The 72089-nt window shown below is 39.9% G+C and overlaps 2 protein-coding genes across 51 annotated transcripts; both read left to right on the forward strand.

The window, feature by feature from the left end:
- Positions 1 to 1313: 1313 nt before the first annotated feature.
- PRR13 (proline rich 13) lies at positions 1314 to 27590 on the forward strand. Its single transcript, XM_070740753.1, has 4 exons — positions 1314 to 1399; positions 16340 to 16386; positions 18608 to 19029; positions 26062 to 27590. Exons 2-4 carry the CDS (start codon positions 16368 to 16370, stop codon positions 26098 to 26100), a joined length of 480 nt encoding a protein of 159 aa, XP_070596854.1. The 5' UTR covers positions 1314 to 1399; positions 16340 to 16367; the 3' UTR covers positions 26101 to 27590.
- A 16258-nt stretch (positions 27591 to 43848) lies between these two features.
- Positions 43849 to 68746, forward strand: PCBP2 (poly(rC) binding protein 2). Of its 50 annotated transcripts, none has more exons than XM_070740764.1 (16): positions 43928 to 44276; positions 47067 to 47208; positions 47594 to 47617; positions 47709 to 47741; positions 47940 to 48056; positions 48369 to 48404; positions 51204 to 51335; positions 52366 to 52494; positions 53274 to 53348; positions 54977 to 55063; positions 55871 to 55912; positions 57057 to 57129; positions 57492 to 57530; positions 58678 to 58733; positions 59765 to 59934; positions 68344 to 68746. In XM_070740764.1, the coding sequence occupies exons 2-16, from the start codon at positions 47140 to 47142 to the stop codon at positions 68378 to 68380; spliced, it is 1119 nt and encodes a 372-aa protein (XP_070596865.1). In that variant the 5' UTR covers positions 43928 to 44276; positions 47067 to 47139; the 3' UTR covers positions 68381 to 68746. The 50 variants fall into 50 exon arrangements, with proteins under 50 accessions (XP_070596879.1, XP_070596905.1, XP_070596888.1 ...); XM_070740765.1 differs by having other exon boundaries at positions 43997 to 44276; positions 58681 to 58733; XM_070740754.1 differs by lacking the exon at positions 68344 to 68746 and adding an exon at positions 63332 to 65505 and having other exon boundaries at positions 43997 to 44276.
- The last annotated feature ends 3343 nt before the right edge of the window (positions 68747 to 72089 follow it).

Here is a 72089-nt window from a genome sequence, read left to right on the forward strand (position 1 = left end):
CTGGTTCTCATGCTTGAGCTTGGTCTAGACTAGAACATCTCTAAGGTACCTTCCAGCTCTATTATTTTATTACTTTATTTTATTTATTGATTTTGTCCATTGCGAGTTATATTGGGTATACATATAGTAAATATATAATGAAGATTATAGAGGATATACTCATAGTAAAATATATCTAAGAAAGAATAGAAGAAATAGGAATAAAATGTATCAGTGAAAGAATAGAATGAATATAGGAAAGAAGAATGGTATAGGAGATACAGGAGAGCAATAGGACAGGGGACGGAAGGCACTCTAGTGCACTTATGCACACCCCTTACTGACCTCTTAGGAATCTGGAGAGGTCAACCGTGGATAGTCTAAAGGTAAAGTGTTGGGGGTTTGGGGATGACACTACAGAGTCTGGCAATGAGTTCCACGCTTTGACAACTCGGTTACTGAAGTCGTATTTTTTACAGTCAAGTTTGGAGCGGTTAATATTAAGTTTAAATCTGTTGTGAGCTCTTGTGTTGTTGTGGTTGAAGCTGAAGTAGTTGCCGAAAGGCAGAACGTTGCAGCATATATTTTTGTGGGCAATACTTATATCATATTTAAGGTGTTTTAGTTCTAAGCTTTCTAGACCCAGGGTTGAAAGTCTAGTCTCGTAGGGTATTCTATTTCGAGTGTAGGAGTGAAGGGCTCTTCTGGTGAAGTATCTTTGAACATTTTCAAGGGTGTTAATGTCTGAGATGCGATATGGGTTCCAAACAGATGAGCCGTATTCAAGGATGGGTCTGGCAAAGGTTTTGTAAACTCTGGTGAGTAATGAGAGATTGCCAGAGCAGAAGCTACGTAGGAGGCAGTAACAAGCCACCTTAATGAAGAAAACGACCATGCGTCAGTGATTTTAATATTTAGAACAACAATGGATGCCAAGTAAAGCCACCACAGTGGCTGTTGTTTCCCCTCCTGCCATCCTTTGGTTGGCGTTTGCTGTTTCAAACTTCTACACTTTATACACAAGGCCCTTTTCCCGTTCACTTGCAAGTTCCATCTCAAGATCTGAACGGAAATAAAAGAGGTGCATCGCTTCCATTGAAAAACTTTAAACCGGGCCACAATTGTTTATACGGTAGCGACAGAAGCACAGCCACCAACCCTTCCCCTTATTATACTCCATATACTGTTCTTTTCTGCAACTCCTCCTCTGTAAACTAGGGGAAGAAGGGGAGAGAGAGAGAGAGAGAGAAAGAGAGAAAAGCACGCGATTTTTGATGGACATCATTTTCGACCAATGGAAAGTTTGGAAAGAAGCGCGCTGAGCCAATGGGAGCGAGCAATTTGGTGTCAGGTGCAAAGGGATACAGGAAGTGATAGTTTGGAGCAGTTAAGAGTGCTGCTGCGGGGAGAGGCGTTGAAGGTAGTTAACTCTTCTTTGGGTGGGATTGTTTCCTTTGGGGTCGTCTTCTTTTCTGCGGGGAAAAATGGGTGTTTGTTTCCCCTGTGGGTGTGGACATAAGGGAGGACACATTTAGCCATTTGGACCACCTTTTATTTAAGCTGCTTTCTGAGTTCTCAAAGACGTTTAATCAACGTCTTTATTTTAATCATATACTGTATCTCTTCCATCTTTTCTGCTATTCTCTCTAGTTATATTTTACTCCTATATTTTCTCCTCTATTCTCTCTTTGATACATTCTACTCGTATATATCCTCTATAACTTTCATTGTGTATTATTGTGTATTGGACAAAGCAAATAAATAATAAATGATAAACTAATAGCATGCGTGGATTCACTTTGCACCTCTTGAGAACCCAGAAAGCGGCTGAAATAAAAGGGAGTTGAGACTGAAGTGATTTGGTGGTCCACCACTTGGTGTGTAATTTTTACCATTAGGTAAATACTGTATAGCTTGGAACAGGTCTTGCACATTTAAATGGAAATGCAATTTTCAGGACATCCTTGCTGACATCCTAAATGCACCTCGGTTAATAATCTGATCGAGTTGGATTTACTCTATTTTTACCTCCAAATTACACTACTGGCATTGCCAGCAAATAAAGGGTTGACACCTCAGCACCGTAGAAAATAAAATTGGAGTCTTAGAACTGTATTTTTCAAAGTTGGCAATAATAAGATGTGTGGACTTCAATTTCCAGAATTCCCCAGCAAAAAAATGCTGGTGGTGGAATTCTTAGAATTCAGATCCACTTAATTGCATTGCTTAGTTTTAAAGATGGATCATAATTTTAAATTTTTATTCAACCTTGACATCTTTAAACTGTCAAGGTTGAATAAGAGATTTAAAACTATGATCCATCTTTAAAACTAAGCAATACAATTAAGTTGTTAGTAACCATAAGCACACTAATATTTTAGAGCCCTTAATCCTGGTGATGATCTTTTAGTAATCCACGTAGATGTGTGAGGTTTGGAGTTACTATCTAATACAGTAGTTTCATCCTAAAAGTGAGATTTTTAAACTGATGAATCCTATCAGAAGTTCACTTACTATCCCTTTAGAAGCAGAGATGGGGAATTATAGCCCTTTTATGACTTGTGGACTTCAACTCCCAGAATTCCTGAGCCATTTGTTCTGGCTCAGGAATTCTGGGAATTGAAGTCCATAGGTCATAAAAGAGCTTCACAATCCCTGCACTTCGAGTATCATATCTTCTTAAAGAGGCTTGTACAGTACTAAAATCCCAGATGTTAGAAGCAGACTCATTAAGTGAGAAGGGAGGAATAATTTTGGAGAAACCTAAAAGCGAAAAAGATACAAAAATTATTGGGAAATCCACTCCCACCTTGCTGAGCCTGTTCAGCAAATGCAGGATGCTGGCTCACTGTTGGGGGCTGCTGAAAATTGAGGGGAGGGTTGCATTAGAACAGCCTGGCAGTGGGTGGGCACAGTTGGCTGAGCTTTAGCAGGCATATTATATACACTGTCACGTGTTGTTTTTAGTTCCACTCAGTGTTGTTTAATGTCAACAGTGTAAGTACATTTTGTGTAAAAGAGTATATGGAGTCTGTGTTGGGCAAATAAGAGCAAGATATGAGAAATTGGGAAAAGTAAAGGGAGAGGAGATGTTAAATTGACACAATGATGGAACTGGGACTGCGGAATTATAGATTGGAAGAGGGCATGAAGTGCTAAATAGAATTCTTTATTGGCCAAGTGTGATTGCACACACGAGGAATTTGTCTTTGGTGCATATGCTCCCAACATACATAAAATAAAAAGATACATTTGTCAAGAATCATGAGGTACAACACTTAATGATTGTCATAGGGGTCAAATAAGCAATGAAGAAACAATATTAATAAAAATCTTAAGGATACAAGCAACAAGTTACAGTCATACAGTCCTAAGTGGGAGGAAATGGGTGATAGGAATGATGAGAAAAAACCCTAGTAGTAATAGTAATGCAGACTTAGTAAATACTGTAGTTTGACAGTATTGAGGGAATTATTTGTTTAGCAGAGCGATGGCGTTTGGGGAAAAATGTTCTTGTGTCTTGTCTTGGTGTGCAGTGCTTTGTAGTGACGTTTTGAAGGTAGAAGTTGAAACAGTTTATGTCTAGGATGCAAAGGGTCAGTAAATATTTTCACTACCCTGCAGGTCCTTAATGGAAGGCAGATTGGCAGCAATTGTTTTTTCTGCAGTTCTGATTCTCCTTTGAAGTCTGTGTCGGTCTTGTTGGGTTGCAGAACCAAACCAGACAGTTATAGAGGTGCAGATGGCAGACTCAATGATCCCTCTGTATAAGCAACTCCTTGGGCAGTTTGAGATTCCTGAGTTGGCGCAGAAAGAACATTCTATGTTGTGCTTTTTTTATCATGTTAGGTGACCATTTTAGGTCTTGAGATATGATAGAACGTATAAATTTGAAGGTCTCTACTGTTGAGATTCTGTTAAAATCTCAATTAAAGCACCCCTGCCAAAGCTATATAATCTGTGTTTGAAGCCTTCCAATGAAGAATGTCTCCTCAGCCATCTGGGTAGTTAGACCCACTATCAAACTCTTCTTACTGGTAGATTTTTATTTTTCCCGTGACGGTCAAACAAAATGTACTTTCTATAGCTTAATGCAATTGTTTATGGACCTATATTCTGGGCCAATGGAGAATAAATCTTTCCTCCTTCTGTGAAATCTTTTCAGGTAGTTGGTCCTATTATATTCCTTGATAGGCTTTACTTTCCAATCTTCTAATTATCCTTGTTTCCCTTGTCTGAGATTACCATCTTGTCTGCATCTTTCTTAAAGTGTATCTGTACAGCTACTCCAGATGGGATCTGGCCAATCAGATTAATGATTATTTCTTGTAATTTGGAGCCTATTTTGGGGGGTGCAGCATGAAACTGCATTTGCCCTTTTTTCTAGCCACACAGTAGTAGACTTACATTGAGTTGCCAAGCAATCACTATTCCAAGATTATATAGAGTCTTTTAGTGTTGTACCACATGATTCTTGACAAATGTATATTTTATTTTATGTACGTTGAGAGCATATGCACCAAGACAAATTCCTTGTGTGTCCAATCACACCTGGCCAATAAAGAATTCTATTCTATTCTATTCTATGGACATTATGCCAAAATGTTTCCCCAGATCTCATAAAATGGGGTTTTATTTTTGTACATCAAATAATGTAGTCCAAACACTTGGGCAGATTATTGAAATTGAGACAATGATTCTAATTACAATAATAGTCATTTATGTAAGGTGGGGGAATCTGGTTCAACTTTTTTTAAATCCATATTTCTATCTGATCAACTGAGAGGGAAGGAAGAAGTACAGAACTGTATTCTTGTTTAATTATAGTCGCTACTGGTTGCCAGGTGACTTCCTTTATGGTCTTTGAATTTCAACTGAATTCTTCACCTCTTGTTTGATTTCCTTCTCATTTGCTGGAGCATTCTTACTGTAGGCATGTGTGCTAGTGTCATATAAGCATTTCATAACTTCCATAATTTTGTGGACCTGATTGAACAAAATGTGATTTTGTTTCTGATCTACAAAGGCTCGACCTCATATTGGAAAACTCCATGTTCCCATAGCAGGAGAAGAAAGTAGAATTAATGCAAATACCTCAGCACAAAACTACAGAGTATTATAAAGTCCACAAGAAAGTGTGCGCTGCTTTATTCTAGCACAGGAGTGTCAAACTTGATTTCATTGAGGACCTCATCAGGATTGCGGTTGACCGAGGGGAGGGCCATGGCCAGCTCGACATCACTCGTGTCCGGGGGGGGGCGTGTATTGACCCAAGCGCTTTGCCAGAGAAAACAGGCTCCCAAGTTCCATTTTTGGCTGCGATCGTCTCCTGCAGAGGCACCGTGGGCCAGTCCTTTGCTGTTTCCAGGGTGAATCTAGCCTGTGGGCCTTGAGTTTGACACCTCTGTTCCAACACCTTGGATCCTAGGTGTCCCCAGGTCTTTGGAAATGATTAAAATGTCACAATCAGGTGCCAACTGTCAGTTACAATTTTGTAAAGGGGTGAAAGCTGTGCTGGGTTTATAATTTCTGAAATAGTATTTTTTCCCCCTCTGAATCGTCTTTCCAATACTGCTGGAAGGTATATATTGAGAAAGGGGACTCTTAAGAATGGCTCGGATGAGAATTAACCAATACAACAACTGTCTGTCCTTCCCACAAGAAATACACTTAGTATCACGAGTTCTTTCTGCTACAGGTTTTAGACAGGGCTCTCTGAACTTGGCAATGGAGTGCGGGTGGGGGAATTCTGGGAGTTGAAGTCTACAAGTCTTAAAGTTGCCGAGTTTAGCAACCCTTGTTTTAGACCAGGGGTCCCCAATCCTTGGCAGTGGCATGTCAGAAACCTGGCCATGTAAATAAGCAAAGTCCCACCCATGGGAGGCAGGCAGCATAGAAAACCACACACCCTCCGGTCTGCAGGAAAAATCTCTCTCCATGGAACTGGTCCCTGGTGCCTTAAAGGTTGTGGACCACTATTCTAGATCAGTGGTTCTCAACCTTCCTAATCCCATGACCCTTTAATACAGGTCCTCATATTATGGTGATCCCCAACCATAAAATAACAAAATTATTAGGAAACTCGGGTGCATTCTAACTTACCTCGCTGCTGGTTCGCTTCCTCCTGTGCTGCATAGTTGTGCCTCGTGGCCATGCATGCATTTTGCATGCACATGCATGTGCAGTGCCGATTTTTAAAAAACAATTGCAAAAAAAGGGCAAAAATAAGATGGTGAGGCATGCGCAGTGCTGGAAATTTGGCTTCTGCGCATGCTCAGAAGTTCCCATGGTACAGGGTTTTTTTCCCTATTGGTCTATTTGAATGTGGGTGTACCCGCCTGGAGACGGATAGAAGAATGGTGTCTCGGTTCCAAGACCATTGGAATATATGTGTTTTCTGATAGTCTTAGCAACCCCTGTGAAAGGGTAGTTCGACCCCCAAAGGGGTCACAACTCACAGGTTGAGAACCATTGCTCTGGTATAGACTATTAAATAACCTCGTGTTGAGGCTGGTCTTCCTGTTACAGAGAGGAGGGATCTAACCCTTAGGGACTTTACACAAACATAGTGCTACTTTGTAATTAGGATTATGATTACCCACCTCTGCCGTCAGGCATGGGGGAACTGAAACATCTCCCCCTTGCCCATGTTGTTTTGGTGTTAGATTGATTGTGTGCTTGTTTTTTAATATTCTGGGGTTGTTTTTTTAATGAATTTTTTAGCTTAACATTGTAATTGGATTGGTGGGTATTGGATTTGTTATTATGTATTGTTTTTACTTTGTTGTGAGCCGCCCCGAGTTTGCGGAGAGGGGCGGCATATAAATCCAATAAATCTAATCTAAATCTAATTATATCTAGGCTGCAAAAATCCAGATGATCCCTACACAGCAGCAAAGAGAGTTTTTGTCTTCTAAATTTTTTCAGCCCTCTTTAATTATATACAGGTAGACCTTGATTTACATTTGTTTAGTGGCAATTTGAACCACAGCACTGAAAAAAGTGACCTATGACCAGTTTTCACACTTAAGACTGTTATAGCATCCCTGTGATCACATGCTCAGCATACGGACACTTAACAACTGGCATATATTTATGACTGCCTCAAGGTCATGTGATCACCATTTTATCTGGCTTCCAACAAGCAGAGTCAATGGGGGAAGTTAGATCTGTTTAACAGCCGCATGATTCACTGCAGTGATTTGCTTAACAACTGTGGCAAAAAGGTTGCAATACGAGGTGCCACTCACTTAAGTGCCTCGCAGAGCAAGAGAAATTTTGATCTTTCGTTAAGGACCACCTGTATGGATGTTTATGAGTACCGTATTTTTCAGAGTATAAGACACACCGGAATATCAGGCGCACCTTCGTTTTGGGGGGGGAAAAGAGGGGAGGAAATCTGCCTACCAGGTATTCATCTGGCTAGAGTCCTTAATCTGATCAGCTTCAGCACATTCTTCTATCCCCTGGTTAGGGCTGAAAAAAGAAATAATCTTCAGAGGGAATAGCAATGAAAACAAGCCTGCAAAGACTTAGGGCTGGGGAAAAAACTTATTTGCAGTAGCAATGAAAAAATCCTGCAAGCCGGGAAGATTGTTAGCACTTTGTTAGAGCTGGGGGGAAAAAACTTTTTTTAAAAAAAGGAAAAAAAGCTATATTCAGAGTGCTCTGCCGGGCTCTCTGATTTTCTCCCAAAAATTCAAGGGTACAAATTTCAGACACACACAGGTTTGAAAATTCAAAACAAAGTTCTTTATCACAAAATTCAAAATAAACTAAGCGCTCTTTTTGTATTGCAAAGAGCACTCGTCCCAAAACAATCTGGTAGTCTGTACAAGTCCCTTAATCAGTCCTTAATTACTTAGCTTGCAGCTGTGAAGAAACATCACAGCCCTCCTTCTTCCACAAAGTGAAACACACACACTTTGCTCTGCTTTGGTTTCAAAGTCGTGAAAAATCAACAAGCAAAGTCCCGAGACAGCAAGGCACGGTCCTGAAGCACAATGATCAGATATTCTTCCACAACGGCCCACCCCACACGCTGCTATTTATATCAGCAGCACTAATTACTGGAGCCCCACCCAAACACAGGTGGCCTCTCTTATCTCCTGTAATATGTCCTCAATTGGTCTCTTCTACGCATAACTCTGTGCCTGCGTGGGTCCAAAACTTCCTCATCCGAATCGACCGAAGATAATGGAGATTGGCTTCCTGGGCTGTGTGCCAAGCCCCCCTCTTCCAAGTCACCCCCACCTTCTTCTTCGTCTGAAGACACTGAACTACCTGCCTCTGTCGGCAATAAAACAGGCCTATGACATGTTGATGTTTCCCCTGCATCCACCTCCACATTCCTTGGGGCAGGAGCTGGGCCAGAGCTAACCACAACACAGAGTATAAGATTTACCCAAATTTTCAGCCTCTTTTAGGGGGGGAAGGTGCGTGTTATACTCTGAAAAATATGGTAGTTAAAACTGCAAAGTGAGAATTGGTCTATCTCTTGCTATTTGAAGAACGTTCTTTCCCCTATTGTTTCTGTGTGACAAGTAAGATTTGACTGTGGGCATATTTGTTTATTACTAATCAATTTTTTACAGCTGTCCATCTCATGGAAATGGCCTCAGGGCAGTGTGCAACACCCTCAAAAAATAAATATAAAACAATGATTACCTGAAATCATTATAGTCAGTTATTAAGAAACATTAACAACTAGAAGTAAACAAGTAAAGGAAAATAATAATTGGAAGCATATCACTAATTGGTCACCTTACAAGTTCACTCGTCCCTTGAGGTTCTCGGATCCCATCTTTAAAACTATCTGATAGAATCCCAGCAATCTCTGTTGGGCTTTATCCCCAACCCACTCATCCTTTGAGCCTTGAAGATCTGGGCCTTTCCCCACATGTTGAATTAGGAAATACGTGTAGATGCTGCTGGGGTTTTTTTTAATTAGTTTCCTATCCCCAAGTTTTTGCTTTCTTATGGCTTTTGCTATACAGAATTTGACAAAGTAGAAAGCGTACTTTTTGGTAAGAAGATATAGGCAGCATCACCACCAGATGGATTTGCAGTTGCTGTGATGGTGAATAATAATAATAATAATAATAATAATAATAATAATAATAATAATAATAATATTTATTAGATTTGTATGCCGCCGCTCTCCGAAGACTCGGGGGGGGGGGGGCTCACAACAATAATAAAAAACAAAATTATAGCGAAATAAATCTAATATTAAAAAAGAAGCATATAAAAACCCTATCATATTTAAAACCAAACAACACATTCATACCAAACATAAAATATAAAAAGCCTACGGTACGCATATCAGAGGAGACATGCAGAGCCATCTATGCTGGCACACATGCCATTGCCCCAGGTCAGATCTCCGTGGTGTTTCTTTCGTGAGCTTCTTCTTCCCCGCAAACGACAAAACAGAAGCTTACGACAGAAAAAGATCTTACCTCTTGGACTTCCGGTGGTGAGGTGAGCATGAGCAGGAGTGAAGAAACAGATCTCCATTTTCCAAGCTGGAAGCCTTAAAAAGACACTACGCACCTCGGAGGGACAGACAGAAAAAGAGAAAATTCCAAGGACCTCGGAGAGAAAGGCAATTTCTCCAAAGGTTCAGGAATACTCCCTTGATTCCAGCCGGGAATAAACCAGCCATTTTGGCACGTTCCAAGTGCTGACAGATGAAGAGAAGGAAGCGAAGATTAAGAAATCGTCACAAAAATGTTAGGTATGAGAAGAGATCCCCAAAAAGGAGGTACAAATATTGGATTGAATGGAGGAGCGGAAACATTGTAACTTGAGGATTTGAGGCAGAGTGATTGCCTGGCGGGCAGTGATTCGGGAGGAGGAAAGAGTAGAAAAGTGACCGCTAAATAATTTGAACATTCTACAGACATTTATAGTTATTGACTTACCTCCTTGCATCCAGTTTCAGCAGTCCGATTAGCACCAGAAAATAAAATTCTGTCTCTGCCTCCCAGCAATTTGCCTCCTTGCAGCTTTAGTTTCACTTTCGGTTTTAGCACGCAGCCTGCCTGCAGCCGCAATCAGCTCAGGTCAGGCAGCTGCTAATCAGTTGCTTGGCTTAACAGGCTCTGTTCTCTTTGCTGCAAAGAGGTAAATTGCTGGAAGGTAGAGGTCAAAGGGTGGGTGGCAATGTGGGGCTACATTTAGTGTATAAGACACACCCAGGTTTCCACCCACTGGGATGGAGAAAGAGGCAAGAGAAGGCACAATAGGCTGTACTGCCCCAACCCCGTTCAACCGTACTTCTTCCAGCCCATCCGCCCCATGGTGCCTTGAATGAGAAAATCAGCTGCAGCTCCCTGCCGGATTTTCCTCGCCAGGCGCTACTACACCAGTGGCTCTACCCTGCCCGGTTCTGCCCACTGCCACTTCCCACACACTTCCTGGGAGACTGCCAGAGCAAGGGGCGGGTGGGAACAGGTGGGTCCAGCCGGCACTCAGCTTACCTTCCTGTCAAGGCAGTATCACTTTCTCCCTGCCCTGCCAAGGTCCATAACAGCCCGGAGATCACGCTCCTGGATGGCACATGACAGGGAATGTGCTGCTGCCGGGCTAGAATGCGCTTGCCATTGCTGCCACCTCTCTTGCCTTCGGCTCCAGGACCTTCGTGGGCTGGGAAGCATCGGAGCGTACACCTCTGGAGCTCTGCCAACTTTAGATTAGATTAGATTAGATTTATTGGATTTATATGCCGCCCCTCTCCGCAGACTCGGGGCGGCTCACAACAATAGCAAAAAACAGTACATAGTGACAAATCCAATGCCCACCAATCCAATTACAATTTTAAGTTAAGAAATTCATAAAACAATCCCAATATATATAAAAAACAAGCACACAATCAATCAAACAAACAGCAAAACAACATGGGCAAGGGGGAGATGTTTCAATTCCCCCATGCCTGACGGCAGAGGTGGGCTTTAAGGAGTTTATGAAAGGCAAGGAGGGTGGGAGCAATCCTAATCTCAGGGGGGAGCTGGTTCCAGAGGGTCGGAGCCACTACAGAGAAGGCTCTTCCCCTGGGTCCCGCCAGACGACATTGTTTAGTCGACGGGACACGAAGAAGGAGTTTGCCAGGGGCCTTAGCAAGGCAGGGAGATAGTGGCGCTGCCTGGAGAGCTGGTGGATGGGTGTGTTGGGCAGTCTCCAAGCCTCGCCAGGAAAGTACGCCAAATGTCAGCCAGAGCACTTTCTTCCTTCTCCTGCTATCAAGAACAGAAAGATTGGAAAAGGCATGGATGTTTCTCCTGTGCATTCACACATTCAGTGATGCCCTCACTTTCTCTCATCCAGATATACCTGTACATATTTTATAAGCCATAAATTCTATGTCAGGAATCCTCGGTCTAGTGGTCACCGCCTGGAACTCATTACCTGACTCTGTTGTTGCTTCCCCCAACCCCAAAATCTTCAACCTTATATTATCTACAATCGACCTCTCCCCTTTTCTAAGAGGTCTGTAAAGGGCATGCATAAGTGCACTTATGTGCCTAATGTCCCTGTCCTACTGTCTTATTATCCTTTCTATTACTATGTTCTACTTATGTTATGTTAATATGCACTATAATACTATACTTGTTTGACAAATAAATAAGTAAAATAAATAATAAGGGGGTTGGTGAGTAATTTGGAATTTTAGGAGCATCTCATAGCTGCTGTCACAAGATATTTGCCTTGGGGGAGGTTGCTTTCTACTGCAGAAGAAAGGGAAGGGAAAGAAAGGGAAGGAAGGAAGGAAGGAAAAAAGAAAGGAAAGAAAGAAAGAGAAAGAAAGGAAGGAAGGGAAGACCAACCAATCAATATCAACTTTATTTGATTAGTCAATCGACCATATCAAAGCGAGGAAAAGGACCACATCGGTCGTCATAAAACTGTGACTGGTTAAAATACTGTACAATAAAATTGGCTAAAATAGAGGGAATTTGAATAAATAACAAGTTAAAATGCAGTATAATATGCTAAAATTGAGTAGTAAAACATGAGAATATAACTCGTGCAAAGGATTATATTAAACAAATCTAAGATACTGATATAAAATATTCTTAAGTGAGTTCATCTCCTTTGCATGCCACCCCAATATGTTCTATGAAAGGAAGGGAAGAAAGAAGAAAGAAAGAAAGAAAGAAAGAAAGAAAGAAAGAAAGAAAGAAAGACTTATGACCACAATTGAGCCCAAAATTTTGGTTGCTAAGAGTATTGTTCAGTGAGTTTCACCACGTTTTACAAGTTGGCCATGCCCACCTGACCACCAAGCCACACCCACCTGAAGGAGGTGAGGATGGGGGGCACTGAGGATGAATTTGTAGCACCAAGGGGGCAGTGGACTAAAAAGGTTTGGGAACCACTGATGTAGATAAAGCCTTTTCTTTTTCAGCGCTATAGACTTTCTGCTTCCTTCCTTGCTGCAAATAAATAAACCTGACCTGGAGCATTTGGATGTGGGTGGGGGCTTGTGCACATAATCCTTTAGAGCCCAAGTGCCTACAATAGTAGCATTGCAAATGTTCATAGAGAAAAATGTATACAGTAACAATGACCACTTCAGGGCACATAGTGTATTTCAACGCAGCAATTGCCAGTGAGGGAATCATCCTGCCTATGAGGATGGCATTTGCAGTCAGTTCCTCCCTATAGCAAGGCTCAAGTAAAGAGTTTGCATAAGAAGCAAATTGTAATGGATTTAAATATATTTGGCAGGAAAAATTGTTAACCTTTCTGGACTGAATAAGTGAAAAAGAGTGGGGCTTTTTATCCTGTCTCAGTCTAATGCAGAGTAATTTATGTAGCTTTCTTGGCCAGGTTTCCGTCATGTATTCTTTTAGTCTAATTGCAATAACAAAATTGATTTGCTTTGATGGAGATGTATTGGTCGATGCATGTTCCCATCATTTGGTCTTGGAACATTAAGACCTTAAAACCAGAGGATGCTAATTCTATTTTGTCCTTTTAAATGTTGTTTTGAGTGTACATGGACGCGACTGGAAATGAAAAGCTGTAATATTTATTCTGGAATTGTAAGGACATTGTTGAAAGAAGGTAGCATTTTGAATTTAAATCATTTCAGGGCTTTAAGGCCACAAGGAATTCTAAACATTGAAATGATGTCTTTCTTGCCTTGAATGTTCAGTTTAATATTAAATGTTTTAATCTCATTTGGATAACACGCCAATGCTAGGATTTTTAAAATGGTTTAAAAAAATGAAAAGGGAAGGGAAAGGAAATGTAGATATGCTAATGGGGGACAGAAGAAATAATGTCTCTTAGCCCCTTGAGATGAAAAAGGATGTGGGTGAGAAACCCCCCCACAAAAGGTAATGGTTCCTGCTGTGGGAAAGATATGATATAATGTGTTTAGGAAGAAAAAAAAGGGCAACAAATGTAGTCAAAGAATAAGGAATAGATTATAAAAAGACAGAGGGAAATGTAGAGTTTTTGTGTAGAAATAAAAGAATTGTTTTCAAAGTGGATGAAAATGGTTAAGAAAGGAGCCTTTACTAGAGGCAATGGAACTAAAAACACAAGTGCTGAACTTATTTAAGCGATTATTTCATATCTGGCCTTTCATTCACCAATTCAATGTGTCATCTTCCTCCTCTTTTTCCCCTCACAGTAATAATTATGTGGGGAGAGTTCGGCACAGAGAGAGAGAGAGAGACCAATTTAAATATAATGAGGTGGAGGTACGATTGTGTATTTTAGAAATAAGTTTGGGAATGATAGTGAGATGTCAAAAGCGGAGTTGAAATGTGCATTGTAAACGTTTGGGTTTGAGGAAAAGTTACTTTAAACAAATTTTGGCGCTGTGAATTTGTTGAACAAGAGTGCAGGCGTATATGGTGTAGTTAAAAAAAATATTCAGATGTGAATTTATGTGTATGGAACGGCTTGGGCACATAGTTTAAAATGTCCCTGAAGAATGCCACAATTGTTCTCCTGTATTAAACGGTAGGAAAGAAGAGTGAATTCAGAAAGCAGAGTTTGATCAATGTACATGGCAAGGTGTTTGGCAGAAACGGTTCAAGAGATAACAATGAACAAAATGTGAGAAGCGTTCTGCAGCTTTATGCTAGAAACTTTGCAAACCAACTGATTGTGAGATTATAAAGTTTATTACATGTTTTTGTTTTGATTCAGAATGCAGCTGCGAGAGCAATCATGGGCTTTCCCAAATATGCCCATGTCACACCAACACTCCGCAGTCTGCATCGGTTGCCGATCAGTTTCCGGTCACAATTCAAAGTGTTGGTTATGACCTATAAAGCCCTTCATGGCACCGGACCAGATTATCTCAGGGACCGCCTTCTGCTGCACGAATCCCAGCGACCAGTTCGGTCCCACAGAGTGGGTCTTCTCCGGGTCCCGTCAACCAAACAATGCCGCTTGGCAGGACCCAGGGGAAGAGCCTTCTCTGTGGCGGCCCCGGCCCTCTGGAACCAACTCCCCCCCCAGAGATTAGAATTGCCCCCACCCTCCTTGCCTTTCGTAAGCTACTTAAAACCCACCTCTGCCGCCAGGCATGGGGGAATTGAGATACTCTTTCCCCCTAGGCCCTTACAATTTTATGCATGGTATGACTGTATGTATGTTTGGTTTTTATAATACAGTAATGGGTTTTAAATTGTTTTTAGTTTTGAATTATTATTGTACGCTGTCTTGTTATTGCTGTTAGCCGTCCCGAGTCTTCGGAGAGGGGCGGCATACAAATCCAATAAATAAATAAATAAATAAAGTAGACATCACTTGAATTATGGAACATGCAAAACACTTGAAAATGGAATATGGATTAGAAAATAACTGGGTCTGACTGAAAAAGGAGTGAATATTTGCAAGTTATACATAATTGGCAAATCCTAGGTCTTCAAACTTGGTAACTTTAACCCTTGTGGACTTCAACTCCCAGAATTCTCCAGCCAGCTATGCTAGCTGGAGAATTCTTGGAGTTGAAGTCCATAAATCTAAAAGTTGCCAAGTTTGGGGACCCCTGCCCTAGAGCAAGTGGGTGAATTTGTATATCTTGGTGGAAACTTACCAAAGATGGAAAATGACAAGCAACATCAATGGGGGAGGCTAGATCTGCTTAACAACCATGATTCATTTAATGACTGCAGCGAATTGCTTAACAAACAATAAATTGCTTAAAAAGATAATAAATCAGGCACAACTCAACACCGCTTTACTTAGCAACAGCAATTCCTGTCCCAATTGCGTTTATAAGTTCTAGGACTGCCTGTCTATGAAGGAAGTTGAAAACTGATAAAGTTATGGCTGAAGGAGACCCCAAGAAGAGCAAAAAGCAATGTTGGTTGCATGAGCTTAGTGGAAGCAAAGATGGTTTCAAGGATAGGAAAGTAGAAAAGGCTATAGAATGAATGGCGTTTGTAAAGCCGTGTTTATAGATTGCTCACTTTTTTGTTATTGTCTGTCTTTGAATTCCTTTGTTCACTGCAACATGATATTTTTCTGCATGATTTATCTCAAAAGGGAATAAAACACGGGAAGTTTCTCAAAGTTCAAAACGTTTCCTTTTTTATAATTCTTCAAACCTATTGAGAGTTTGGTATGAAACATGAATATTAGAAAACTTTATAACATTTTTTTTTAAAAAAAAACCCTGCTTTCTTGTGTTTGGGTGCACTTCCTATCCTGCTGTGTAGGATATTGTTAAAATTGGTATGAGTAAGAAATACAAATACTAATATATATATATGAAAAAATATGTCAAGAATCCTGAAATTCACACTGTGCTGTTTTCCCAAATTACTCCTTGCTAAATTCATACATCATGTTTTTGTGCTGGATGGTGGATGGGTGGGTGGGTGGAGGTTCTTAATGAGATGTGTGAAATCAACCAAGATTGTTTAAAACTCATGATTTATGATTTGGTTTCATAAATGAAACAAGCCATTGTAATTTGTTCCAATCCATAATGAAAACAAACAATGTATGTCTATGGGTTTTTTTCTTTTTAGACTTTTTAATGTAAAACTGTTATTTTAGATTTTAATTATTAGATTTGTTACCATGTATTGTTTTTATCACTGTTGTGAGCCGCCCCGAGTCTACGGAGAGGGGCAGCATACAAATCTAATTAATAATAATAATAATAACAATAATAATAATAATAATAACAATAATAATAATAATAATAATAATAACAATAATAATAATAATATACATAGATATACACCTGCCATATGCAACCTGACCCTGGAGAAAAAGTGAATGGAAAAGGGATTCATTGCATTTTTTTAGATGGCTGGTTTGTGTAGTACTGATGGCCTTCTAATTGTACATTGTTGGTCTTACTTGTGTCTTCTCCTCTCAGTTCACAGATTGTTCTCTTGGGAAGGACCATGTGGGATCCCAATGCAGGTAAAAAGGGAAGGCGATTTAATGGGATTTGCTAGGATACTTCTCTAAAAGCACAAATTAAGTGCAGTGTGTCATTGCCTCTTAAATCTCTCTGGGCAAGTAGTTGGCCTCAAGAGTGGAGGCTTTAATGGAGACCAGCATTTGGCAGCATTTGGAATGCAGGATCCTTGCTGAATTAATAGATTTGTTGCCATGGTCTCTCTCTCTCTCTCTCTCTCTCTCCCCCCTCTCTCTCTCCCCCCTCCCTCTCTCTCCCCCTCTCTCTCCCTCCCTCTCTCTCTCTCCCCCTCCCTCTCTCTCTCTCCCCCTCCCTCTCTCTCTCTCTCCCCCTCCCTCTCTCTCTCTCCCCCTCCCTCTCTCTCTCTCCCCCCCTCTCTCTCCCTCCCTCTCTCTTTCTTCCCCCTCCCTCTCTCTCTCTCTCCCCCCTCCCTCCCTCCCTCTCTCTCTCTGTTTCGCACCCCCCATAATACCTTAAATGCCATTATATCGGTGCCTCCTAACACTGTCAATGTAACAGCATTAGCACACTGGTGGCAAAAGTATTGCAAATTTCCTGTGGAAAGGAAATCGTCCAGAAGCAACTCTGAAGGCATTTATGGCCGGTTGCAATTAACTTCAGCCAGCCCACTTCCTGCAGCCGAATTAGTCTGTCTCCAGTAATCTGTGGAAGAACTTCCTGTGCGTTTTCCTTACCGCTGCCTGCCAGATACGCTTCACTGATGGCTCATTTGGGTTTTTCCTTTTTAAGAGACATGCTTAAGGTTGAGACGCACAAACACGGGGGAATGCTTTTGTCATGGACGTCCAGATGTGCACCCCGAATTCTCCCTAAGTGATGGAACTTAAGATAACCTGATTTGCTAATTTGGGGGGGGGGGGCGGATTTGCTTTCAGATTTGGTTATCTTTGGTTAAATTCTATTTAAAAATAAAACAAAACAAAACCCCAAGCCAAAGCATCTTTATGATGTTGCTCAAAGAGCAAAAGCATTTGCTATTGCCATTGGGTGAAAATCTGCGAGAGGTCTTACGGTTATCGCTGAGCACACTACTATAAAATTTTGGGGAAATAGGAGTTGGTGGTACTTGCATCGATCCTGAGTTGAAGATAACTAACTCGCCTTTCCCAGTCCAATCTTAATCCAAATGTATTGGACGGTCTGACGGTGTCATAGAATGCCTCAGTTTAGCAGCAATTTGGGTGTACAGGTTAGGAAGGAATTGGGCTTTGGGTTGAGCATGTGCTTGTCTAAAGCTACAAAATAGAACCAGGAATTCTGTGATCAAATTAGCCCTTCAGTGATAGGCATTCCACAAAGGTTGGTCTTCTTTAGGTCCCGTCAATGTCGGCTGGCGGGTCCATGGGGAGGGCCTTCTCTGTGGCTGCTCCGACTTTCTGGAACCAACTACCTCCTGAGATCCGGACTGTCCCACCCTATTGGCCTTCTGGAAAGCTATAGAGACTTGGTTCTTCCTGCAGGCCTGGGGCCGTGGATCGGATGGTGTACCATCGAGATCCAGCCATGTATGGTCTTTAATTGTGGGATTCAAATGGTTTTTAGATTGTTTTTAGAGCTTTTGTTATTATTTATGTTTTAATCTTTGCTAAGAGCCAGGAAGGGAGGGAGGGAGAGAGGGAAGGAAACAGGAAAGGAAGGGAGGAAAGAGAAGGAAGGAGGGAGAGGTGGAGAGACAGGAAAGGAAGGAAGGAAAGGAGGCAGGGAGACAAGGAAGGAAGGAGGGAAGGAAACAGGAAATGAAGGAAGGAAAGAGAAGGAGAGTGGGAGAGACAGGAAAGGAAGGAAGGAAAGGCAGGGAGACAAGGAGGAAAGGAAAAAAGGAAGGAGGGAAGGAAACAGGAAAGGAAGGAGAGAGAACTGGAGAGACAGAAAAGGAAGGAAGGAAAGGAGGCAGGGAGACAAAGAAGGAAGGAAAAAAGGAAGGAAGGAGGGAGGGAGATAGGAAAGGAAGGATGAAAGGAAGGAAGGGAAGGAAACAGGAAAGGAAGGAAAGAGAAGGAGAGGGAGAGAGAGACAGGAAAGAAAGGAAGGAAAGAAGGCAGGGAGACAAGGAAGAAAGGAAAAAAGGAAGGAAGGAGGCAGGGAGATAGGGAAGGAAGGAAGGAAGGAAAGAGAAAGAAAGAAAGAAAGAAAGAAAGAAAAGGCCAGATTTGTTTCACCAAAAGTAGCAGACCTCTTGTTTCTTCTTTCCTTCCATTTTAGGGCAGCCAGGTGCCTTCCCTGGAGCACCTCCTCCCCCCAACCCTTCTTACCCAGGTGACTTCAACCCCGCATACCCACCTCCTGTGAACCCTGCGTTCCCTTCAGTGAACCCTGCGTTCCCACCTATGCCTGCTGGCCCCTGCCCTGTTCCCCCAGTAGGGATCCCGGGGCAACCTGCCTGTCCCCCGGGCCATCCCTTTCAGCCCCCGTATCCTGCTCATCAGCCTATCCCGCCTGGTGGTCCTTTGGCCCCACCCGTTCCTGGGATGCCAGGAGGAATAGGAGTCAACCCATTGCTGCCTGGGGCTGTTGCTGTGGGCGCCTACCCAATGGACAAGAAAGCTGCTAAAAAGATGAAGAAGAAGATGAAGAAGGCGCACAAGATGCATAAACCACACAAACACCACAAGGAGCACGGAAAGGTCAGTCGGAGAAGGGTGGGATGGCAAACCTGGGATATACTGGTAGTCCTCAATTTATGACCACAACTGAGCCCAAATTTTCTAAATTTGCTAAAAGCGAAATTTCCTCCCGTTTTACGGGTTTCCTTCCCACAGTCTTTAAGTGAGTCACTGCAGTTAGTAACACGGTTGTTAAGCGCACCTGGCTTTCCCCATTGACTTTATTATTATTATTTATTAGATTTGTATGCCACCCCTCTCCGCAGACTCGGGGCGGCTCACAGCAGTGACAAAAACAATATACATTGACAAATCTAATAACTCAAAATCTAAAATAACACTTGTACATTTAAAAATCTAAAAGCAAAGAACCCCAATATAAAAAACATACATACAGTCATATCATGCACTAGAACTACATAGGCAGGGGGAGATGTCTCAGTTCCCCCACGCTTGACGACAGAGGTGGGTTTTAAGGAGTTTACAAAAGGCAAGGAGGGTAGGGGCAGTTCTAATCTCTGGAGGGAGCTGATTCCAGAGGGTCGGGGCCGCCACAGAGAAGGCTCTTCCCCTGGGTCCCGCCAGACATTGTTTAGTCGACGGGACCCGGAGAAGATCAACTCTGTGGGACCTGACCGGTCGCTAGGATTCGTGCGGCAGAAGGCGGTCTCGCAGATATCCTGGTCCGGTGCCATGAAGGGCTTTATAGGTAATAACCAACACTTTGAATTGTGACCGGAAACTGATCGGCAACCAATGCAGACTGCGGAGTGTTGGAGTTACATGGGCATATTTGGAAAAGACCATGATTGCTCTCGCAGCTGCATTCTTTGCTTGTCAGGTCGCAAAAAGGGAATCACATGACCCCAGAATGTTGCAAACGTAAGTACGGGTCAGCTGCCAAGCATCTGGACTTCTGATTACATCACCATGGGGATTGCTGCAAAAGTCGTTAAGTGTGAAAAGCAATCACTTCACTTTCTTTCAGCGCTGTTGTAAACTTCAAACGGTCACTAAAATAACCGTTTTAAGTCGAGGACTATCCATATTAGGAATTATGATTTATTTCTAACTGTTGCCAAAGTATGTTTTTGTCGCAAATCTACCGTATTTTTCAGAGTATAAGACACACCTTTTTCCTCTCTAAAACAGGCTGAAAATTTGTGTCCCCCTTTTTTTTAAACGAGAGAGACGACCTTGCTCTCTCTTTCCTTACATGTTGTCACTTATACATTTCTAAGTTATTTGCAAATATTCATATCGATACCATAAATGCTTATATAATTTAGCTTTATTTCTTATAATAATAGTAATAATAACTAAGGTTCGTAAAAATACTTAATTGTTAATGTCAGATAGAAGTCATTCTAAATCAAGTAAGTGTCTTATCTAGTCATAAAATTTCTAACATTTAACTAATCCTTGCCTATCTAAATTATGGCATATCTGAAAAAGCTCATCCTCTTTGTTCTCATAAGATCACCTTAGTGCAGTGATTTTCAACGTTTTTTGAGTCGCGGCACATTTTTTACATTTACGAAACCCTGGGGCACATTGAGCGGGGGGGGGGGCTAAAAAAAGTTTGGACTAAAATAATCTCTCACTCTCTCTTCCTCCCCTTCGCTCTATTTCTTTCTCCCTCCCTCTTTCTCTCCCTTCCTTCCTCTTTCTTTCTCTCTCTCTCCATCCCTCTTTCTTTCTCTTCCTTCCTTCCTCTCTTTTTTGCTCTTTCTCTCTCCCTCCCTACCTCCCTCTATGTCTTTCTCTCTCTCTCCTTCCCTCCCTCTCTTTCTCTCTCTCTCTTGCTTTTCTTTCTCCCTCCCTCTTTCTCTCCCTTCCTTCCTCTTTCTTTCTCTCTCTCTCCATCCCTCTTTCTTTCTCTTCCTTCCTTCCTCTCTTTTTTGCTCTTTCTCTCTCCCTCCCTCCCTCCCTCTATGTCTTTCTCTCTCTCTCCTTTGCTCCCTCTCTTTCTCTCTCTTTCTTGCTTTCTTTCTCTCTCTTGCTCTCTCTCTTGCTCTGTCTTGTTCTCTTTCTCTCTCTCTTGCTTTCTTTCTCTCTCTCTTGCTTTCTTTCTCTCTGAGCTTCGCGGCACACCTGACCATGTTTCGCGGCACACTAGTGTGCCCCGGCACACTGGTTGAAAAACACTGCCTTAGTGTGATGTATTTAAGTTATTTTTTTTCCTTTCCCCTTCTTCTTCTTTCCCCCCCCCCAACCAATTGTACCATTTATCCCAATGTTTGTAGAAGACGGAGTCTTCTTTTCCTTTTATACGCATAGTTAATCTATTCATTTCTGCCAATTCCATTATTTTGTTTTTAATATGTACATTGGTGGGTGTGAAGTCTTTTTCCAGTTTTGGGCATAACGAATTCTTGCAGCTGTAATCAAATGTATAATTAGATATCAATCATCTTTTTAAATCTTTGTGCCGACCATTCCTAATAGAAAAATCTCTGGTTCCAATTTAATGTCAACTTGTGTAATCTTTTTTGTCTATTTCCAAAACTTTCTAATAGATTCTGTCCTCTAGACCTATCCACCACATGTGGAAATATATTCCTAACTCACTTTTGCATTTCCAGCATTTAGGAGAGAGCCCTGGGTAGATTTTGGCTAATCTTACTGGGGTAAGGTGCCAGCGATAAAATATTTTATAGAGACTTTCTTTATAGACTGAAGAGATTGTTAATTTTAAATTGTAATTCCATAAGTTTTCCCAATCATCTAAGTCAATTGAGTGGCCTATGTTTTTGACCCACTTGATCATTACCGTATTTTTCGCTCTATAAGACGCACCTGCTGATAAGACGCACCTAGATTTTAGAGGAGGAAAATAGAAAAAAAATATTTTGAGCCAAAAAGTGGGCTAAAATATTTATTACAATAACATAATAACTTAACAGCTGGGAAGCGGGTTCGGGGGGGTGCTGGGAAGCCCCCCAGGCCGGCTGCAGTCTTTTAAAACAGCCGCGCCGCTTCTCAGCTGACTCCTGAAGCGCGGAAGTTCGCCTTTGGCTTTTGGCTTCAGGAGTCAGCTGGGAAGCGGCACGGCTGTTTTAAAAGATCGCAGCCGGCCTGGGGGGCTTTCCAGCACCCCCCCCGAGCCCCCAACTCAGAACCGCGTTCAGACGATTCCCCCCCCCTGTCCCCGTCCCTGCGCCCCCTCTGCTCCAGCGCCTACCCCCCCCTCCCTGCCTGCATCTTCGCTCCATAAGACGGGGCTGATTTTTCATCCTACTTTGGGAGGAAAAAAACTGCGTCTTATGGAGCGAAAAATACAGTACTTCCTTTACTCTCTCTCCTCCATTTTATTATTAAGCATACATTTATACAAACGTTAAATTGTTTTTTCCTCCAGGCCTGCTAAAATTTTGTCTATTTCTTGGTCAATCGATTGGAAATCAAATCTTATCAAATCTGTTTTATATTTGTTTTGCAGTTGGAAATATGGCCACCAGTTGATGCTTATTCCTTCTTCCGCTAGTTCTGCCCTTGATTTAAGTTGGTTTTGTTCATTAAGTAGTTTTTTATAAGTAATTCTATTATTTAAGCAAAATAAGTTCAGATGCATTAGTGCTTCCAAGGGCGATAGCCATTTAGGAATCTGAAAATATTTTTTTTTCCTCATTTCCAACCAGTTTTTAATTAAAATTCCTCCGATATAATGATCTCTGAAATATTTGTATATTTTGTCTTCCTCATTCCATAAGTATTTATGCCACCTGTACTGTAGATCATATCTTTCAATGATTAGTACTCTCTTGTTTGATAATGACACCCATTCTTTTGTGTGTCTTATACTCCAAATATTGCTTTTTCAAAACTTTTTTTTCCAGCCCTAACTAGGTGCTAACAATCTTCCCAGCTTCCTCCTCCCTTCCAAGCAGTTTTTCCTATCCTAAGTCTTTGCAGGTTTGTTTTCATTCCTGCTCCTTCTGAAAAGGGTTTTTTCAGCCCTTAACCAGGGGATAAAATAATGTGTTGAAGCTGAACAGACTAAGGACACTAGCCAGATGAATACATGATAGGTCCATTTTCCTCCCCCTCCCCCTTCAAGGTAAGGTGCATCTTATACTCCGAAAAATACGGCATATCTTCTGTTTTCTGAAGAATCTCAAAGGCTGTTTGATTTGGACCCATATTTGGAATCTACGATTTACTCCTTGGTGATGGTGGAGGAGGAGGAAGAGGAGGAGAAGGAAGAGGAGGAGGAACAGAGGAACTTGTTGTTTTGGGGAGGAGAAGGAGAAGGGAAGCCTTGCTCAGTGAGGTTTGATTCCTAATTTGTGGCTATGCATGAAGGAATGTTTCAGAAGCAGTCAATGTACCAATTAGCACAGCAGTGACAATCTGAAACAGAGGCTGCTTTTGTTGTTCTGGCTGCGTTCCAAATAACTGATCAACACCATTGGTGTTGACTGAGGAGAGAGCTCCATGTGCAGCTATTTGGTTTGGGGGGAGCAGCTACTCACGTCTTGCTGATCAGGGTCTCTTGTTACATGTCTAATAATTAATAACAAGAGACCCGCATAGGGCAATCTTGAAAAACCCACATTTATTTTACTCGATATTGACTGCCCACCTCCTCCTCCCCCCCCCCCCAGTACATTTCCACAATCAAAGGACTACAGTCTTACTTTTGGAAAAAAATTATAATAAAATCAACTTAATATGATTATGCTTACTCATTAGATCCACACAGCCACATGGAATGTAGATATGTCTTCTAAAGTTCTCTTTCCGGGTTGGTGTGCACTGCAGAACTAGAAAAGGAATAACACTTCATTCTAGAAGAAAAACCCTGATAAACAATTATATTATTTATTAATAATTAACAGAGAAGACTCTTAGAAAGGTCCTGACTAAAAACTGATCTGATCAGACCGAGGTAGGAACTCATTGTTGTGAGCTGCTCCGAGTCCTCGAAGAGGGGCGGCATACAAATCTAATAAAATAATAATAATAATAATAATAATAATAATAATAATAATAATTATTATTATTATTATTATTATTATTATAGTGGTGGGATTCAAAATATTTTTACTACCAGTTCTATGGGTGTGGCTTGGTGGGCATAGCATAGGAAGGATACTGCAAAATCCCCATTTCCTCCCCACTCAAGGGGAAGGATACTGCAAAATCCCCATTTCCTCCCCACTCAAGGGGAAGGATACTGTAAAATCCCCATTTCCTCCCCACTCAAGGGGAAGGATACTGTAAAATCCCCATTTCCTCCCCACTCAAGGGGAAGGATACTGTAAAATCCCCATTTCCTCCCAATCTGGTAGGACTTGGGAGGCAGAGAATAGATGGGGGCGGGGCGAGTCAGAGGTGGTATTTACCGGTTCTCCAAACTACTCAAAATTTCTACTGCTGGTTCTCCAGAAGTTGTCAGAACCTGCTGAATCCCATCTCTGGGTCTCAGCTTTGAGCCTACACTTTGGAGATAAGAACAGTCATCAGTATTTTTCCTATTCATATGGTATACATAAATTATTATCTGACAGCCACTTAAAGTCACTAAGATTTTTTTTAAGAGAGTGATGGGCTTGGACATTATTTGTTAGACCTCTGTCATAAATGTTCAAAATATCCAGAGGATCCAACTGCTTAAGAGTTGCTTGGAGTTTGCCACCACTAGCTGGACATACAATCAGATTATTGAAACCTTGTCTAATTAAAGTTCCCTGGGAGGAGCTTGAGCTTGTTAATATTAAGGAAGTTGATGGAGTTGTTTGTGATGTTAGTCCTGCCACCAGTAATTTGGACCATTCCTTTGAATATCATCAGAGAGGTACCAAAAGGCTGGGTCAGGGCAATAGTCAATGCTCCCTTGAAAGAAGGAAGTGCTTCTGTCTACTTTGAAAGAGTCAGTCTCCAACTTTTTTTGTTGGGGGGGGTGGCACTGTTCCATAAAGGAACAGGGGTCCTACCTGTAAAACTGTGCTTTATTCTTTTGCCATTCTGTCAAGCTGTCCAGAAAAAATATTTTTGGAGGGCCATATAAATGAATTCAGCTTTACAAGTACGACTGAGACCTTGCAAAATAGCTTTCTACTCTATTTAGCATTAATGTGACTTGCAGGAGTGACAAGGAATTAATAGGATTTTGAAATTTGTTTTTGGATTTTTAAAATTTCTTATTTGTATAAAATAACTCAAAAGCACCTGCGTTCTCTTTTCCCCACAAGAACCACCTGTGAGTTGGGCTGAAGAAAATTGACTAGCCCAGGGGTAGGCAAAGTTGGCTCTTCTATTACACGTGGACTTCAACTCCCAGAATTCTTGAGTTAGCATGATTGGCTCAGGAATTCTGGGAGTTGAAGTCCCAAGTCATAGAAGAGTCAACCTTACCTACCCCTGGACTAGCCCAAAGTCACCAGCTTTAATGTTTATGGCAGGATTAGAATTCAAGTCGCCTGGTTTCTAGCCTGATGAAACTTTTTAGATTGGTTTTCTCTTGCAATTTTTGCTTGTAAAAAACCTGCCCTTCTTCTTTTTTAAAAAAATATATTTTTATTGGTTTTGCACATAAAGTTACATAAAACAAACGTAAAACGGTGCACAATGCAAGTGCCCATCACCTGACTGACAATCCCACCACCACCAATTTCGGGGGGTTCAAATATTTACTAGTTTATATATATATATTATTTCCTTAGCTCTACCTTGCATTTGTTATTATTAAAAGAGTGATTGGAATTTATTTTTTCACATTTTCGTCACAGATTCTACTCAGCATATAATGTACAAAGAGTGAAATGTTGATGTTCAAGTACTCAGCCTCAACCCCCCCGATACCTAGAATAATAATAATAATAATAATAACTAATAATAATAATAATAATAATTATTATTATTATTATTTATTAGATTTGTATGCCGCCCCTCTCCGAAGACTCGGAGTTAGTAGTGGTGGTAATCAGAAATATGAATATTCTATAAAACAGCAAACCTGCATACATGGACATAATTATAGCTGTTACTGTATATGTCATAATTATCGACACTTGACAATTGTAAACTTTCCTCTCTTTTTTCCCCCAGCACTCCTCCTCTTCCTCCTCTTCCAGCAGCAGTGACTAACTGACATGTCTCCCTACTTTCCAACGGCATCGTTTCCCACCATGGCTGATCCTTGCACTGCTCTTCCTGCATCCATAGAATATTCACTAGATTGGTTACTAGATAAAAATGACATCTGCTTGCTTCTTGACTGCCCTCCAAGGTGGCCAGGCGTCAAGCTTATCCATAGGACTGGACTGCCTGCTGGGAGGCTAGAGTCCACTACTGGGCTCCAAAGCAGTATACCTGCAACTGTTGGCAATTGTGATTATACATTTCTGCAATCAAACCTTCTCCTGGCGCTCCAAATATTTTATTGGGAACCAATCAAATGATTATTTTCAGGTTGATTGGGAGGGCAAAATCCACCCAAGTGCTTTTTAAAAATTATCATTCACCAAAGTTTGTGTAATGTTTGTGTAATCGTGCCTGGAGAAAAGGACAAAAAAGTGGAGATTGCTCAATATTATAGCTGCATTTGGGAAGTATTGCTTATTTAATAGAAACTGGAATAATCCGCTTTCAAAACAATCACAAAATATAATGGGGATAATGGATAATGCATAACAGTATGCATGCAGAAATTTATTGAGATATTCCTTTATCTTTGTCATTACATACATTCATGTATTTGTAGCATATTTTTAGAAAACTTAATTTCTCCAGCACACAAACATTTTGGTGGCTCCTGGTTTGCTTCACTGAAGCACTTTGTTCATGGCTGCAATCTTTGCTCGACATTTGTATTTAATTTGTGACAGCAGTATCTTAGTAAATTGCTCCAGGGTATTGAAAGATCATGCTACATACATATTACATAATATGTTCCAAACTTCCGCGTTTGGAAGAAGCATTTTCTCATTCCTCAGTTCAGCATTATTGATGCTCCATTTAAACTGGCTGCTTATGTAATACCTAGACACGTTTCTAAAATGAAAGGAGAAGTTTGCAGTTAGCCAGTTTTTAAAGAGAAACAACCACAATCACATCATTATCCAGCTTGGCACAAATTGAGATCTGCATTGGATTTCTAATAACCTTGGTTGGGATCCAAAAGCCCGTCCAGAGTAGCTCTCCACCAAAGTATAGCATTTAATAGGACAAAAAATGCATAAAATCTATTGGAAGTAACTTTAGTAATTGTGTTTAATTATCAGGTTTAAGTAAAGGGATTAGTGTGTAAATCAAAAGACTTTGTATTGTGTACATTCCATCTCAGTTTACATCTTGTATGTCAGAAAGACTATACAAAAATTTCACAACTATCATTCCTGAAAATTGTGTGCCCCTAAGTTGCACAATGCCTACAAGGTTGAACTTAAAAGTATCATGTTTTGTTAGAAATGTTGGGTTCTATTTTACAGATTGTTTTTCTGGCCAGTGACAATAATTACAAGTCTGATTTTTGCTTGTCCTAAACTTGCTTCTCCCTTGATAAAAGATTTAATGCTCAGCCTGAATTGTAGCGTGATATTTTATGCCTACAAAATAAAACTCCAGAAAAGAATCAATCAAATTAGTGTTTGTAAAATGTAGCTTAACAAATGGTCTTCTGTTCTTGGCTTGAAGTTCATATCAATGCCTTTTTGGCATTACCTTCCAGAATGCAATTAAACCATGGAATATGGGTTGTCTGAAGTCCGAATAGAGCTGGAAGGGACCTTGGAGGTCTTTGAGTCCAACCCCTTGCTTAAGTAGGAGGTCCTACATCATTTCAGACAGGTGGCTGTCCACTATCCAGTGTTTTCTTTAAAACCTCCAGTGATGAATAACCTACAACTTCTTAAAGGTGACTTGTTCTCACTGGTTAATTGTCCTCACTGTTAGGAAGTTTTTCCTTAATTCCAGGTTGCTTCCCTCCTTGATTAGTTTCCATCCATTATTTCTTGTCCTGCCTTCTGGTGAATTCTGCCAGCTCAGAAATCAATTAAAGCTGCGGCAACCAGTATTTTTATGGCTGGGATTGAACAAGTTCACATATAGGCTTGTGACCACAATAATGTGTTTGTAAGTGAGCTTTTTTGCCACGGTGCTAAATGAATCCAGCTTTGCTTTTTGACTTTGCAAATGGCAAACTTCACAAGTATGTGATTCCTGGATATTGCAACCTCTGTGTGTGTGTGTGTGTGTGTGTGTGTGTGTGCTGTTCCGCAAGTGTGTGTATTTTGATCATGTTACCATGGAGACATTGTGAAAGTGTTATTTTTTTAGAGCTATCATGGCTTTGAAAAAAATGGTCAAATGTTGTGGACTACATATACCGGTATTTATTTTTCAGCTGTTAGTGGCTGAACTTTCAGTCCTTTTTGGAATACTTGGGGCTTTAAAAAAAACAAAATATATTGAACCTACTGAAGAGCCACTCATTGTAGTTTGGAGTTTTTGCTTCTGAAATTTTACTTCAATTTTGAAAAGGCTCTTGGTCTGAAAAACTGATTGGGCCCTGTATGGCTCAAGGACTGAAAGCTGCCCACTCTTTAACCAAAGAAACTTAATACACTGAAAAAAAGAATTAGAGAAAAGTTACACTTTAAAAAAAAAAAATCCAGAATCTTCTTTTTGGTAAAAGGTGATGATTTATTTATTGGTCAACATGTTGTATCTTGTTTTGCAAAAAGTATAAAGGACTCCTTTGATGGAGGCCTGGAAATAAAATTACTGATTATTTCTAATTAAATAATTTTATTTTATTGGAATGGTTCCTTTTTCCCCAAAGTCATCTGGCTTTCATAAACAAACCACACAACTATTTCATATTAAGCAAAGTAAAATTGTTCTTAAACTGAAATTGTTCCTGAGCAAGTACATACTGGATTTTTAATCCTCCCAAAATGTCTATAAAGGAAAAAAGGGAGCAAAAATGACAAAATAATATTGGTATATCAGTACAAGCCAAATTCCTGGTACTATTTTAGAGAGGGGAAATGTCTTATTGTGAATGCAGTCTCCTTGTTTAGCCCAAAGAGATTTTAAATCAATACACCATCGGCAGGAAAAAAATTACTTTGAAAATACAATTATTGTAGTCCCTGTTTTTATCCTACAAACAATTTTTCTTTTTAAAGAGGAAGTGTGGAGGTGGCAGGAAGAGAAGAGCCTAGATAGAAGCTGGCACATGTGCACCAAGCAAATATGCACAAAATATTCAAGGCAACCATAAAAGCTATCTAAAATACTAATATTATGCTAATAGTATTGGAAATACAATTTAACTCTGGCAGGGCTAAAAAAAAGCCCCCCCAAAGATTGTTACATTTCTAGCAAAACATTTATGGGATAATTTTGGGTACAGCTTTTTTCTAGTGCCTTGTTACTTGTTGGAAATGTGCATTTCCATTTGTGGCAAGGATGCTTGGATTATGTTTAAGCAGATTCTCAAACATTCAGTACTTTTGCTGAGGCAAGTAGCCCTAGCTGCTATCTTCAGTTGTAGGGTTGGAATGTTCCCATGTGCTACCACCACTCTTGTGATCACAACTTCTCTATTTTGCTGGTAGTGGTCTGTCGTCAGGTCATTCCCAGTAAGATAAGAGCCTCAGTGGTGCAGTGGTTAGTACTGCAAGCTACTTCTGCTGATCACCGGCTGCCTGCAGTTTGGCAGATTGAATCTCAGTAGGCTCCAGGTTGACTCAGCCTTCCATCCTTCCAAGGTCGGTAAAATGAGGACCCAGATTGTTGGGGGAAATATGATGACTCTCTGTAAATCGTTTTGAGAGGGCTGTAAAGCACTGTGAAACAGTATATAAGTCTAAGTGCTATTCAGAAAAAAGCAGTTGTCCTTTTGATCATCAAAATCAATCACAGCTTGCCTATTGTAAAGGAGTGAGCTGGTTGACCCATCAGTCAATTCTATCATGCCCTCCACTTGTGCTAGCAAGGGTCCTCAAACTTGGCAACTTTAAGACTTTAAGCTATGCTGGCTGGAGAATTCTGGGAGTTGAAGTCCACAAGTCTTAAAGTTGCCAGGTTTGAAGACCTCTGTGCTAGAGGAAGAAGCATGCCTCTCTCATTCACCCCACCCCATCCCAGCTTATCTCATGAGCCAAGATGGTGGCACATCAGGCCTCCAGTGGCCATTGCCCTGTCCCCTTTTTGACCAGAAGGCAGTGATGGGCTCCTACGGGTGCAGTCAGGTACGCAGAACCGGTAGAAAATTTTTTATTCCCCCCCCCCTTTTTTTTCCCCTTCTGGGCTCTGGGATAGCTTTTTCCCATCGCAGTAAATGAGGTTGAATGTGTATAATTTTAGAAGAGCTGTGTGTGCATGTGTGTGTGTGTGTACATACACTTTATATAGTAGATAATGTATATTTTTGTGTGCCTGTATGTAATATGTATGTACATATATGGCATATATACATAGAATTAAATAGTATATTTTGGATGTTCAGTAATAGTAAATAGAGGCCAAGCACCCTAACCCTAACCGAAAACCTTGAATTGGGTGACGTCAAGTTGGCCACCTTTAAACCAGTAACATGACCTTTAAGCCCCTCGTCACATTTATTTATTCATTCATTCATTCATTCAATTTTTATGCCGCCCTTCTCCTTAGATTCAGGGCGGCTTACAACATGCTAGCAATAGCACTTTTTAAACAGAGCCAGCATATTGACTCCACAATCTGGGTCCTCATTTTACCCACCTCGGAAGGATGGAAGGCTGAGTCAACCTTGAGCCGGTGGTGAGATTTGAACTGCTGACCTTCAGATCTACAGTCAGCTTCAGTGGCCTGTAGTACAGCACTCTACCTGCTGCGCCACCCCAGCTCATCACATGATCGTCCAGTCACTCCCACCTAGTCACATGGCCAGCAAGCCACACCCACAAAATAAAGCCACACCCACATTGTGGTAGTAAATTTTTTTTGCAGCCCTTCACTGCCAGAAGGCCTTTCTGTGCTCTTCCCTCTGATTATCATTTTAGCTTCTGTTCTAATTTTTCTAATCATGGCTTTGAGAAGTAATTTTTTTAAAGTCAGGTAGACGATATCCTGAGAGATAATGCAAGGAGAAAGAGTGGATGGGAAGAAACTATAAAGACAAAACTATACTTTAAAAAAAATTGGCTGTATTTAATACGTCTCCCAGCAAAAATATTACAGCAGTGTTTTCGCTAGCAGGAATACAAATACAACATTGCTTAATTGGAACAATTAATTTTTAGAAGTAATAAGCAAGGGGGGAAATTGTCCATTTTAAAGTGCAACGGGAGAGCTAAATTAACAGCAGAAGGCCTCGCTATCCATAGATAGCACTCACTAATTCTTATTGTGCATCTTTTTTCTCAAAAGGAAAATTGAGCTGGTTGCTTTTATGCAGCTGGGGGATGAGGAAATTGCAGATTGGAACTGGCAAGGAGAGGCTAACAGTGAATTTAACTAATTTAAATGATTTCTCTGATTGCAAGAACATCGTAATTTTTGAGAACTGCTGTACAACTGGGGAACAAATGTCCTCTATTTGCCATAAAATTCACATGCTTAGCTTACAGGACAGAGAGATATGAGAGAATAGAGAGCTAAAGATAGATGTGACAGTAGTCTTCAAAAATATCCGGTGGGATATTGCACCACTTACCGTCTTGTCCTAGAGGTGGGCCCAGACAAATGGATTAAAAGGAAGTTTTAATGGGAGTAATTAAATTCAGGCTAAACACCTGGAAGAAAGCCTGACTATGCAAGCTGTCAATCAGCGGGCGGCACAAAGTGGCAAGTTCTTTCTTCGCTAGAGATTTTCAAACAAGCTGGTTGGTCAACTCCTGTCAGGGAAATGCCAGTGGATTTTGCAATGAGCCCTCTGTGTTTCTGTGACAACCTTCCGTAATCCTCAGAGGGAAGGGAGAAGGAAAGACTTCAGCTTCACGCCTGTCCAATCTTGGAGCTAGCAAAAATTGGCTCAAAAAGCTGCACTGACATCTTCTGAAGCGGGATTTAAAAGTGGAGTTGAAATGATTCTGAAGAATCTGAAAAACTTCGTGAAGGAGTGTCAAACTGGCACCCCACGGGCCAGATGCATCACGCACAAGCCACGCCCACCCCAGTTCTGCAAAAGGCATATTATGTGACATCATATGATGCAATCGAGTGAATTTAAGCATCCCTAATTTGAGCTCATAACTAAAGTAACCAATGCAGGTTCTAATAAGAGACCATCTCAGGATCATTCAAGGGCATGGGGTGAGGTATCATCAGTATGCCAATGATACCCAGTTGTACATCTCCACCTCATGTCCAGTCAACGAAGCAGTGGAAGTGATGTGCCGGTGCCTGGAGGCTGTTGGGGTCTGAATGGGTGTCAACAGACTCAAACTCAACCCTGATAAGACGGAGTGGCTGTGGGTTTTGCCTCCCAAGGACAATTCTATCTGTCTGTCCATCACCCTGGGGGAGGGAGTTATTGACCCCCTCAGAGAGGGTCCGCAACTAGGGCGTCCTCCTCGATCCACAGCTCACATTAGAGAAACATCTTTCAGCTGTGGCGAGGGGGGCGTTTGCCCAGGTTCGCCTGGTGCACCAGTTGCGGCCCTACCTGGACCAGGAGTCACTGCTCACAGTCACTCACGCTCTCATCATCTCGAGGTTCGACTACTGTAATGCTCTCTACATGGGGCTACCTTTTAAAAGTGTTCGGAAACTTCAGATCATGCAGAATGCAGCTGCGAGAGCAATCATGGGCTTCCCTAAATATGCCCATGTTACACCAACACTCTGCAGTCTGTATTGGTTGCTGATCAATTTCCGGTCATAATTCAAAGTGTTGGTTATGACCTATAAAGCCCTTCATGGCATCGGACCAGAATATCTCCAAGACCGCCTTCTGCCACACGAATCCCAGCAGCCGGTTAGGTCCCACAGAGTTGGCCTTCTCTGGGTCCCGTCAACTAAACAATGTTGTTTGGCGGGACCCAGGGGAAAGGCATTCTCTGTGGCGGCCCCGGCCCTCTGGAAGCAGCTCCCCCCAGAGATTAGGACTGCCTCCACCCTCCTTGCCTTTCATAAACTTCTTAAAACCCACCTCTGCCGTCAGGCATGGGGGAACTAAGACATCTCCCCTTGCCTATGTAGTTTTATGTATGGTATGTTTGTATGTATGCTTTTTATATAATGGGGTTTTTAGGTTTTTTAATGTAAAATTGTTAGTTTACACTTTGATATTAGATTTGTCATTGTATATTGTTTTTATCACTGTTGTGAGCCGCCCCGAGTCTGCGGAGAGGGGAGGCATACAAATCTAATTAATTAAATAATAATAATAATAATAATAATAATAATAATAATAATAATAATAATAATAATAAAAAATCAGCAGGACAAATTCAGCAAGGAACTTAAAAATAAGGCCCTTAAACAACACTAGATGATTTTCATTGCATTTAACTTTATGTAACACTACAGCTGGGAGACATATAGCATCCAGGAGATTATTTTATGGTTGAAAGGTCCTAATGATGGCTAGCCTACAACGTCCTCTTCATGAATAATAGAAACCTAGTGTAGCCTTTGCACTCTTGCCAGCTTTTTCAGTGACTGACCTATTTTCCCCCCCTTCATGATCCAAAGGAACAGAAAGTCGTTCCAAGATATTTAAAGGATCCGACTTGCTCTATTAAGTTTCCATGTTTTTGCCAAGAGTTTTTGAAGCTCTAGACCCCTCTGAAGAAACCGTGACCTTGGTTTTGGATTAGTTTTGCCTCATCACAGTAGGTTGCTATGGCCCTCTAAGGCCAAATGAATGGCCATAGCTGCACTATTGGCATAAAGAAACATGGCTCTGTGTCTACTACCCAGCCTGGCAGGTGAAACATACTTTGTTCAAACTTTTAACATTCAAATAATTGCTAAAGGGAGGGAAACCAAATGCAATCTGACTCCTGGAGCTTTGGAAGAAAGATGGCAGTGCCTATAAAATATAATCAGGTAAGGAGACATTTTCATGCAGCTTCGTATTACTAGTAAAGGAGCATCCTCCACTCTATGGCATTTGAAATCTGTATTTGTCACTTTCCCAGTTTGAGGCAGCATCTTTGCATCTTTTACATGGACCTTTTTGCTGAGGTTACTATACAGTACTGGCAAAACAATGTTTCTAAAAGGCTTGCTGAAATGTGTACAGTGTTCCCTCGATTTTCGCGGGTTCGAACTTCGCGAATAGCCTATACCACGTTTTTTCAAAAAATATTAATTAAGAAATACTTTGCGGGCTTTTTTCTAGACCACGGTTTTTCCTCCCTAATGATATCATACGTCATCGCCAAACTAATAATTTTTGCAAAAAAATAACAAAAAAATAATAATAATTGTTAATAAAGAATTATGTTTATAAATATCAGGATCACTCAGGGTCTTATTCAACGATGAGTACCAGTAATAATGGTGAGTAAATGGTTGTTAAGGGAATGGGAAATGGTAATTTAGGGGTTTAAAGTGTTAAGAGATGGCTTGTGATACTGTCCATAGCCAAAAATGGTGTATTTATTTCCGCATCTCTACTTAGCGGAAATTCAACTTTCGCGGGCGGTCTCGGAACGCATCCCTCGTGAAAATCGAGGGAACACTGTATTGGTTTTCATAGGCCAGTGGTGGCAAACCTTTTTTCCTTCAGGTGCCAAAAGAGCGTGGGCATGCACTATTGTGCATGTGTGAGTGCCCACACCTATAATTCAATGCCTGGGGAGGGTGAAAACAGCTTCTCTCCCCCCCCAGAGGCCCTCTAGAGGGCGGAAACGGACTGTTTTCCAACTTTTGGTGGGCCCATTAGGCTCATGTTTTGCTCTCCCCAGGCTCCAAAAGCTTCCCTGGAGCCGGGGGAGGGTAAAAATGCCCTCCTTCATCCCCCCAGAGGCTCTCTGGAAGCCAAAACCACCATCCAGAGCCTCTGTGTGAGCCAAAAATGAGCTGGCTGGCACACACATGCGTGTTGGAACTGAGCTAAGGCAACAGCTCATCTGCCAGCAAATATGGCTTCGCATGCCACCTGTGGCACCCGTGCCATAGATTTGCCATCACTGTCATAGGCTATGCTAAACTCAAAAAGTAAGGCTCGCTATTTAAAAACAAGGTACAGAAAGCAACAAGGAAGGAAGATAGAGAAAATAAGTGTATTAAGCTTGAAACAATATATATCTCCAGGACCGCCTTCTGCTGCACGAATCCCAGCGACCAGTTAGGTCCCACAGAATGGGCCTTCTCCAAGTCCCGTCAAGTAAACAATGTCATTTGGCGGGACTCAGGGGAAGAGCCTTCTCTGTGGTGGCCCCGGCCCTCTGGAACCAACTCCCCCCAGAGATTAGAATTGCCCCCACCCTCCTTACCTTTCGTAAACTCCTTAAAACTCACCTCTGCCGTCAAGCATGTGGGAACTGAGATATTCTTTCCCCCTAGGCCTTTACAATTTATGCATGGTATGTTTGTATGTATGTTTGGTTTTATAATAAGGGTTTTTTATAGTTGTTTTAGTATTGGGTTGTTACATGCTGTTTTTATCATTGTTGTTAGCCGCCCCGAGTCCGCGGAGAGGGGCAGCATACAAATCCAATAAACAAACAAACAAACAAACAAACAAACAAATAAATAAATAAATTTTCACTGAGGTTCATCTCTCCGAGGTCTCATTTAATTCTTCTGAAGATTTTTTTAAAAATACATAACATCGGTATATGATATTCTATCTCCTTCCTTCCAAACTGGAGCTTCTTGTGCCTGTCTACAAAAGAGATAATGCAGCCAAAATGAGACACTTTTCACTCCTTGTCATCAGAAGCGTATCTGTATTATAAATTGTACAGCCTGTCTTCCTGAAGCCTACAATTACGTACACTGGTTTCTAAATGGGTTTATTGTTCAACTTGCTACACATTCCAAGCCAATTCTACAAGCCATAGCTAACTAGGATTGGTTTTATGAATCTACTGTTAATAATAGTTTGCCCTGGGGTTGTACTGTTGCAATTTAGAGGAAAATTGTTAGAATGACAATCATAGCCAACGTTGTTTGGTTTTGTAGTTTAATAAATTTAAAAATGGAACCTTGACAATGGCCACTAATCCTGAGTGATATCCATATACGGACATGAGTCCTGGGAGAGGAGTGGCATATAAATCCAATCAATCAGTCAATCAATTAATTAATTAATCAATCAATCAATCAATTACATGAAATAGGAATGGTTGCTTCCGTAGTCAACGTTAGGTCCTTCTGGTAACCAAGAAACAGAAAGCTTAGAACTACGATGCCTAAAACACGATTTAAGTATTGCCCACAAGATCATATGCTGCAACGTCCTACCGGTCAATGACTACTTCAGCTTCAACCGCAACAACACAAGAGCACGCAACAGATACAAACTTAATATTAACCCCTACAAACGTGACTGTAAAAAATATGACTTTAACAATTGAGTTGTCGAAGCGTGGAACTCATTACCAGACTCAATAGTGTCAACCCCTAACCCCCAACATTTCTCCCTTAGACTATCCACGATTGACCTCTCCAGGTTCCTAAGAGGTCAGTAAGGGGCGTACATAAGTGCACTAGTGTGCCTTTCGTCCCCTGTCCAATTGTCTTTCCTTTATCTCATATATCATATATATTTTGTTCCTTTCATATATCTTCTCCTCTATTTTATATTTTTCTTTATATATATTACCTCATGTCTATTCTCTTCTATATGTATTGTGTATTGGACAAAATAAACAAATAACAATAAATAGATAAATATTCACTAGATCATATGACTCCAGGGTAGTATAAATAAAAACCACTTATATTTTCACTTTGAAAGTAACTAGTCCAATGAGTGCCAAGCTGTATGTGTGGCTTTCATCTCAAAGTTCAAATGCCACAGGGCTTCAAACATATTCCATGGTCTCAAACTGCTTGGTGTCCCCTCTGTATCTTGCCAACCTGTGAAGCCTTTTTGCACATTAGATTCATGATAGAAACATAGAAACATAGAAGACTGATGGCAGAAAAAGACCTCATGGTCCATCTAGTCTGCCCTTATACTATTTCCTGTATTTTATCTTACAATGGATATATGTTTATCCAGGCATGTTTAAATTCAGTTACTGTGGATTTACCAACCACGTCTGCTGGAAGTTTGTTTCAAGGATCTACTACTCTTTCAGTGAAATAATATTTTCTCACGTTGCTTTTGATCTTTCCCCCAACTAACTTCAGATTGTGTCCCCTTGTTCTTGCGTTCATTTTCCTATTAAAAACACTTCCCTCCTGAACCTTATTTAACCCTTTAACATATTTAAATGTTTCGATCATGTCCCCCCTTTTCCTTCTGTCCTCCAGACTATACAGATTGAGTTCATTAAGTCTTTCCTGATACGTTTTATGCTTAAGACTTTCCACCATTCTTGTAGCCCGTCTTTGGACCCGTTCAATTTTGAGTAATGGATCAGATGATAGTTTTACATAGCTGTCCCCTCCAATTCCAGCTTTTCTTTATCTCTTTGTATATGTTCGACAAGTGGCTGAAAGGATTGGCAGAATGTTAAGAGAACAATCAGATATAATATAGAGCTGTGAAGCAAAGGCTAGGAAAGCAGAGAGCTGTGTAGCCTTAGCCCACTGCCAGTTCAGAATTGTCAACATGTTAATTACAATGTACTGGGATGAATCATAGGCTGCTGTTTGCTTCAAACTGACATTTTGCTTTTATAATCCAATAGTTGGATAACTATAATTACAGAAATGACTCCACTGATCCTCAATCTGATCCATTACTCATTTATACAAGGGGTGTGTGTGTGTGTGTGTGTGTGTATCCATCCATCCATCCCTTCCATGCTTGTTTTATTTACAGATAAAATGGGTTTCCCTCCCCCTCAGTGCCTTGTTTAGTTTTTCTCACCAAAGTAGCTGAATAAATGCAAACATCACTGATAGCTCATTTATATAGACAGATAATGAATTATGGAAGTATTTGTATTTCAAATACATTTTGAATCCAAAGATTCAGTAGTGAGCAACACTGAAGAAGAGAGATGATGAAATAGTTTGGCAATAAATTCCCTGCTTAATTAAGTTTGTAAAAAGCTGCTTGCCTGTTTTATTAAGTTAAAATTATTTGGAAGACCAAGTGAGTAGAATTAGCTTTTCTTAATGTAAAAAAATATACAACTAAACAGTATAAGTCTCCCTGAGGAAATAATCTATGGCAGGCTGGACTGACAGCCTCGTAGTGTTAAAAGTCACCTTATGGCTTATTTACATGACAGGTGCTATACTTATTTATCCTACGTTTGGCCACCTGGAGGCTGTGGCAAGGATATCACAACATAGGTTGAAGATGGAATTTTTATCCTTTTGTATTTTTGTTTTCTGGGAAGGTGGGCGGGATTGGTGTTATAAATAGACTTTAAACCTGTTAAAAACAACCTATTTTTAGTGGATGTTTTGTCTTTTAAAGCAGAAAATTGTTCTACCCTAATTTGGAGCTTGCTCCTAAATTGTAATGATGGGTAAGTGTTGATGGACTACATTTGGCTTGTAAATTGCTCGTCCTACCTCACTTTGTTACCAGCCAGTCTTTGTGTGTGTGTGTATAACAAATTGCATGTTTTCACAGATATGTGTAACTAGCTGGATTATTAAAACACTTTTTTTTGTATAGGATAATAGCCTTTGTGGATTTACTTGCAGAATCTAATTTAAAGTTTTATCTGAATGATAAGATCTGCATTGTTTCTGAATTATGTCACCTAAATGGTTAACTGCATGGCTCCGTAGCTTTGTAGCATAACCTCAGCAGGTGTTGGAGAATCCTGATGCATTTGCAGTCCTAGATAATTAGTAAACAAGGGGAAAAAAGGCACCGCCAATTAAAAAAAAAGATATAGGGCTCACTGAAAGACTGAGAAGACTTGTTTCAAATCTAGATGTCAAAGCTTTTGGCCTAAAAACTTACCTTTGCCGGCAGGCCTGGGGCTGTTGAGCACTAGCATCTTGCCCAAGCCAATGATATGAATGTGGGATTGTGGTTAGAATGAACATGAATGTCTGGTTTTAAATAACTTTGGGGTTTTAGTACTAGTTTTCTGTTTGGGTTTCCTTTTGCTGCATTTTGTATTTTATTCCTATTTTTGTAAGCCGCCATGAGACTACGGAGAAGGCAGCATAGAAATCCAAATGAATGAATGAATGACGTAGTTTGCGGCAAGATTATTGAATATGCAAAGATGGGAAAATAACAAAATAACCCAGTTAGAAGTCTGGATTATAAAAGTAATAATAATAATAATAATAATAATAATAATAATAATAATAATAATAATAATAATAATTTATTGGATTTGTATGCCGCCCCTCTCCGCAGACCTGTAACAAAGCTCATATATAAATGGCAATGCCAACCACTTTGGCCAAGGGAGGAAAATACTGTAATACATATGTATTTTAAAGACAGACCTTATATGGATTTTGGTTGAAAGAAGTCTGAATTGATAATGTATGGATTAGAGGATGAAAAGGGTTTAAAGAGAAATGGAAAGGATTAAGATGGCAATTGCTCAATGCAAAGAAGGGTGGAAGTCATAATTCTATGATTTTTGCTTTTTTCATGTTTTCTGACTTTTTAAATTTTTTCATCTTTTTCCACTAAAAATCCCAGTAATTTACAGTAGTAGGGCTTGTATAAGCCTGTTTGTTTCTTTATTTATTTATGTATTTATTTATTTAGTCCAATACAAATTGAAAGCTAAAGAGAATAAAAACATGTAGTAGTAAATATCAGGGAAAAGATAGAAGAAAAGATATGAGAATAGAATACGTCAATGAAGAATAGAGGAAAAGATATATGAATGGAAGAAAAGATACATAAAATATAGGAGGGGCAATTGGACAGGGGACGGAAGGCACACTAGTGCACTTATACCTCTTTTCACAGTGCTGACAAGCCTTTCCCCACCATTTATTCATGTTATGTTGAAACCTGGGAATTGTGGCTGAATTTTTCCCTGTTCCACAGCGTATTCAAGCTTTGACAGATCTGGGGGTGTTATGCGTGCTGGGGGGCGGGAGATTGGGGAAGAGGCTTCCACTATTAGTAAGGCTTTTTCTGCCCTTGATTTTACAAGCAGAGAAGCAAAATGATGGGATACTCCAGTTGCTACAACCAACTTTGATTCAAGCAGGTGCAGAACCACAAAGTGGTTTGTTTAGTCTTGATTTTGCTGGCTGCAAGAACCGATCACCTTGTGAGAAGCCAGATATTGCTATAGATTGCAGCAAGTTTAATGTGTGTTTCCACCCCATTAAGAACTCTATGTCTGATAGAGCTAAGAATCTTTGACAAATTTAACATTCTTGTCAAATTATCCCAAGCCAAGATAGCTACACTGTAATACACAGTCTCTAATTGCTAGGATTTCCTTTTTCTGACATGTCCTACTTTCTCCCACAAGAACGAGGCTGCAGGAAACCACCAAGTATGGATACTAAACAAATCCCTAATATACAAAATGCATGTATTCATAGCTGCATATGTTGTCCTATGGCTTACCTACCACCTCTGTCCTAAGAACATCATCCCTCTACTATAACCTTGCAACAGTTCTTAGAGGCATGACAAGCATCCACATGTCTTAGCAAGTTGCGCTTTGATTAAATCATTGGTTGATTAAAAAGTGATAATGGCAGAGTTTGCAGTTTATGCTAAATCAAGGTTTTTACTTTTATTTTACTTTTGCAGCACAATATGGAAATTTGTATGTGCAAGATTTATATTTAATTTCTAATACCATATGTGAGCTGGGTGGTTAAATAAGTAGAATGAATGAGTGAATGAACTAAATTCCAATGTTTTCCAGACCAGGCAAAATATGAAATCAACTAAATGTTCAGAAATCATGGGTTTTTTATTGGAGACAAAAATTTGACCAACAATGTAAATTCTTACACTGTTTATGGATCTGAATTAAAGTGTGATTTCACTTGAATAGTACACAAATCCATTGAGTGTACTCATACATACTGTGAGCACAAATGAAAATATTGATAAAATAGTGTAAGAGACTCCTAGTATTGTTTCTTTCCATATCAATTGTTATATATTTTCAGTTGTTCCAAAGAGCCTTTCCTCAAAATGCACCAATGATTTTATGAGTTGAATGAGAAACAATAACTCTTTGGTAATCACTTGTTGTAAAATAAAATTACAACAAAAATCAATATTATGTGTTTTAGTTTTCGGGAAATATGTGGCTATCTAGATAAGCATTTGGAATCTAATATAACACTATGAATTAATTTTAGTAAACCTGAATCTTAGTTGAGTGTGCTTTTTCACTGTGTTTGATACAATTTTATTATGTTATTAATATTTTATTAACAATCCTCTTGTAGAGTGTTCATGTAAAAAAAGGTCCAGATTTGTTCATGTTATGTGAACCCAGCCAGCTTAGTTTGCAAAATGTCAGCTTGTTTCATGTGAAGTTCCAGCCTGAAATATTAATAAAAATGATTAAATTCTATGTAAAACATTCCCTCATTACTGCATCTGCCTGTCTATCTAAATTATTGTATAAGTCATCCCAGGTGCCTTACAAGCAAAACTCCTTCCAAAAATATACATTACAGTATTATAAAAATACACAAAATTAAAAAGACGGAGCATCCTTAAGCTACCACCCTAGATTTGCCATAAATCTGTTGGAGGAATTAAAAAATCAAGTCCAAAGAATGTGATTTGTTGGCAATTGTTAATTCCAGAGTCCATTCTGAAAGTTTGCCAAAATCTGGATTCATTTTATGCAAAACCATAATGTGGATTTTTTCCCCCCTTAACAAACCAATTGCAGCTTATTTTACAGACTATGGTTAACCAAACACTGATTTAGCTCATGATGATCCCAATGCATACATTATGATTATGGGTAGAGACTTACTTACAAATACCTTGAAAGAGGACTTCCTTTTTCTGTGTTTTATAGGTGATTGCTTTTAGAACCCTTTCCATTTACAGGTTTGACCTCTTTTAAAAGAGAAATTCTGAAAAAAAGGATCAATGCAATGTCCTTGAATAGCTCAATGTTCCTGTGAGAATAAATTAGCAAGCTTGAACATCACAGACACTGCAGCAACAATATGTGAAAGTTAACACCTGTTAAAATAAGGGAAGCTATTCACACCCAACCTCCTCATCATTTTATGCCATTTCCACTTCTCTCCATAGTTTTTAGACACCCCATGCTTGCTTCACAGGTTCCACGCGTGAATGCAGCATTTATTTTGAATACTAAACAAATATACCAGCATAGGTAAATATGCCTGGAACATCACCTTGTTAACTTTGCCCATTTTATAATATTCAGTATAATAAAAGCTCATTCTGTTATTACCAAATAACCTAAAATTAAGTACACCCTGCCACCCACCCCCCCCAAAAAAAAAGTATGTTAAAGATTTACAGGTTAGAAATGCTGTAGCCTTGCAGACATTTACATAATCATAATTCTTAGCAGTCGTGGTGTTAAGTTTAGCAGCATAAAATGGCAGATGACCACTCTTGGACTAACAGTCTCTAGCACGCACGTTGGGAACAGAGTACTGTACTACAGAAAAGTGTATGTAACCATTATGTAGCTGGCTCATTTACTTGGAACCAAATGAATGCTTGGTCCATCCTCTCTGTAGTGTCACAAATGTATATGTATAAACCGCTTCACAGGTTTTATTTAAATGACTTCTCACTTTCCAAAAAAAAAAATATATCTGGAATTTTGAAGCAGTTTCTGACTTTAATTTGAAGACTATCAAATTGATGGAAACTTAATTATTTTGCCATGATATATTTCAAACACTATTTTAATTATTAATCATGCCCCTTCCCCAGCACTTTAGCAGGCCACGTTAAAAAAAGTTACCAAAGTAAACTAAGGGAAGGAGGACATACACGTTTTGAATAGATTGGCAAAGGGGGTCTCCCAGTTTTTGCGTTTTCTGCTCCTACAAAGCTATCCTAAACATCTTCATCGAATCTAGTGTTTATAAAATAGAGCTGCTTTCTTGCTAAAGTATGCCATGTCTTTCTCAGTTTCCGAGCAAAACAATTTTATTTATTAAAATTTTTGCATATTGACATTACAAAAGACAAAACAAATATAGAACATAAAAGAGGGGCTCTATAAATTCCCCTCTCTTTGTCAGAAGTTGTTTTCGGAGCTTTAAATCCTATTATCAAATATTCTTGTAAATGGTCCCAGGCGAGTACAGATGTTGTCATAAAATACGACTTAGCAGGACCTCGGCTTTAATTCTCCATCCCTACAACGCCTCTGAGACTTTTAAGTTATTCTTCCCTGTCGAGAATTATTGGTAAAAACAGGAGCGAGAGTAAAAAGACCCACTACTAAGGAACTTTTCTGGGGTGTGGCGCGCTCTGCCTCAGATTCCAGCGCCTGTTAAGAGGGGCATATTTCGATGTTTGTCCTGGGCTGCTGCTGATTGTTCCGTCAAAGTTAAGAACAACCGAAAGCGTCCTGAATGCTTCCGCTGCCCTTTGTAAGACTAACAGGGCGGCAGTTTTGGAAACCGCAGTACGTATTACTATAGATACACTGTTGATAAATAGATGGCTGCTGCCCGCTTTTTCTTCCTATCCCTTTCCTCCTGCAGCGATTCTCCATAGTTCGTCAGTCGCACCACGCTGCTTTTGGAAGACTACGCAAACGGTTCGCCTGAAGGGGGTATCACGCACCGCCCGCCATTGAAGACGCTCTCTCCGGCGTTCCTAGGCCCGCCTATCATTGCCTCCGCTCTATGGTCCAAATTACAACGGCAATTGGTAGAGCCGCGCTGGCCCACCCCTCTCTCTCGTTCTAGCGCGCAAGAGGCCCGCGCGGGGGAGGGATCTTATAATTTCCGGGTCAAGGCGGGGTTGAAATCGCCCCGCTCTCCAGCTCCCCCTCCCAGACCCGCCGAGGCCGCCGCCGCAAGAGCAGCTGCCGCAGCCCCTTCCCGCTGCCCTTGCCCTCCTCCCGCCGCCGCCATCCCACCCGCCCACCCCGGCTCTCTCCTCCTCCTCCCCTCCCCCTGTCCCGCTCCCTCCGCCCGCCCCGGAGACCCACGCACCACCCGCCCTCCCTCCTCCCGCTCCCCCGTCCCATCCCCTCCCCCCGCCCGAGCGACTTAGTGAGCGAGAGAGCGAGCGGACGTGCGAGGCCTGGCCTGGCCAGCTATCCCGCCAGGTAAGCTTTCTTACTAACCCTTGGGTCAGTGTTGACCCCCACCCCCACCCCCCGCTTCCCAATCCTCGGCCTCGAGTAGTTTCAGTTTTCCGCCAGTCCTCTTTCCCCAACCCGGCCAGGTCACTAAGGAAGCTGGGGGATGCGCGCGCGGCCTACTGGGGCCTAATCCGACCCGAGTGCGTGTGTGAGCGGGGGGAGGGGCGGCCGCGCTCGTCTTGCCACCTGCGTATCGGGAGCGGGGCCCGCGCCATCAGCGCTCTGCGTGTTTGCGGAGGGGGGGGCGCGTTAACTGGGGAGGCCGCACAGGGCCGGGGGGGGGGGGGGGACGCGCGCGCGCTGTTGCTGCGTCACATTGGGCGGGATCCAGGCCCGGGCCGCGCGAGGGACGGTCGGAGGGAGGGGGGAGTGAGGAGAGAGGGGGGGGAAGGGGGCGGAGTTTATGCGTTGGAAGAGGGGGGGAGGGCGAGGCTGACGCTATAACGCGCTTTGGCTCTGTGGAGTCGGGAGAATGGAGGTGGCCCGCTGGCGGGCGCGCGGGCGGATCTCTTGGAGCGGGCGGAGGAGGGAGCGGGGAAAAGGAGCCGCCGCTGCCGCCGAGTTGCGTCTTGTGTAATTTCAAAGCACCTCCCGCCAGCGATTACAGCGCCCTCTTCAATGTTTAACTGCCATTCTCTCTTCTTTTTTTTTAAAGCCTTCTCAGGTCGTTTGGGGAGGAAAAGTCGACCCGCTAATACGAACTTTGCCTCAAGGATTTTTAAAATTTTGTTTTGTTTTAAAACCCGAGTAGGGTTTAAGATAAAAACAAGTGGGGTTGTTTCTCCCCCCTCCCCCCCCCGCACTGGACACATTTTTAAAAATAGAGATTCGTAAATACCTTATGTGGAATAGGCTGAAATTTATGTGGAATTGGGCTGTATAATGCAAATTTTGGCCACTTTTTATCTGCCCCTACCCCGAAACATTGAGAGGGAAGCCAGATCTTTTAAGAAAAAGGAAATCCTGGATAGAAATGATTGGGAAATAATAAAAATAGTTGGGAGATTAAATTCTTACAGATGTGGTGTATTTTTTAATACAGTTGTAAAGAAGCAAAACAGACTTCCCTTTTAGGGCATCTGATTTACTCTGATGCCCATAAAATCCAACGTTTTAAACTGCTGATGTAGACAAAAATACTTGTGAGTTTACATGAATGACATAAATAAGGATTTGGGAGAGTGTTGCATAACACACTTAAAAAAATATAGAGACTTAACTGACCTTAAATAAAGTGAAATCTTGGGTCTTTTATTCTATTTATGGTTTATTTTATCTAAACTAAGCAGAAAATCTATACATAAATCCAATTTTTAATTCTTGACAATAAAAAGCAGTTTCTGACATCTGTCCTATATTCTTAATACTGATTTTTTTATTTTGGGGTGCCTTCAAGTCAATGTGGACTCCTGGCAACTGCCTGAAATAATCTCTGCAATTTTGTTGGCAAGGTTTTTCAGAAGTGATCTGCCTTTGCCTGCTTTTCTAGGACTGAGAGTGAGTGACTGGTCCAAAGTCAGTCACCCAGATGTATTTTGTGCTAAGATGTGTGACTAGAACTCTTGTCTCCCTGTTTCTCGCCTGATGCCTTAATAGTACACCAATACTGATACATATCTTAATGAACAAATAATTTTTGTCATTCAGTAATTAAAAAACAATGTATGTGTTGAGTGAGTAGCATAAGAAAAGTACATGCTTGGAAGTTATTAGATTCAAGATTGAGGTTCTTTGTGCTTAAAATTGGATATGATAAAAAAGTGATTCAAGTGTTACATACTGATACAGTTGGCCAATTAGGCTGTACACTGTCAGGTTTAAATAGTTTTATTTCAGTACAGTATTCTTAATGCAGAAATTGCCAGAAGAACTAGGAATTATTAATGGAGAAACTGTCTTGTTGGTGATCTGAAAATGACAATTGATCTCTATCCTGCCAAAATTGGGAAAAGATCTGGGGTCGAATGGAAAATCAAATTGTTTAAGGGGGATCTGTTTAGTTCATGACTTGAGTATTTCAAGCACCAAACTATATAATCCATATTTCTGGTAAACATGCAACATTTTAATTTTCCAAGTATTTTATGAATAAACATATAGGACATGGGAATTTATCTTGAGTTTCAACTCTTAAGAGAAAGCACCTGGAAATCTAGGTGTAGGAATTTGGCCCATTCTCTCCTGTCAAACAGATGTTACTCTGAGTACACAATGCTAAGACATACAGCAGGGGTATCAAACTCGGCGGTGTCACATGACGTATCTGGACTTTCCCCCTCTTTCACTGAATCAGGCGGGGGCAGGGCCAGCACATCATGCATCAGGCCTGTGGGCCGTGAGTTTGACAGCCCTGATATGCAGGGTATCCACAGCCAAGCTAATGTGAACAGGAAATGCAATGCAATCCAGGCATTAATCTCTAAGGATTCCAGTGAACCTCAGATATTGCATATTCAACCAAGCTAATGTCCATATGGGATTAAAATGAACACAAATAAATTTGCATCTTTTTCTTCTGAAATTTTAATATGTCTCTTCCATTGCAAGCAGTAAAGGGCCAAAATGTATTTTTTATGTTTTATTTGCTCAGTTATGGCAAAGTTATAGTTAAAAAGGGGAGAAAACCCTACATCCCTTGGTGTATTTTTTGTTAAACTATTTTAAAAATGGATGTTTTCAAATAATACATTAAAGCCACAGTGGAAATGGTTCCAATGAACTGGTGGGTAATGAGATCGTATTTTTCTATTACAGTGCGGTTTTTTTTCTCCCAGCGACCAAAGATTTGACCACTGACTAAGCCTGACCTAACTGAACACAACTCAAGATGGACACCGGAGTAATTGAAGGAGGTTTAAATGTCACACTTACTATTCGCCTACTTATGCATGGGAAGGTAATTGCAGCTTTCCATGTTCTTTGTCTTGGCATAAAACTAGGTCACAGTAAATGTCTTGGAAAATCCAGTTGTCTGATCAGATTAAAACATCTATTTGCTCTTGGCATGCCATATAGTGTTCTCTTAACCTCTTAACCCGTAAGAAGGGAAACTAGAATTTAACTTGATCAAGTATATCTTCAAATTACTGATTTAAATCCTCTTTTGGTACAATTACTTCAATCAGAGCTTTTAGGTTATCAAATTAAACTTAAGTTCTTGTTAATTGTAAAAATATTTTTTTTTGTTTGAAAAATGTAGGACAAGCGTAATATTTGGGAACTTACGGTTATGAACATTTGTTAAATTATTGAAAAATTTAAAAAAATGTTTTCTGTTTCAGGAGGTTGGAAGCATCATTGGGAAGGTATGTGACACAATTTAATTAGTATTTTCTTACATGCATTTGAATTAATAATAGTTTTGATAAGCTTTTTTCTTTTTCCCCATCTGAATAGAAAGGAGAATCTGTAAAGAAGATGCGTGAAGAGGTAAGTTTCAAAGGATAAAAGGAAAACAAAATGGACTTGATAAATAGGGCAATATAGGCCTTCTTAGCTAAACATCAGTAATTATGTTCTTGTACTGTAGCTGTTTTAACTGGATGTTGTTTCCAGATAAATTTGGAGGGGGTGGGTGGGTGAAGCAATTCACTATTCTCTAGCAATTAATTTTTTTTTCTTTTTAAGAGTGGTGCACGGATTAACATCTCAGAAGGGAACTGCCCAGAACGGATTATCACTCTTGCTGGACCCACTAATGCCATCTTCAAAGCTTTTGCTATGATTATTGATAAACTGGAAGAGGTGTGTGAATTTAATTAGATGATCCTTCATGGGTTGAGGATATGATCATGAAAGGCATTTGGGGTAATGAGCATGAAGTGAAACTGCTTTGAGAAGGTTTAAAATTTGAGATAATTTTTTTTCTAAAAAACCATATTTTTATGAAGTAATTTTTTTTAATGATAGTAGATTTTGTTTTTTTATTCAAAAATAATGAATTAGGTTACTAAGCCGAGCAGATTCCCATTATAAGATGATGGTATTATTTAAAAGTGGGGGGAGGGAAAGATTGAGTCTGATTGCACCTTTCTGACTAACAAATTTTATTAACAGATACACACTTTTGTGAGCTGCAGCTCGCTTCATCAGGTAAGTAAGCTCTATAGCTTACTTACTTTGACAAAACTTGTTAGCTGGAAAAAATGCTTTTGGACTTTCCTGATCCTATCGTAGACTAATGGCTCTCATCCTACAATATACTCAAAGGGGGAAAGAAGTTAATTCGTTTCCCTACACAATCCCATGAGTTCTTAAAAAATATCTGGACAGCTCTGATACAATAAAGATACATTTCAAAGAATGGCTTCAGTTCTTCAAAGAGTTGCTTCTACTTGTAGAAATCAGATATGCAACAAATCTATAGATTTTCAACGTTTTACATTTTTATCCTGCCAGGGACAGGTGGCAGGATAAAAATGCATAGGTATATATAAATGACAGGAAGCAGCAATCATAGCTAATATTCTGGTGGCATATTTTTCCTCACAACAACCACCCTGTAAAGTGAATTGTGCTAAGAGAGCAACAGACCAAATTCACCTATCTACCTTTTATGCTTATGGGAAGCCTAGAAATCAGTATCTTAAGTCAGCAACTTAAGTACCACTTGTCTGAAATGGTATCGGGCAGTGATGGCAAACCTTTTTTGGCTTACGTGCCAAAAGTGTGTGTGTGCCCACACCCATGCCCTCCCCTTGTGCATATGCACAAGCCCCCCCCCTACTGCCCCTGTGCAAGCGCACAACTCCCCCTCTGCCCTCATGCGTGTGTGCCTTACTGAAACCTTCGAGCTCCTGAAGCCTGGCCCAATGGGCAAACTGGAAGTTTGGAAAAATGGACATCCGGTTTGCCCGTTGGGCCATTTTTTGCAACTCTGAAGGCTTCAGGGAAGCTTCCAGAGAGCGAAAACGTCCTTCCCCAAAGATTGAAAATCAGTTGGCCAGTGTGCAATGCCTCGCAAGCCCTCCATGTGCCACAAATTCACCAATACAGATATAGAGTTTCCTGCTTGAGTGGGAGATTGGACTAGAAGACTTCTAAGGTCCTTCCAATTCTGTTATTTTGCCAGCTCTACTCTACACCACCATACTGGCTCTTTGAAATTAGAGAATTCACTTGAGAGAATTTTCTCAATTCTGTCGTATAAAAAGCTTTGATCTCAAAAAAATAGACAGAAATAGCAATAGCTTTTTGGAAATTTCAGTTGATGCTTCTGCCTAAGCTGTCTCAGAGGATAGAGCAGGCTTACACAACATTTGGCCAGTAGCCCTGTGTGTCTGCTGGGTTTTTTTTTTTAAAGTCAACACATTTAAATTCACCTCCAGGCCTCTCCATTACTACTGCTGTTTTGCTGTAGCCGATTAGTGTGCCTCATACTTCTTTGCAGCCTATAATAATTTTTACGTAGTTAGTGTGTCCCTTTTCAGTCTACAAATTGTACATGCCTAGTACAGAGTGGATTTGGCCCAGTTAGAATAGCTAATAATAAAGTGTCTCCATTTCTTCTGATGTTAGGAGAAAGGGAGAAAGTATTTGCCTCTGTTTCCTCTTAAATCTGTACAATATCAGCTTTTTACCGGGTAGAAATTAAAGACCCGTTTGCTATAGTTCTGCAGTGCCTTTTTCCACTGCTTTTTCTGAAATAGCAAATGTGAACATTTATTAAATAGTTTTTTAAAAAAAATCTTCACATTGGATATAATTTCAAAAGCAAGCCTGGAAGAAACTCAGCTCTAAAACACATTTTTTTAGTATCAGAATAAATACTCGAGCAAAACAGTTTTGACTTGCTCCTAAAATTAGTAGCTTTGTGAAGTCATTTTCTTAACTGACCTTGCTGCTTCAATGTCATGCCCTTGGTCTACCAAATAATAAAGCATAGGAACATAATTTAAAATTTCAAGCTAAAAAAGAGTGACTTTCAGTGGAAAACAAATATTAAATGGATGTTCATTTGAATGTTTGAAATTTGGTATACTAAAACAGGCTTCTTAACTTGAAAGTCAGTGTCTAAATATACACACAATTTCAGAAACCTTTTATAACCTGAAACAACCTCTTCTGCTTGCTTTATTACCTCTTCAAAGCTTTAGCCCTTGTCTTTGAGTAGTGAAATATATATATTTTACTGTTCTTGGCATGGAAATTTTAGCTTCCTTAAGAGAAAACTGCAGCTATTGAGTTTAAGTTTTTAAGATAATGCAGGTATATACACTGCTCAAAAAATTAAAGGGAACATTTAAACAACAGGATATAACTCCAAGTAAATCAAACTTCTGTGAAATCAAACTGTCTACTTAGGAAGCAACACTGATTGACAATCAATTTCATATTCTGTTGTGCACATTCAACTTTGTACAGAACAAAGTATTCAATGATAATATTTCATTCATTCAGATCTAGGATGTGTTATTTGAGTCTTCCCTTTATTTTTTTGAGCAGTATATATCAGGACTGAAGTTTCACTGATAAAAATACTGGCACTAAGCAGAGTTTTGTGTCTGATAGCTGAGATGGATAGGAAGACTTTAGTATGTTTTAGAATTGACATTAAGCCTATATTTTCATATTATGAGTGTTTTCCCTGTTACAATTTGTGAAATAAAAATAATTTGTATGCTGAATAGAATAAGAACTTAATTCTATACATGTTGGAAGACATTTTGTATTCTTGCATACTGTAAGGGAAAAATATGGGAGGAATTTCTTAAGATGGCCCAAGAATTAAAGAGCATGTGATTTATACCCCATTAGACCTTCCCTTGTTAGGAACACTGCTAGTAATCTACTGAGCAGATTTTAGTGTTTTTTGAAACAGTTGCAGAGTGCTTCAACACATTCTCCAGTTCAAACCTTGCTTATTTGAAGTTTGTTAACCTATGTTTTCAGGACATCAGCAGCTCAATGACTAATAGTACAGCTTCTAGCAGGCCCCCTGTTACTTTGAGACTCGTAGTACCTGCCAGCCAATGTGGTTCTCTTATTGGGAAAGGAGGCTGCAAAATCAAAGAGATAAGAGAGGTGAGTACTCAGTTCTACTAGGATTGTGGGATACCATCTTTTGCCAAATGCAGTAAACATGAGTGTTTTCCATTGACTGCATCATTCTGCTTAATACTGTATAGTACAGCTGTTCATATTTAGCGCTTATAAAATTGACAATAGAGGACGGTTGAAACCATGCTCAATAAGATATTTTTAGAAAGCTACTCTTCTCATTCTCCACTTTTTTATCTCTAGTAATAAGTTGGTGTAAAATAAAATAATACCTTAACAGAAGAGTTGTTATGCTGACATTCCCTGCACCCCACTACTTTGCTCATGACATCTTGGATGACCAACATAATTTGGATATCCCCTTTCATTAAATAAATTAAGTACATTACTGTGTGCATTGAACTACAGAATCATTTGATGTTAATTACAATGGCAATTACATTTTATCAGGGTGTTTCCCTGGTTAAAAATGTAAATGATTTTATCCTAAGTCCTTTCAAAAGCAAGAAAGTTCTTTTGCTTTAGAATTTAGTAATTTACCTCTAATTCTAGTAAATTAGGTTTTTTCCTTCCTTTCTAGAAAAATTATGAATATGCATGGTTTTCTATTTTTGAACATCTTTTTGAAGTTGAGTTATTCCTAGAAATAACCTTGTCCACAACAGTTGATGTTGATCTTTGTCCAATTATTTTGACTTCAATATTCGTGTAGTATACCATCCTTGCTTAACATCAGGTGCCAAATGTCAGTTCATCACTATTGCTGTATAGATTATGTCAAAAATATTAGTGCAAAAAAGGGAATGAATAACTCTTATTTTAATTACTCTTTTAGAGTTGTCATGGAATAATAGTTACAAGGTTATTCTCTAACCAAAGGTGAAAACCTTTTTTTTTTTTAAAAAGGACTTTGGAACTATTCTGCAATTATCTTTTTCTGTAACAATAACTTCCAATAAATTTGTATCTTTCCTAATAGTGCCAATTATCTGGGGGGAAAGTATAAACCATATCATGAAGCAAAATACCAATTTTTTTAATTTTCAATTTTAAGAGCACAGGGGCGCAGGTCCAAGTGGCAGGAGACATGTTACCCAACTCTACTGAAAGAGCGATCACCATTGCTGGGATTCCACAATCCATCATTGAGTGTGTCAAACAGATCTGTGTGGTCATGCTGGAGGTAATCTTTATAAAAGCTTAATACTTACACATAGAAAGTAGATGACAGAAGAAGATCAAAGAGTGTTTTTGCTTACTGGCCAGTTGATTTTTATTTTGAGTAGCTGATAAAAGATTCCCATGCTGTCAGTTGCATTGCTATTTTATTTTTGCTCCATAAAATGCAGCAAGAAAGTTTTATGAAGGAGAAAGCATATACCCCTTCTCTAGTAGCAGGGTGATTCGTGTAAATGGTCCTTGAAATGTCATTTAGGCAAAGGATTTTTCAAAGGGTCACACTTGTTAAAAGACCATTTTGATTGGTTCATTGTCTTGATTAACCAGGAAGCTGAACTGTCTTCAATTATTTGCACATACCTCCAGGGAAATATGAAAAAAAAAAATCAGTGCTGTGTTTCTCAGTAAAAGATTTTCTTATTACTACTGTTCTATGTCATTTGTTTTCATTTTGTAGAAATACTTTTAGTTCTAGATTTCCTAGCTGTCCTGTTTTAAACTATAGTATTTCTGTTTTTATACTTGTATCTATTGAAGGAGGCGATTATTGCCTGAGAACTCATGTCACAAAGAAACTGCCTTGGGGCAGCAAGGGTGTTTTTTTCTCTTTTGCCGAAGACTGATGTGACTATTGTTCAGAGACAAATCAAGGAATTGTAGGAGACATAGATTAGTTAATTAGGTAGTTCAGTCTTTTAGTTAAATATTCTGGCAGATACTCGGGTGTCTCTTAAGAGGTCCCTGTTGATTAACCATGTTTTCCCTTTGACTCTTGTAATCTAGTCTCCCCCAAAGGGTGTCACCATCCCCTATCGACCCAAGCCATCCAGTTCTCCTGTCATCTTTGCAGGCGGTCAGGTAAGGCCATTCCTCTTGTTGGGCATGGGTGAGGGCAAAACAGCAGTAGGCCTACCAAGCTTCAACACTGCCAGCACACATCAAACTACTCTGCATGCTTATCACCTGTGCTGCCCATCTGGCCAGCACAGTGCTATCTCTGCTGCTTTGGTTTTGTTCTTTGGAGGCTGCTCTCAAATGTTCACAAAACTCTGGTCTCTTTTGGGATATTAATGTAGTCAGCACTGTGGTTTGCAGGATTTTGTTGGCATTTATAATCCACTCCAAGCATAAGACTGTTTGCAATCTCTTTATCTGGCCCCTCAATTTTGAGTCAGCATTCAAATTAGTGATTATTAAATAGACTGTTAATTCTGCAGAACCATAGTTCAAAAAGCAGCAGGGGCTGAATTGAGATGGGTGGACATCGTGAGAGTTGTGTCCTAGAGGGCTGAGAAAGCAAAGAGTGGCTGGTTGATGCCACCGTATCCTTGAGTACAAATTTGGGAATATCTGGGAATTACTTCTTTTTTAACCTTTTTTCATGCTTTTATAAGGAAATAAGTGCCACTTTATTTTTAATTACATAAGAAGTATCTGTGGCTAGTTTAAAAACAAATCATTTGGGGTACAATTATTCTGCTTCAAGCACACAGGAATACGAGGCACTAATATGTTAATTTTCTGATTAATTTTTTATGGCCAGTGCATGACTTCAGTCTCTCAGCTGGCTGGAATCCTATAACTAGTTAAGCCTTTTCAATGACATTCACTTGGTGGACTGTGAGTGCTCAGATATTTTAGCTGGACTTGGAAGATCCTTGTGATCATTTTAGATAGATTTGGTTTGAGGTTGAAGCATGCACTTCGGAAAAGCGGGTCTCTCAGAACTATGTGTCTAGGGCAGGATACTGAGTATGTGGAGTTGTAACATATAGTCATTCAACTACTTTTGAGCACAGTGCCTCAAGGCCCACCTTTAAGCTTATTTTCTTTTTAAAGGGGCTGCATTAATTTTCTGATGCTTCAGAGATGGATTGGGTAAAGTGGACTAAGCCAGCCAGAGATTGTCAAGATAAGCAGTGATGGCACTGGGAAATAGATTTCAGTCAGCAGCAGAAATGTAGAGGCAGCAGCTGGACAGGCCTGGCTGCAATGTACCCAGTGCTTTATACATTCATACGCTACTTACATTGGGATATTTTGCTGGGGGAAAGGTGCTGTTGTGATCTTGTTCTTGCCTCAATCCCTTCCTCTTCCTTGCCCCATTCATATTATCTACCTTCCAGAAGCTCTTGATAGCTTGCTAAGCAATTAATTGACAGTGCAAAGGCACTTGGGAGGTTACCGAAGATATTGGAAGTAGGTCACTTGCATCCTAGAAATTGATCTTGTGGCAGAGTAGCCCCATTAATGCCATTAGAATAAGACTTTTGTATTCATGCAGTCCCCCCGCCCCATGAAGTTGAAGGTAGTTGGGGTTTGCACTCAGGGAAATCTCACATTGTCTTTGCTACTGAGTAAGAGTAAGCCAACATTTGGCTAGTACAGATTAACCCTTGATCAGAGTAAGTTTTATGTGACTTTGGTGTTAGTGAAAGGTTTCGGATTGACAGCCCTGGAGACTGAAGTCCTCTATTTATCCACAGGACAGGTACAGCAGCGGCAGTGCAAGCTACCCCCACACCGCCCCATCAATGTGCCTCAACTCTGACCTGGAGGGACCACCTCAAGAGGTGAGAGGGGAGTTCAGTCTCCATGGCCCATTCAATCCTTGGCCTCTTTGAGACTGCCAACAAGGGTGGCAAGATTGGTGGTGGCGGCTTGTGCTGTGAACTCCTGTTCATTGGGAACTGGATTAAGGCCACCAAACAGTCCATGGCAGGCCAGTAGGCAGACCTGCAGGTGGCAACTGCTTGGCCAATTCCAACCAGGGCCTTATTTCTCCCCATGCCCTACCAGTGAGATATATTCTTTCAAAGCTTCACTTAGTGTTAAGTCCCCCATACAGTGGCTCCCGTGCTGGGTTTCTTCAGTAGGATTATTCCTAGAATCATCGTGTTTGGCTGGCTGCTGCTTTCTCCTTATTCTTCCAGATGTATTTCTGCCATCCAGTGCCTGACTGTAGTAGTCCACTATAAAATTTTAAAGAGGATGGGATGGGACGAACACCCAGCTGGTTCTTCTTAGCTGTTAAAACAGTTGGAGCATAGGAAGTAATTAATCTTCCCTTTGAGTCAAGAATGCAGAATGTGTAGGGCAGGAGGGCTTGTAGCACAATCCAGTCCTCTGCTAAACAACAAATCTTCACCAACAACCAGCTGTTAATACTGATCATTTTTGTGGTGGGGAACACTTTCCCTTCAAACTATATACACCTAGCTAATACAAGGAGCCCCTTTAAGAGACCTCCTTTAAGAGACCAGGCTCCCCACCAACAATTCTCCCCTCAGCTTTCTGGCTTCCTGGCTAGTTGAACTCTTATCTGTCACTGGGTGGCTGTCCAATGGTTTTTAATAGGACTGTTTTCCTCCTTTTTGTAGGCCTATACCATTCAAGGACAGTATGCCATTCCACAGCCAGATGTAAGTTTTGTTTACACTTCTTGTCTTGAAATCACCCACTTCTCCCTTCAAAATTTCTCCATGCTTTCTCAACAAGCCACTTTAGAAGTCTGTTTTAATTTGAAACTACAAGCCAATCTAAAATGAGCCTCAAATTTTGTCCAGCAGTTCTTTATGTAAACCCTAAATCTCCTCCTTTTTCTGTGTCCTGTGACACACACTTGCCCAGCAAAACGTGGCATTCTATCCAAGTTCCAGTCCCTGTCCCCCAATTTGATATCAGATCTCACAAACAAACAAAACAAAACTCCATGGTATACTGTCATTGTGGTTCTTAGTAAATGGCATAGGGCATTGGGTGTAGTGCACTTCCCGGTGGTAGAGGGGAAGCTAGCCTCAGACTTGAGCTTTCATCTCTAAAGCATGATGGCCAGCACATCATGTAGTCACTACAGGTGTGGTTATAAGGTGACGGGCTTTTGCTTGGGATGCCTTTTCTTGGCACACTTTCTTCTAATAATGAAACCATTAGCTGTCTTCACTTGATGTGAAAGGACCCCCCCCCCCCTTCACTGTCCTTCTTTACTAATACCTTCTGGTGTGTGAGATAATTGAAGTACTTCTCATGGAAGGGCATATAGGAATTGATCTCTGCTCATATAGCATGCTTAGAGCAAGAAAGGGTGGGGCTGGGATGAGTGAGTCTTAAGACCAAGAGCTATAGAAATTTGCACTGTTTAATATTGGGGAGAGCATCTGACTCCATTTTGGTCACTCATGATATACCTCTCCCCTCCAAATGCTTGACAGAGTCCTGCATGGTGTGGTCCCAAGCACCACTGCAAATCAGTCTCTGTGTTATTTTGCCTGTTTGTGCTTTGTCTCCTGGTGTTTGTCACTATTCACTGCAGATGCCTTCTGTTGAGCCAGGGTTTTTTGAGATGGGTGTTGGCTTCACACCCCATTGGTGCTTTTCTACTGTCTGTACCCATCTCTGCTCAGGGAAGCGCTTGCTCCTCAATCCAGTTTTCCTCCTGAACTCCCTTATCCCAAGGGGGCAGCACCTCATGCTCAGCTTGCAGGGTCTGTTTTTCTTTAAACTGTGCTGAACAAGTAAGTTTGCAAAATTCCTAACATTGGATTTTCTCTCTCTCTCTCTTTCTAGCTGACCAAGCTGCATCAGTTGGCAATGCAACAGTCACACTTTCCAATGTCTCATGGCAACACTGGATTCAGTGGTATGAAAATGTTGTTCTTTATTATATAAGCTAGCAGTTCAAGAATCTCCACTTGGCTTTTTAAGACGATTACCTTAAGCTCATTTTTTCACTTAAAAAACAAAGGATCCATGGGTACCAATCTTGAAAAACAGGTGATTTTTACTATCCTCAAGAAGAAAAACATTGTGTTGATTTTAAAGAGAATGTTGATGCTGCTTCCTCCTTTGGTCCTTTCAATAACATTGCCAGTTGCATCTTGCCTTCCAATTACTATGGTAGAAATAGTTGTACCAAGTTGTATAAAAATTTGCCTTGTTGCTGAAAGTCTGATGGGACTTCGGCTAGGACCACCACACTTACTGTCCCTTGTATTTTGACAGGCGTTGAATCCAGCTCTCCAGATGTGAAAGGCTATTGGGGTAATGACTGAAAAAAAACCTAGTTACTCTGTTGTGTATGTTCATAATGGTAGGGGAGTCTTTCCCAGTTACCAAATTCTGCTAACTGCATTATAGTGCAGGAGGGAAAGCCTAGAGCACATGATATAGGTGCAAAATCATATTTGATATTATTTTTTCCTTCTGTAAAATATGGTGTGCTGGAACCTATATTGGAGAGCAGATAATAATAGAATGAATAAGTCTATTCTCTTTTCATGAGCTATTTGCTAGTGAAGATAGCAGAGCAGCTACAAATGTCCACACAATAGCTATATTGGGTTGATAAACATAAAAATGGCGTTACACACAAGCCTCTTGAACAGTACAGATGGTAGTGCTATTTATTTATTTGCTCATGCTTCTGTGCAGTTTCAGTCAAAAGCAACTGAGATACGGCTTCTGTCCATTATATAAAGTAAAAACCACAATAACAAAAATAAAATGAATAACAACAGACAAAACAAAATACAGCACCAAGATAATCAACAGCAACTATTCAGAAGGTGCCACCGTGGATCATTCGCCAGTCCCTTTGAAAAAGGCAGAACTTAATGGCCTTCCAGAATCTTAGCAGCGTTCTGAGTATGGTGTTCCAGAGAAGGGATGGAGAAGGCCTATACCCATGGGCCCTGGGGACAATAGTCCCAGGTCAGCGGTCAGGTCCCAAAGAAGCCCTCTCTTCCTGTTCTTATCAGCTGTGTAGATATCAGAAGGAAGTAAGAAATCTCTTGAGAGTGTTGTGCCATGAGGCATCAGTAACTATGTACAACTAAAGTGCATACTGATAAACATGAGTGTTTGCTTTGGGTCTGTGTTTATTACAACTTTTGGAAAGAATTATATAAAGGATAATTGGTTTTTTCATTGTTTGTTCATAAGAAGAGACTGTATTACCACTTCGGTTTGCTCTAGCCAAGCACCAAAATTCATGGTCTCTTTTGTCTCTCTTGTAATCTGAGAGTTTACCAAAAAGAGAGAGACTTAAGCTTAACATTTTGTTCATCTTCTGCTTGAACACTTCAAGATTGTAATTTTTTCAGCAGCAAATAATAGCCTGATTGCTCTGGCATTTCAGTTTTGTATTGTGCTGATTGTCTCAACTTGTTTTGATCTCTTTCTATTTTAGCAGGTTTGGATGCATCAGCTCAGACTACTTCTCATGAACTCACCATTCCAAATGATGTAAGTATTTTTCAAACATGCCCACTTGGGATAACGCACTCTAGTCTTGAAATACTGTTTCAGGAATTCAATTTCAAGGAAATTATGTTTGTGCTCTAATCTAGATGGCTGTTCTATTTTAAGTTTAGGAAATTGTTAGAGATGGGAAGAAGTCATTTAAATTACATATCCTTGACTTAGAGCCACAAATGGGCAAGAATATCTATTGCTGAGTCATGCCCAATTTTACAACTATATTTGTCTTATTAAATGATTCATTACAATGGTTAAGGAAATCTGGCTTCCCCCATTGATTTTGGCTTGTTGGAAGCTGGCTGGGAAAGTTGCAAATGGCAATTATGACTCCAGGATACTGCACCCATCATAAATATCTGCTGGTTGCCAAACAACTTGATTTTGATTATGTAATTGTGGTGATGCTATGATAGTCATAAGTATGATCACTGGTCATAATTCAATTTTTCAGTACCATTCTGATTTCAAACAGTCTCTAAAGAATTGAATCGAATTCTTTATTAGCCAAGTGTGATTGGACACATAAGGAATTTGTCTTTGGTGCATATGCTCTCAGTGTACATAAAAGGGGGGGGGGGGAAGGCAAACCAGAAGTTCAGGAAAACCAGACTTCCAGTTTGCTCATTGGGTTGTTTTTTTTTTGCACTCCGGTGGGCGAAACTGCTTTTCCCAAGGCTGAAAATCAGCTGCCTAGCGTGTGTATGCATGCTAGAGCTCACATAGGGCAATGCCTGGCGTGCCCTCTGATATAGTCCGCATGCCACCTGTTCGCCATCACTGAACTAGCTTAACACTGCAGGACAGTTTTGTTTGTTTGAATTCGCCTACGCTTAATATACCAATTGGAAAACATTTTAAGAAAAGGTCTTAGCAATAGTGAAGCTTACTGATAGAAAACAGCATTTATATAGTTTTTAGACATTAGCCTCATCCAAGTCTGAAAAGAAACAGTACAAAAACATATTTTTGACATTTCTGATTGCAATTTGATTAAGACTTTGCTTTCTTTTTCTTAGCTGATTGGCTGTATCATTGGGCGTCAAGGCGCCAAGATCAATGAGATTCGCCAGATGTCTGGGGCGCAGATCAAAATTGCTAATCCAGTGGAAGGATCTACTGACAGGCAGGTTACTATAACTGGATCTGCAGCCAGCATCAGCCTGGCTCAATATCTAATTAATGTCAGGTAAGTTTTTAGTATACTGCTTATTAATGCATGCCTCAGATGTATTAGATGTATGTTTTTTTAAAAAAAAACCTTTAAAAAAGTAAACGTTCCCAATTACCTCCCCCTTCCCCAACTCTTGTGCAGAAATAGTGCAAAATTGCTGTTTGGTGCACAGGAGCTACCTTATTTTTGCAGATGTATGACTTGAGATTGGGAAAGTATTGGAGCTTTTGAAGGTAGAAGAGAGAAATAAGACAATGCAGTACATCCTTCACTGCACTGTAGAAATTGGGCTTCCTTTTTTTTAAAAAACCACTAGCTGGTGGTCTTCTCAAAACCCTGTGTTTTTATAAAGGCAAGCTAGGCTTGGAATTGCTAAGTACTATTCTTTTTTTAAAAAGGTGCTTAGTTTGATTCCTAAATGATAACAGTATGCAGTTTATCAAGAAAAATGTAGGGGTAGGTCTGCCCCAGGAATGTGACTTTGGCCACTGCCATTGCTCCTGCAGTTCTTTTCTCCATACAGTGGTACCTCTATTTAAGAACTTAATTCGTTCCGTGACTAGTTTCTTAAGTAGAAACGTTCTTAAGTAGAAGCAATTTTTCCCATAGGAAAATCAATGTAAAAGCAAATAATACGTGCAAACCCATTAGGAAAGAAATAAAAGCTCAGAATTTGGGTGGGAGGAGGAGGAGGACAGTCACTGCCGAAGGAAGAAGGTGAGGTGAGTGCCCCTTTTTGCCTTTCCGCACCCAGACGCTCCGGGAGGCAACCTCACACCGGGTGTATGGGAGGCGCAGCACAAGGAAGTGACCACAGTGAAGTGGTTTATTCCCTCTCCAAGCGCTCAGAGAAAGGAAAATGCTCCGTTCGCTCTGGGCTGCCAAAGCCTCCTTAAGCGCTACTGAAAGGCTCTGGCAGCCCAGAAAAGCCCAAGATAGCCAGGATTAAAGAGGGAATGGCAGGAAACTGGCTGGGCCTTTGTGCCACTCTCAAATTTCCTAGGAAATTTTTCCGGGCTTGGGTTCTTACGTAGAAAATGGTTCTTAAGTAGAGGCAAAAAAATCTTGAGCACCTGGTTCTTATCTAGAAAAGTTCTTAAGTAGAGCAGTTCTTAAGTAGAGATACCACTATATGCTTTTGCTTGCAGTGAGTTTCAGTAATGGGCTGTAGTGGGGCTCTGCAGCAAGTAGAGGCAGTTTCAGGGACTCTGTCCTTACAAGCTGGCAAGTAGCCTTTACCACATGATCTCGTAACACAAAATCCAAATTATTGGCTTAACAGAAAGTAATGTCTTCAATAATTAAAAGTCCAGACCCCAAACAACTGGTATTCTATATCCTGACATTCCTACTTTCCATCTATGCTATGACTAAAGTATCCCTTGTAAGAAAATAAGCTCTAATGTTCAGAATCTACCGTTTAGTCTCAGGGCTGTTAGAGAATAAGAATCAAGTATATTCCAGATGTGAAGTTGCTGACATTTTTAAAACTACCCAAAAGTCTCAAATGTCTTTGAACAGAAGTGGCCATTTTGGGATGCCCAGGAAATTCTTGTTTCAATTCGGTAGCTAAATGTTAACATGGGCTCCACCATTGGGGTGAATATTTTTTTCACTCATTGCTATGAAAACTATGTACAATTCTTCTCATTAAAGAACTCTCGTGCTCTCCCCAATTAAATTTATGCCAGAACTGTAATGTAAGGTGATGGTGATGGTGGTGATGGTAGTAACCGCAAAAATATCAAACCGAACTCAAAGATTTCAAATGTTTTGACATAGTGCCTTAAAAGAAGTATTATATGGCAAATAATTAGAAACAAAGCACTATATACATAATTATGACCCACATTGTACTATCCTTACAATTGCCCTATAATTTGTGTGTCTTCTTTTGAATTGCTCAGTTTTTAATTAAAATTGTATTAGTTTTGGCTGATCTGGTATTAAGCAATAGGGATGAACCATTCGATGCATTAAGCAGCAGAAAAAAAGCCAATTCCCCTCTCCTAACCTACATTCTGAGATACATAAGAAAGTATAAGTCTAGCTATATCACGCAGAATAACTCCACCATTTTCTTATAGAAAGCAAAATTTAAAAATATTGTTCCAATTTCAAATGGCCGTTAACCAAGAACTATCTATAAAACTGCTAATTAGATAGGTAGCAGTTGTGCAGTTTGTTTCTTCAACCAGTTGTCGCCAGTCACAAGGATGGCAATTTTGCCTGCTGCTTTATTAGCTAAATCCCATTTAAAATCTTCTAAATTCAAGTCCTATTGCGGGACATTGGAATATTCAAAACTAACATGGAATGAAGTGCTCCAATTTGCCCTAAGTTTGGGATAAAACTAAAAAATGCTGGACGTTTTGTTTGAACACAAAAACGCTCAGTTGCTGTTCTGAGCTCTGAATAATATTATAAGCTTGGAATACTATTTGCACATTTTGGTAGATAATGAGGGTTTTTGTGTATGTGCATGAACTCCAGTTTCAATAGGATAATCAATAGCCAATGCTGAAGCATCTCAATGAAAACAGAATAATCACTGCCAGTGCCTATTTACTATCTGGGTACTCTCAAAACATTGCTTCTCTTAACCGATGAAATGTCTCAGTTTATCAACGGAGAATGAATTCTGTGGTACAGTAAATGAAAGAAAACACATCCAGACCATAAGCTGCAATTCTGGATGAAATTAGACTTGTGAATCCTGTTTTCTAGGTTTTAAGACCTAAATGAGTAACATGGTTAAAAACGTCAGATCAGCCTACAATTCATTGAACTATTTCTGACAAAAATAAAATAAGCCCTGTTTCTAAAGTTTGATTTTATGAAATCTGTTATTTTAAATGGTCTCTCCAAAACAAGTTTAATTTTTTTTCATTAATGTGGTTAATTAATAACGCTGAATTCCTGGAGTTCAGTTAAGATTTCCTGGTTGGTTTTGCTACTTCCAAGAGACATTTAAATACTGCAGTCTGTATTAAATCTGAAAATGACAGTTGGGAAGGCATAGAAAAGAATGCTGGAAGAATTTTTGTGAATAAACACTGACCACGTTGTTTTAATAGTTTTCTGTAATTTCAAAGGGGTGGTACGTAGTTCTGTATTAAATAACAAAATGGCCACTTCTGAAGTCAATATAAATTGGAATTACTAGTAAAGGGATTAGGGTGTTGACCCAGTGGGCAATGTTTTGGGGGGCTATAAATGGACCTTGGTACATCTAGAGAATGTTGAGATTCCCTGGCAGCCAGCTCCCCATCCCATCTTTCTTTTGGCTATGCTATTTCCAAACCTTTCCAGGCTAGGTTCATGCTATTTAAGCTGTTTTGTGTCCTGTGCTTTTTGTGTGGTGTTCCCATCCACCCACCCGTATTTTTGTTCCTTTTTTCCTCTGTTACAGTTTAGAAAGCGCTAAACCCTCCTCCCAGGCAGCCTCCGTCACGATCCCCGACCACCTCAGCATCAACCTCTCTCAACCCTCCACCCCTTCTTCTTCTTCCTCCTCCACCACCACCCCCTCGCTTGCGACAGCAGGGGTCTCCGACGCACCCTCCAGCCTCCCCAACCCTCTTCCGACCGCCCCCTGTGTCTCCAGTCTGCTTGGCATGAAACCCGTCCCTCTCCTGGCTCTAAATGTTGTGTCTGCTGCTAAGGGTGCCTCCACCACCTCAGCTGTGCCATGTGTTACTAACAAACTGAAAACGGAAAAACAGAGATTCTCTCCCTACTGAGAGTCTGCCTGTGGCCTTAGAGGAACAGCAGATTGTTTTTCAGCCATGGGGAATCCTGTAGAGGAGACTTGGAAGAGATTTTTTTTTTAAACTTCAAAAAACAGAAATGAGCTTGTGATTCTTTAGAATGGAGTTTCTTTTTGCTGCCGATCTCCACTAGGTCAAAGACAATTGAGCAAAGTGTATTAATCAGTTTTGGAGTCCAGTAGTAACCTTGATTATATAGCTTGTAGCCGTTGCTTTAGTAGATTTTGTTTGCATTGTTATATGAAAATAAGGTGGGTGGGCGGGGTGTGGGCTTCTAGCATTTGTTAATAAAACTATTCATTTTGTGATACCTTGGTTTAAGCTGTTGCAAAGAGGCTACTTTGGTCAAACCTGTCTCAATGTCTGTCTTGTAATAAAGCTATCACAATGAGAATGTGCACAGATTTGCCTGAATTGGATCCAGACTACATAACTGCAAACAAACTGGTGGATATCGAATTGCATACCCAGGCTAAAAGTCTTTAAATAGATGTCAATTATTGTCCTAGAATAGTTTTCCTCAGCCTGATAGCCCTGCCACACCCAGTGTTTGGGACCAAAATTTCAGTCATCCCTGCCTGCTGCTTTATTGCCTTGGGGTTGATGGAAAAGTTAACATAAAATATATCTCATATTAGAGAAGGCTTTCCTGGAGTGTAATGAAATGTTTAAGCTCTATGCTTGGGAAGCTGTAACCATTCAGTATATAATTGTGAAGTTGCCAACTGAAGGCATGGAGTAGGCCTTGTACACTGTGTTTCCATTCAGGCTACGGCTTGCCCATGGGAATTCCTAGCTACCATGTTTATACATTCACCTGTTTGATACAAATGTGATGCACTTCTTTGCGCATGCAGTATGTCCCATATTTTTGTAGAGGTTGCTGTGGGTCTCTGAAAAACGCAAGTGTCTCAGATACCTGGCTTTCTCTACATCCAGGACTTATGTTATCACTAAGGAGATAAGAGAATTGGATCAGCAAGCACCATGTATGAACAGCTTTAATAGTGCTTCAAGTCCAGCCTTCTTTTGCCATATGTTCTAAAAATGAAATAAAAGATCTAATTCTCAAGTTGATAGATGAGTAGCCCAGAGCTATAGTTTAAAAATCTCATTATTATTGATGAAAATATTAGCTTGTGTATAGTGTCTTTTAAAAGATGCTTCTTAGGTCATGTAGTTTGTCTTGAAAGAAAGTCTTCTGCCAAAGCTAGCCAGTTGGCTTCTCTTGTCCCAGCAAACTTCTAGTTTTAAAGACCAAGTCGCCTGTTTCCACCAATAAGTGCTTTTTGGAAACAGAAGTCAGACAAATAGGATAATGTAATAAAAAGCAGAGCTCCAGTGTTTATCATGGTGCTCATTATTTTCCCATCTGAATCAGAATCACTCGATTTTTAGCCTGGGATTGCCGCATGAACATTGCAGTTAAAAAAAAAAAGGAATGTGTATTCGTTTTCAAACTGTTGAGGTAACTCTTAATAAGAAAAAGTAATAGTTAAACATTGATAAAAATTGTGTGCTTATCTTTTGTATTAAAATTGGAACAAGTTTGAAATGGCAATTAGATTATGAGGCTACATAATTTTGGACTTTGCCTTCAGGGATGTAGAGGGTCTAATCTGATCCTATTGTGAGGGATGGGATGGCCATTAACTGGCTGACTTACGCAGTTATGTAAAATCTTTTTTTCTTTTAATAGTAGTCTTTTTTAGTAATTGTTTCTGCAGTTTGATTTTCACAATTGTAACTTTTTTAAAAAAAATCTGTTCTGCTGTAGTGTAATCACATCAAGTAAAAATTGTCCACTCTTAACCAAGCTTATGGATTGGCCGTCTGTTTCATAGTGTCTTGTAGAGACTGATTTTGTGACCAGTAAGGTGATACGTTGTCCAGAAGCTATTCATTATATTGCACAAACACTAGTTCTCATGTAATAACTATATCAAACTCACAGTATTGGGAAGTGGGTATCAGTACTTTTTTAAAAAAAATTCTGCATTTGCCTTCATTTTTGAAAAAAATGAAGATTGCATCCATAGCCCCCTATATAATTTTTCCAATCTTTAACATTGTTAGTTTTATGATGCAGCAGGAAAATAATGTTCCTCTGTCAAATTATATTGTTGTGAGCCGCCCCGAGTTTGCGGAGAGGGGCGGCATATAAATCCAATAAACCTAACCTAAACCTAACCATATTAAGGCAGGCACACTTTGAATGTATTAGGTAATATGTGCAAAAATAATTGACTTCATTCATGGGAAAAATTAATAACAGATTTTTTTTCTGGGTTTGGGTTTTTTATTTATTTATTTGATTTTTATGCCGCCCTTCTCCTTAGACTCAGGGTGTCTTACAACTCCCAAAGTTGCTTATTTCACAGAAATTACAAGTAAAATGACTACCTATAGAGTCTTAATTCTCTATAATCTGTTATTTCTAGGCTATGATGTATTCATAGCAGTGATTATCGTTGAATCTCTAAATTTGATTTGAATTTGTCTCAGCTTTTTTGCTACAAGGAATCATACTCTCATCTCCTAAGATACAGCCACACAATGAGGGCCAAGTAGCAGAGGCTATTTGAGGTTCATGTTTCACTATTTCAAGTTCACACATAATCATTGGTTCTATATCTTGACTGTCAGAACATACAAACAAACAGGAGATGCTGCTTTTCAACACACCATAGCAAAATCCACCCTTGTCCCCAGTCCTTTATAATATAGGAATCAAAAATAAGTGATTACTCTTATCAGTATGATTAAATGTATAACTCACTGATGAGGGCTATAGAGTGAGTAGTTAATTTTAGAAAAGAGAATAAAGAAATTTCCAGTGTTTGCTAGAATATGTTTTGGGGTGGATAAGAAAGGATAAACAAGCTTTGCTCACATGTGACACACTTTCATTTTGTGAGATAACTTTCCCCCTTGACTATATCAAGTGGGACTTCAGGAAGTTCTACTTCCATAAATCATCTTTGGGAAGGCTGCTCTGTAAAAACAACACAAAAACAATGGTGAACTACTTAGATGCACTCAAGCCTCTTCCTTCCTATGGTTAGCATGAGACATTCTTTGTCCTTGGAATTCTACTTTTTATCCTTTTATATGGTCCAATCAGCCTTCCCCGACCTTGCATCCTTCAAATGCATGAATGTCCGCTACCAAGAAGTCTTAAGTCTTATTCCAGGGAAAACTGCTTTGGGTCATTCTATTAATAAAAGATTGGATACTTTCAGTTATTCAGTATACAGGGTCTAATTTTAACAGTATACAATAACAGTATACAGGATCTAATTTTATCACTCTTCCACCCCATTCTGGCCTGATTTGTGGCAAAGACCCATTCAGCTGAGCCTTACCCATTTGTGTTGCCTAACCCTTGTCTACTGATTTGGGTGCAGCTTGTCAGTGAGTCTCTCAGTCAGTTAGTAGTCTACGTTAGAGAGCCTCCTTCTTAAAAGGTAAGTTTGTATAGCATGGCTTCTGCTTAAATATACAGACCTCAAGCCCTAGATTTCAAGTGGTTGAAGGTTAATGTTCTTTTAAAAATAAAATTAGTTTTATGGACATTCACGTTCTTTTAATGTAATTTTGTTAGTAAAATCTGTTCTTTACCAATCAGTGGATTAAGACGTGCCTTTGTGATATTTCATAGCTGAACTATATGTGGAGATCTTGATCTCTCTTCATTTCCATCCCTCCATTTAGGGGCTTCTGATTTTTGCAAGCAAAGATCAATTTATAATAATTTTATATTTTATATATATTATATTTTACAGGCAGAATAAAACCCACTTTTGCTGTGGTTTTAGCATCAGACAGCTATAAAAGTTGCATGAATTGTATTTAACAATTTGAAAATTGAGGTTGGAGAAGAACAAATTTATCTTTTAAATCAAACCATTTCTGATAGCTATTAATGATTTGACTTGTTAAATCTGATCTTTCCTAAATACTTGAACATACCTAACTAAGCATTACAGGAATAACCAGGAGACCATGAGTTCTAGTCCCAGTTTAGGCATGAAAATTGGCTGGGTGACACTGGTCCAGTCACTTTCCCTCAGCCCAATTCCCCTCGCAGGATTGTAGGAGAGTAGGTGGGAGTATTGGACATGTTTGCTGCCTTGATTTATTTATAAAAATAAAGGCAGGATAAAAATGAACTAAAAAGTAGGCAACCTAGTCACAGTTTAATGGCTACATGTTTGTATATGCTAACAAAAGCAAAGTACTATGTTTACTTCCAGACAATTCTGGTGACTGCTTTGGCTAGTATGCATACATACAGAAGGTACTGAATATTTAAGACTACTGGAAGCCATGCTTGATATAGGGGGGGTGAATGTACAAAAGCTGCAGTAAAGCCTGACTGACTTTCCTTTTGGATATCTTAAGTGACTATAAAGTTTTGAAGATCATTATTTGTGTGTTTGTAGCAGTTTCTGTATTAATTGGTATGTGGGGCAATGGCCTCCTGAAAAATTATAAAAGCACCACATGCCAAATACAACTTTTTAATGAACAATATACTTTTTATGTTTTTGAAAAAAGTCATATGTTATAACACAGAATTTGGACTTGTGTCAAAATCTGGCTGTGTTTGTCTACATTTGTTAAAAGACTTTAACTTTTGTTTTCATCATAGGCTTTCTTCGGAGACTGGTGGAATGGGAAGCAGCTAGGACAATGCCACCACCTCACTCATTACCCGTTTCTGCCGTTCATCCCCATGATCCATCTGTGTAGTTTTTGAGCAGTCAGCAATTCCAGGTTTTAACTAGTTTGTAAATTTTCAGTTCTACATGCTTTACCCATCCATTCATGATTTTTTTAAATTGCAGCATTTTAATTCCTTTTCTCTGTTCAGCTGTTAAAATGCTGATTCATATTTTAGTTTAAGCTTCTTCCCCTTTCTTGGCTCATGAAGTTTTTGTTATGTCATGAAATGTAAGAGTGGAATTAATACATTTCAGTTTAGTTCTGTAATGTCAGAAATTTTTCAAAAAAATAAAAAGATGGACTGGAGTTTTTTTCCTTGTGAATAGAAATGTGTGTCGGTCTTGAGTCATTATCGCTGGTCTTTATTATTTCTTCAGATCAGAAAAACTGCTTTTTATGGAATGCAAAGTTGTAACCATCGTGGGTGAGGGAGGAGGGAGAGTATTATAACCAGAAAGAAGAATAAATTTTCCTACATTGGAAGATGAATTGAGAGGGGGCAGTTGGGTTATGTTGTAGGTTTGGGTTATGGTGAAGCCTAAACAATGCTTAATCCTTCTCTCATTTGAGAGGATTGACTTACAACCGCAATAGAGCCCAAAATCTCCATTGCTCAGCAAGAAAATTGTTTTAAGTATGTCACAAGCTTTTTTGCCACGGTTGTTAAGTGAATCAGTGTAGTTGTTAAGTGCATCATTTGGTTGTTAAATTAATCTGCTTTTCCCCATTGAATGTGTTTCTCAGAAACCACCTGGGAAGATTACAAAGGGTGATCACATGACCCTGGGACAGTGCAATTGTCAAAAATACATGCCAATTGTCAAGCACCTGAATTCTGATCATAGGGATGCTGCAGTGGATGTCAGTGTGAAAACCTGTGATATTTTTTCAGTGCTGTTGTAACTGAACGGTCGCTGATGATTGTTAAGTCGAGGACTATCTATAACCGTTATTAAGTTTCTCCTACATTGTGTTTTTAAAAGCTGGTATACAGTTCCCTGAACGTTATGTCATAATGGCATAATTTCATATATGTGTGATCCCAAAATACCAGGGGTAGTCTGTGAGTACCTTTTAATTTATTACTGAAGTCAAGGTTTCTTTTTTATATAAGATACAAGTTGAGAGGACAAATTTGAGTATAGGATACAGTCTTCATTAGCTATGTTTTCTAGAAGTGACCACATATTTTGGAGGGTAAATACTATAGAACAGATGGAGGCAAACTGCATCCCAGTTTTGAATTTAGATTCTTGTCAGACAGGTCAGTGGCAAGAAACACTGCAAATTTCTGAAAATGACTTACATATTTTGCAAAATATATGTATTATGCTCATATCGTTTTGGCATGAGCCAGGTTAGCGGTGCATATTTTTGAAAAGTTTGCATGGATCCTACATTCTTCGGTGTTTTTAAGAAGCTCTCAAACTGGTAGGATTGAACAAAATACAGTACTTCTCAAAGTACAAGAAAATAAATTAATTGAAAAAAAATTGCATTATTACCCAAGTTACATTTTTATGAGACAAGAAAAAGGCATAACACTATAGTTCTGGCTCCCTACAATATCACTCTGCCAACTGTTGGGATACATGAACATACAAAGCTCCTTGCAGAAGTTGCACATAAATCCTCCCAAAATTTTAACCAGATACTATGAACATTTAAGTCATCATTGGATTTATGTTGGTCCTCTACCATTGAGACATTTGGCAAGAGCCGGCCGTTGCAGTTCTGCAGAAGACTTTCTCGTGACATGATATCAAGTAGCTGTCATTTTGATTTTCTCAAACTAGTCTATATTGGCATTGCATTGTGGAGAATTTCAAACAGTAATCTGTACAACGAAACTGGACTTTTTGGCTTTTTTTGCTGGCGTTTGGTTAATGGAGTAAGGAAAGCTTGTAGCAGTTGTTTAAAATATTTAAATGTAGTTACTGAAGCTAAACTTTAAAAGTGTTTAGCATTTTTGTAAACATTGTATCTTAGTTTCCTGAATTAGATTTGCATTAGTAAGATATCTGTTTTGCACTGAGAAACATTCAGATTTTACCTAGAAAATAGAGATAGCCACTCAGTGGAACTGTCATTAATAAGGTCACTTTGTGACATTACACATATTTAATAAAAATAATTATCGATATCAGCAGAAGAACCATCCCATCTGGAGGCCTTGAAATAGCAATAGCACTTAGACTTACTGCTTCAAAGTTTTTTACAGCCCTCTAAGCTGTTTACGAAATCAGCATATTGCACACACCCCAAAAAAACAACAACAATCTGGGTCCTCATTTTACCCACCTTGGAAGGATGGAAGACTGAGTCAACCTTGAGCCTGTAACAATCGAACTGCCTAATTGCAGTCAGCCGGAGTCAGCTGAAGTAGCCTGCAGTACTGTGCCACTGTGGCTCAAATATGCTTAAGGTATGCTCTGATTTTGAAATAGCTAAAAGAAGAGGGAAGCTAGCTAGTTTTAGATGCTTGCCATTACACTAAACAGGTGGGCAAACTAAGGCTGTGTACACAGCAACTCTTCCAGAGGACTACATTTGGGCTTTTTTGAGATTATCTCCCTGCTCTTAACACACATCATTTGAGAAAATAGCTAGATACAGTAAGCTATTGTAGGTTTCCCAATGTCTTCAAAAGAGAACAGCAGCTGCCATTAGAAAATAACTATGAGAACTTGATTCCTTGAGGTTGTAGAGACAACCTTGAAATTAAAACCCTACAAATCTAACAACATTCGCATTAGCAATTGCCTCCTTGTGTTGTAACAAAAATTGTGTACAGTTGTGTAGAACGAATAGTTTGATTTTAGAACTCATATTTTCTGCACTCAGGCATTTGCTAGCAAAGGCTAAGCAATTTTACTGTCAAAGCAACAAAGAGTACTATAGTATGTGTAATAAGGAGGCACTTGTTTTAAATTTAAACTCTATTCACTTTAACTTAGTACAGGTAATCCTCGACCTACAACAGTTCATTTAGCGACTGTTCAAAATTACAATGGCCCTGAAAAAAGTATTGCAACCATTTTTCATACAACCATTGCAGCATCTCCAAGGTCACATGATCAAAATCCAGATGTTTGGCCACTGGTTCAAACTTGTGACCATTGCAATGTCCCAGAGTAATGTGATAACATTTTGCAATCTTCTGACAAGGAAAGTCAATGGGGTAGCTAGATTCTCTTAACTTTGTTACTAACAACTGCATAGATTCACTTAACAAATATGCCAAGAAAGGTCGTAAAATGGCACACAACTCACATAATAAATTTATCAGTTAACATAAATTCTGGACTCCATTGTGGTTGTAAGTCAAGGACTAACTGTATAACTCAGAAACCAAGTAACTAGCAAATATAGGGGGCTCAACACCATCCAGAAATTCCTTTTATCCCCAGTTGTTTCTTCAGCCAGCCAACTACAGAGTATGGATGTTTTAAAAATTATTTTGTTGTAAAAATATTGAAGGCCCATAATCATATTTGCGTTTATGCCATAGCAGGGGAGACATTTTGTGTTCATTAATATAATTTTGCAGAAACCCTAACATTGACAATCATATTAAACTTTTTTGGCTTCTGAATTTTTAGTAGACATTGCACACTCCCCTTTCCAACATACCTTTTGTGTATCCATAAGAAATTGAAATGTCCTAAAGAG

This window comes from Erythrolamprus reginae, chromosome 2 (assembly GCF_031021105.1).
Source record: "Erythrolamprus reginae isolate rEryReg1 chromosome 2, rEryReg1.hap1, whole genome shotgun sequence".
In the NCBI taxonomy this organism is placed as follows: Eukaryota; Metazoa; Chordata; class Lepidosauria; order Squamata; family Dipsadidae; genus Erythrolamprus; species Erythrolamprus reginae.

Coding starts and splice junctions, on each gene's coding strand:
- PRR13 (XM_070740753.1), top strand. Junction 19,030..26,061: donor ACCACAAGGAGCACGGAAAG/GTCAGTCGGAGA, acceptor TTTTTCCCCCAG/CACTCCTCCTCTTCCTCCTC.
- PCBP2 (XM_070740754.1), top strand. CDS start 47,140: ATGGACACCGGAGTAATTGAAGGAGGTTTAAATGTCACACTTACTATT. Junction 47,618..47,708: donor TTGGAAGCATCATTGGGAAG/GTATGTGACACA, acceptor CCATCTGAATAG/AAAGGAGAATCTGTAAAGAA. Junction 59,935..63,331: donor CAATATCTAATTAATGTCAG/GTAAGTTTTTAG, acceptor CCTCTGTTACAG/TTTAGAAAGCGCTAAACCCT.